The 72089-nt window shown below is 40.0% G+C and overlaps 3 protein-coding genes across 6 annotated transcripts; 2 read left to right on the top strand and 1 right to left on the bottom strand.

Moving 5' to 3' along the window:
- Positions 1–21673: 21673 nt before the first annotated feature.
- Positions 21674–24520, top strand: LOC128193481 (protein Iojap-related, mitochondrial-like). The gene is made up of 4 exons (XM_052866911.1): positions 21674–22017; positions 22145–22232; positions 23573–23670; positions 24264–24520. The coding sequence occupies exons 1-4, from the start codon at positions 21733–21735 to the stop codon at positions 24333–24335; spliced, it is 543 nt and encodes a 180-aa protein (XP_052722871.1). The 5' UTR covers positions 21674–21732; the 3' UTR covers positions 24336–24520.
- Positions 24521–29225: 4705 nt separating this feature from the next.
- On the bottom strand, positions 29226–51481 carry LOC108344439 (phosphatidylinositol-3-phosphatase SAC1). 4 transcript variants are annotated; one of them, XM_052866909.1, is made up of 16 exons: positions 51272–51479; positions 50955–51159; positions 50707–50872; positions 50411–50633; positions 46988–47064; positions 44551–44738; positions 44336–44433; positions 38575–38708; positions 38335–38466; positions 32474–32858; positions 32252–32373; positions 32057–32167; positions 31683–31895; positions 30538–30717; positions 29869–29980; positions 29226–29571 (listed from the first exon to the last, which is right to left on the bottom strand). In XM_052866909.1, exons 1-16 carry the CDS (start codon positions 51389–51391, stop codon positions 29323–29325), a joined length of 2715 nt encoding a protein of 904 aa, XP_052722869.1. In that variant the 5' UTR covers positions 51392–51479; the 3' UTR covers positions 29226–29322. The 4 variants fall into 4 exon arrangements, 2 of the variants coding, with proteins under 2 accessions (XP_052722869.1, XP_052722870.1); XR_008244727.1 differs by lacking the exon at positions 29226–29571 and adding an exon at positions 30232–30370 and having other exon boundaries at positions 29861–29980; positions 51272–51481; XR_008244728.1 differs by lacking the exons at positions 29226–29571; positions 29869–29980; positions 30538–30717 and adding exons at positions 30721–30817; positions 30928–31071 and having other exon boundaries at positions 51272–51481.
- Positions 51482–58235: 6754 nt separating this feature from the next.
- LOC128193480 (pentatricopeptide repeat-containing protein At5g47360-like) lies at positions 58236–60106 on the top strand. Its single transcript, XM_052866908.1, has one exon. It carries the CDS (start codon positions 58440–58442, stop codon positions 59862–59864), a length of 1425 nt encoding a protein of 474 aa, XP_052722868.1. The 5' UTR covers positions 58236–58439; the 3' UTR covers positions 59865–60106.
- Positions 60107–72089: the final 11983 nt, after the last annotated feature.

Below are 72089 nucleotides of genomic sequence, written 5' to 3'. Positions count from 1 at the left end.
GGAAATTCCTCTGTTACCGATCGTCCTCCACTTAACTTATTACTGGACGATCGTTTCCCAGCTCACACCTTCAAACTCTTCATCTGAATGCGTCATTATCAAAAAGCAACTGGCGCCCTCCACAATATCTTCCTTTAGTTGACCGAGCGTCACCGACAACACTTCCTCTTCTTCATCAGGGAAAACCAACTTCTTCTCACCACAATCTATCAGAATGCGATTGGTGGCTAACCAATCCATTCCTAAAATCACCTCTAGCTCTTTTAGAGTTAAACAGATCAAATTGACCTTATATCTACGCCCCTCGACCTCAATAGGACATCTGACGCAGACCGTAGACGTCCTAACCTCTCCAGCCGCTGGGGTTGACACCACCAAGTCGAACTGCATCTCACTCTCAGTTATTCCTAATTTCTCAACACACGCCTTCGAGATGAAGGAGTGGGTCGCCCCCGAATCAAACAATACACAGCAAAATATTCCATATACTAAGCAGGTGCTAGTGATGAGTGTACCCGAGCTTGCTGCTTCTGTGCCTGTTATTGCATACACCCGTCCGACTGCTTGCACTCGACTACCTCTCCCTTGCTGGATCCTTCCAGCGTTCGGTGGTCTCATGACCGCTCGTCCGCCCATATTGCACTCGCTCTCCAGATGGCCGTTTCTTCTACATCGAGTGCAATACTTTCCTCTTACCAACTAAGGGCAGACTGACCTGAAATGGGGTCCTCCACACTGAAAACATTTGATCGCCCCCTGCTGTCCAGACTGTCCAGCAACAACCATCGCCTGAGACCCACTTGACTGCACTGGTCGAGCGTATGGCGTCCTATTCCGATTCAGATTTGTTCTTGATAGAATCGGTCCCCTGGCTGCTTGTTGCTTCTTCTATTGTTCTACTTCAGCCACATTCTTCTCTAACACCTTGGCCCTCTCGACCATTGAAGGGAATGACTTAATGCAGAGGCTGGATATCAGCACTTTTAGATCACTCCTTAATCCATTCTCGAATTTCTGACACTGCCACTCTTCACTGGTGGCCATAGTATTGAACCTCAACAAATGCTTGAACGTGTTGGTATACTCCGACACAGACTTCACTCCTTGTACCAGTTTAAGGAACTCAACTTCCTTGGCGTAACGAACGTTGTCTGGGAAGTATTCTTCATAGAATTTACTCCTGAAAACTGCCCAAGTGATCGGACTGTGAGCGTCCATTAAAATAGCTTTCATGCTCGTCCACCAGTGGCTTGCTTCCCTGGTAAGCAGATACTCCGTGAATTCCAAGCGATTCTCGTCAGGGCACCTCTTGGCATCGTAAATTCTCTCCATGTCTCTCAACCACTGATCAGCTTCGTCCGGTAAACCTTTCCCGTTGAACTTGGTTGGGTGGTGCTGCAGAAAACTCTCCAAGGTCCACTCCGCCTGGTGAGTAGCGTTTGAAGAGGACGCTCCCGGTGTATTCCTAGTGGTCGCTAGGATCTCCATTAACTGTCTTTGGGTTGTTTCAGAGTTTGCGCGAGCCGCTTCCAAACTCTGTAAAGCAATTGAATTTTGCTGCATCAAGGCAGCGTTCTGCTGCTGTAGCCTCTCTATGACTGACTCCAACAACCTAGTGTTGTCAGACGCATCCCGTTCGGTAGGTTGAGGTGGAGGAGGAGGTCTGGGTGCCATTTGTTCTTTGGAGCAACAGAGAAAAACGGTCGTTAGTCATGTTCAAAGAGTTTAAAATAACTCATTAAACACACATTAAGCACACAGCAAAAACACAGTGCACTCATAACCTACAGTGTCCTTAAAAGAACAAAACTGCTCTGATACCACTAATGTAACATCCCAAAAATACAGTAAACACCATATAGTAGAATTAATTACATTTAATGATAAGTCAAATCAGTCTTAAATTAAACAAGAACACAGGTTCTGGCCGAACGACCTTACACTAAGCGAGTTACAAAAATAACAAGAAGTACAATAAGCTAACCTGACCAAACGGTTTACAAAACAACAATACCGAACGGTTAATTCAGGAAAAAGGGAAGGTGGTCGTTCTAAGACAACTCGCTAGAATAACTACTAAACAAGTAACCGAACGGTCTACTGTTCGGTCTTCACTTCTACATCAACGAGATTCTCTTCCTCTAGTATTCCCTCTTCCAGTGTCTCCTCCAGTAACGCATCACCATCTGCTCACATCCACACGGATGATCATTGCAAAGACAAGACAGACGTACAGATACAGGACAACACAAAGAAAAACACAGGGTAAGCTTATTTAATTTAATTCAAGTAATAACATGCATTTCTCAACATCTCAAACATATCAAATATATTCCAATATACAATTCAATCAATTCCTGATACTAGACTGACTGTCCGGACTATATGAATTCTGTGTAGCTACGACGTTCGTGCACCCGGTGATATAGTAACTGGAATTTTCATCAGCTACCACCTGAGGTTAGTCCGTTCCGTCCAAGTTACATTTATGGACTAGGATCTCCTGCCGTTCCCACGCATGACATACTCCCCTCTACTTGAGGACGAGCACTCACGGAACATCAGGATGAACCGCCAGCTCCGCTTTGTCCACATTCATACTTTACAAATCTCAACTTTCATCCAAGAGTCGTTCCTCCCTGGAACACTCATTCAACATCAACAACCGTTTATTCATCTCATAAACTGTTCATTCTTTATATTCTTTCAATTTAATATCGTTTTCATCATCCATTTCAAGTGCATAAAATAATGAGCGTTCAGCCCTCTTCATAATGACGACGAATGTTAGGAACGAGACCGAGAAAATCCCCCGTTCCAAAACAGAATAAAATCGATTACAGTGAACACCGTATATGACGGACGTAATTTACCACTTGAGTCAGTGAATGAACTGACTCTCGGAAGTGCAGATCAATACTCAACGAATAATTTAAGTATAGAGGCTCTAGGCCGGATCCAAATGGAGACAGACCCCTCAAAACGATTAAAGAACTATACTTAGAATGATTCGATTACCGAAAACCGACTGCCAGTCAATGACCGAACACGGTAAAAGGATTTACTGAATTTGGACGAACGCTATTTTCCACAAGTTTAATGATTAAAGACGAATACGAGCGTTCGGTATAAGACCGAGCGCCACTCATGACGAACGCTTTGGGTCGAACCCATCACTGATTTGAACTCGTGCTAAAATATTAATATTTATAAATATAATACGGGATGGTGAAGAGAGGATTGAAGAATAACTAAGTGTCCAGATACATGTTTACAAGTCTCTCAATTCCTCACATAGTACTCAGGCAACCTACGTTTGGCCGAACGCTCAAACGTAGAACTATTATAAAAGGGCGTTCGTTCTCAACTAGAATTCTTTCCAAATGAAAGAGTTCAATCTCACAGAAATTTACTAGTAATCACCGAACGGTCAAGGACCATTCAATGACGAACGTTCATTAGCATAGGGAATTTATTTTCAAAGTTTCATTTACGTTAAACTCATTTCTAAATCATAAAATTTCATATCTTCAAATACTCATATTATAGTACATTTCATAATTCTCATGCATCAGCTCATAATCACAACCATATACTAAAATCAAATATCACAAATTCATGCTTCATAACACTCACAGAACGTACATACAGTACAATACAAACATACAAATTAAATTGAATAAGTTTCCCTTACCTCTTAAAGGGGGTCGAACTTTCTCAGATATGAGTTAGGGTTCTCCTATTGACAGAGGTCTCAACGTTCTACCACGTTTTCTACAAGCTATAACCAACATAGACCAGAAAATTACTCAGGATGATAGATTTAACTCAGGCAACCCAGAATCTGGATTTGCATGTTACGGGAAAAAGGCACGAATGGAGAAAGGATGGACTTACCAGTTCAGAATCTTAAAATGATCGGTTCCAACGATCGTCCTCTACGTCATGAGTGCAGAACTGGTGCCTGAATGATGATCGGAGAAGAAGGAGAGTGAGTTCTGGTAGAGAGAAGGGGAAGTTTCTAGAGAGAAGTAGGAGAAATGGAACGTCAGAGTTTTGGAATGGAGAAGGTGCATGCAGAAGAGTGACACGGATTTCAGAAAGTTCAGTTTTGTTTAAAAACGAACGTCCATTCTCCTACTGACACCTGCATCCCACTAACTGATTTTCGGATCCTCGTTTATTGACACCTGGCGTTTGCTCAGAGGGGTTTCTAAGTGCGCTTTAATGGTTCTGAGAAGGGTTTTGGGTGTAATAAATGAGATTAGACAGGTGAGTTTGGTTGCTTAATTACGAGGTCTGACACCTTCCAAATCCAAAAGCTCTCCACTTCTCCTCTCCCAGATTTGCAGCAACTCTTCCAAATCCAAAAGTCCCCCAATCTGCAAAGTTTGGTTGCTTATAGACCAATACCGATCGGTTGCCTGCAAGTCCGTAGTAACATAAGCCCCCCAAGTCCGAGTTAAGCGTTCGACTTTAGCCAAACGGTTAACTATAGGACTTATGAGTTTCAGGGAGGTTGTTCTCGTTGTACTAAGCAATTTGTTCTCCGTGTGCTTCAAGTCGTTATATCCTTTTTGTGTCGAACAGTTCCATGTATTGAATCTGGCCGCATGCTTGACACAATCCTTGTTATCAGAGCTTCCTGATTGATGAGAGTGAGAACCGTTCGGTTGAGAGAGATTTTCTTCTTGGTCTTTGGCTTCAACTTTGACGAGAGGGTTTTACCTCTTGGCTGAGTGGGATTTACCGCTCGGTCTTTGTTTTCAACTTTGACGAGAGGGATTTACCTCTCGGTTGTGATTTGCAGGATCCTGTTACCTATACTGAAGAAATATAACAACTCGAAATTTGATATGGTGAGAAAGAAAGTAGCCAAACAAAACAATGCATTAATGTCAGAATAGGTTGTTATAAGACCGGTTGGCCAATCAAATAAGATCGTTCGGTCTTCAATCTTTATAGAGGAATTTACCTCTTCGCCGAGTGGGATTTACCGCTCGGTCTTTCAAATTTTTATAGAGGGATTTACCTTTTGGTCTTTAATCTTTATAGAGGGATTTACCTCTTGGACGAGTGGGTTTTACCGCTCGGTCTTCAAATCTTTATAGAGGAATTTACCTCTTCGCCGAGTGGGATTTACCGCTCGATCTTCAAATCTTTATAGAGGAATTTACCTCTTCGCCGAGTGGGATTTACCGCTCGATCTTCAAATATTTATAGAGGGATTTACCTCTTGGTCTTTAATCTTTATAGAGGAATTTACCTCTTCGCCGAGTGGGATTTACCGCTCGGTATTCAAATCTTTATAGAGAGATTTACCTCTTGGTCTTTAATCTTTATAGAGGGATTTACCTCTTGGATGAGTGGGTTTTACCGCTCGATCTTCAATCTTCAACTTTGGCAAGAGGGATTTACCTCTTGGCCGAGCGGAATTTACCACTCGGTCTTAATCTTCTAGCTCTTTAAGAGACTTTTTCGTTGAATATGATTTTGTTTAGCAACTTTGGGAGCGATTGGTTAGGCCTAAATTGGACTTTATTTATTCTATAATAAGAGCGTAAGTTAATAACAAAAGCATGAATCAAATGAAACCGAATTTAAACATGACAATAGTAGAATTCTGGATGCTTCTCTTTGGTTGATAACTCCACGGAGCGATTGTTCATGATGATGACTTGGACTACGGCTATAGCTTTGCCTTTGATGCTTCTCCATGTTTCTCGTGGTCACCATTGGGTTTCTTCAGCTTTCTCTCGGCCCCACGGTGGGCGCCAAAATGTTTCGGTAGGGATTGTGAGACCGAGACACTAACCTTTGACTGGTGCGCTCCGCTTGTCTGCTTCTAGTTTGGACCGATCGGTCACCTTCAATATTGGCCGCTTGGTGAACTTCAGTCTTGACCGCTCAGTCACCCTCTTTGTAAAAAAGGGGAGGTACCTGCAAAAGGAACGCTGACGCTCAAGTTAGGAGCAGTTTTATGAACTGTTTGTTACAGTTAAATATTGAAGTCCTAATAGGACGTAAATAGGGCGTATTGTAGTATGAGTTCAATGTCCTTGTACCTCAAGCCTAAACTCTTATTTATAGAGTTTAAAGGATTCTGACCAATTAATTTACCTTTTAATAGTCATTAATGCAAACCTTAATTGTCTAACGATAGCCGTTACCACATTTATTTGTGCAATAAATCTTCCCAACAGTTGTCGAGACCGAACGACTAAGAGGCTTGCTAAGATCGACCGACTGAGGAGCTTATAGACCAATACCGATCGGTTGCTTGCAAGTCCGTAGTAACAATACTCATCACTCATATTTATTGCATATTCATAAAAATCTTAAACTTTCATATGTTAACGTGAGTGTGTTGGACTATTTTTTACAGGAAAACTTTTCATTTGAACAATAAAAAATTCAATTTCAATCAAGAATGATTTTCAGGCCATCACTAAAATTTTGTTATCTATTAGTAAATTCACACTCAAAATTTCAGTGAGATCCATATATTTTATTCATTTAATTTAGTAAAAAACAAAAAAGAAAAAGAAAAAACAAAAACAATAATTTCCTAATGCACGATTCAATTTTCTGTGTTCTGCTTGTTTTCAGCCTCTCTAAAAATACATTAATAAAATGGGTAAAAACACTTTTGAGATGCAAAACCATGTTTAATATGTAAGAAACATAAAACTAATAGTGAAGAAAACAAAACAAAACATGTTTTTCAACTTTACAATTGTATCGCGGCGATTCCTAGTTGGACTAGTTTAACATTGCTAAACTTTCCAAGTAAAACATGGGAATTGTGGAAAATATTTAGTACAAAAAAGAAAATGATGCCAGAAGAATTTCTATTGAAAAATGGACATCGACGTTGTGTAACATCCCAAAAATACAGTAAAAACCATATAATATAATTAATTACATTTAATGATAAACCAATTCAGTTTTATACTAAACAAGGGCACGGTTTTGGCCAAACGGCCTTACATAGCTTTGCCAAAAGTAAACTGCACAAGATTTAAGGGAAACATGACCGAACGGCTTACAAAAGTCAAATTACCGATCGGTCAAATAACAAAAGGGAAAGGAAGTGACCGAACGGTCACTTCATGCTAAACTACTAACTACAACCGAACGTCCTACTGTTCAGCCTTTACTTCCACTTCAACGAGGTTCGCGTCTTCCAAATATTCTTCTTCCAGCGCCTCTTCAAGTAGCGCGCTTCCATCTGCTCACATCCACACGGATGATCATTGCAAAACAAGACGGACGTACAACAAGACAACACAAGGAAAACGCAGGGTAAGTTTATGTAATTTAATTCAAGAAATAACATATGTTTATCAATTCAAACACATCAAGTACATTTCAACATACTTATACAAACAAGGCCTACTACTAGACTGACCGTCCGGACTGTATGAATTTTGTGTAGCTACGACGTTCGTGCACCCGGGTGATGTAGTAACTGGAATTCTCATCAACTGCCACCCGAGGTTAGTCCGTTCCATCCAAAGTACCCCTAAGGACTAGGACCTCCTGCCGTTTCCACACATGATCTACCCTCCTCTACTTGAGGACGAGTACTCACGGAACATCAGGATGAACTGCCAGCTAAGCATTTCCACATTCATACTTTACAAATCTCAAATTCTCAAACCTGAGTCGTTCCTTCCTGGAACGCTCGTACAAATCCACAACATTCCATTCATCTCATATTTTCTTCATCAATCATTATCAATCATCTCAAGTTTGTCTTTCATTACCAATCATTTCAATTTCCTCTTTGTTCAAAGATTATTAAGGACATCAGGTACCGAACGTTAATTCCTCCCTCAAAAGGAGGACGAACACTTGGAACGAGACAAAGAGGTCTTCAGTTCCAGAATAGAATAAGACCAAGAGAGTTTCTTTTAGATTTGAGGATAATCCGGGGAAAATATATATATAATATATATATGCGGACGTTATTTACAATCGTGAATCAGTTAAATGAACTGACTCCCGTGAGTTCAAACCCATACTCCAATAGCAATTCAGGTACAGAGGATATAAGCCGGGTCAGCTAAATGTAGAGACATCATAGCATTAAATAACCATGGTTTAAGATCAATCATATACAGAAACCGAATGTCAGTTAATGACCGGACGCGGTAAAGAAAATACTATTGAACTTGGACGAGCATTATTTCATCAAGACTGATTATACGGGGAACGAGTACGAGCGCTTGGTGTGAGACCGAGCACTACTCAGTACGAGCGCTAGGTGTAAGACCGAGCACTACTTGTACGAGCGCTAGGTGTAAGACCGAGCACTACTTATACGAGCACTAGGTGTAAGACTGAGCACTACTAAACTTATAATAAAAGGCTTGATAAATATAATAAGATACTATCTAGGTATCGTTTATGAACAACGGAATTATACCATCATTACAAGACAACCAGATACACTGTGCTTGGCCGAACGCTCCAGCATAGTATTACCACCCGAGGACGCTCGTCCTACACTAGGATTCTCTCCAAATGAAAGAATCCCGTTTCAACTAGATTTACCAGAAAAAAACCGAACGGTCAATGACTGTTCAGTAACAAACGTACTTTATCATAATGATTGTCATATCCGAATTCATTTACATTCAAACTTATTTCTCATTACAAAATTTCATAACTTTATAAAATTCTAATCATAATCAATTTGATTACTTCATACAATCCATATCATACCAAGAAATCATATTCCACATCAACCACCATATTAGTATTCATACTTAATACATATATTCAACCATTCATCAACAAGCATACATTATCAACGAATGTACAACAACATACAATCAAATTAGATAAGCTTCCCTTACCTCTAGTGTGAACGTACGTCCTTCAGACTAAAACTTAGTTTGCAGAAATAAAATTTCTTCTACCCACAACGCTCAACCAAACTCTTCAAACTAAACAAATTACCGAAAACAAGGATTGGTTCAGATAAGGTGACTGCGTGCAACCAAAGCTTGGCTTGCATGCTCATATGAACGAACAGCTAGAGACGAGAAACTTACTAGTTTCAGAATCCAGAATTATTCGGTTTAAATAGAAGCTTGGGACGCCGGAAATGCTCCTACGGTGCCTGAATGATGATCGGAGAAGAAGAAGGGTGAGTTTTCTTAGAGAGAAGGTAGGGTTTCTAGTGAGAAGGGGGAGAAAATGAAAGTTCAAAGTTTGGGAAGGAGGGTGAATGCAGAGGAGAGTGGGACGAAAGTTTCAGAAACAATCATTTTCTTCCCACGTCCAAACGAGCGTCCGCTCTCCTGCCGACACCTGCCTTCCACTATCTGATTTCAGAAGTTTCGGTGATTGACACCTGGCGTCTGCAAAAAGGATTTGGGTGCGTTTTTAATGAGTCTGAGCAGGGGTTTTTGGGTGGAATTTACGAGGTCTGACACGTTGACATAAGATAAAGCTCTTTTGCTTATGCACGAATGCAAATAAATGTAAATTTGACCTTTGTCGCATGGTTGCATCATTGATCTTCCAAAAGAAATATCTTTTTCAATTTGTCATCATTCCCTTCTTATACGTTTATATGTATGTGCTTCTTATAAGGACCGCACGTTAGGTAAGTGGAGGGGGGGGGGGGGGCAGCACTCATCATGTTTGGAAGCATCAGCCGCCCCAATATCAAAAGTGGGTTTTTCTTTATTGCAAATGGAGAGCAGCACTCAGAGGGCCCTTTTCCTTCAATCTGCACCGTCTAGAGAGCACAGCAAGGGAAGCAATATTGGCTTTAAAATACTGAGAGGAGAAATTGGGTTCGGCATTTGTGGGAGTAAGAAGCTTTGTTGCAAAAATCTGGGAGAGGTGAAGCGGAGAGCGTCTGGAGTTGCAGCTGCAAATCTTGAGGAAGATTGATTCAAGATTCACAAAGGAAGTCTTTAAGAGGTAAGGGGAGCTAGATCCATTTCTTTCATTGTTAAATTATATTGTATTTGATCCAAATCTGGGAATATGGGGATGAAAAATGGGGTTTCTGGGTTTTCTGGAATCTGGTGCGATTTTGCAGAATTCTGCAGAACGCACGTTCGTCCGCACAGTGCTCGACCAATTAGTGGTCGGCCAAAATATCCTAAACGTTCGGTCAATCTCGAATGTTCGGTCCTAAAAATTGGTAGTTTCAATTGAACGTTCGGTTTTGTGTTCGAAGAGCGTAAGCGTTCGTCATTCATTGTGAGTGTAGCGTTCGGTCGTTAGTTACCGTTTGGTTAAGCCTTGATTTTAGTACCGTTCGGTTAGGTGTTGATTTTACCGTTCGTTAGGGTTTAATTAATACCGTTCGGTCGAGACTCTGATTTAATAGTGTCCAGTTAAGTATTGATCTGTTATAGTTCGGTCTTGAATGTTTAGTATCGTTCGGTTACAATTGGATTTAGTACCGTTCGGTCAGACTTTGATTTAATACTGTTCGTTTTAATGGTGTTTGATCTTGAGTGTTCGGTCTTAAATTGATACTTAGGTTTCATTCTTGAGCGTTCGGTCTTGGTGAAATAGTAATCTTAAGCGTTCAATCTTAAACTGGTATTCTCAGAAAGTCATATTTAGCGTTCGGTTTAGATGAGGTATTCTCGGCTTGTGAGCGTTCGTTCTTAAGTTGGTATTCTTTGGTAGCAATCCAGAACGTTCGGTATTAATTTAATGGTTTGAAGTTTGAATCTTGAGCGTTCGGTATTATTATTTGATTAGTGATTTATAGTGTTCGACCTGGATTAGGTATCTGAGGTTTAGATTGTAAGCTTTCGACCTTGGGGTATCAGGGATTGTTAGCGTTCGATCTTGATGGGATTTGATCTGGTAGTGTTCGTTGTCTTAGCGTTAAGTCTAAGTGCTTGATCTTGGCGTTCGTTCTTTTGGTTTTCGACCTAGTGGTATCTAGTCAAATAGCGTTTGGTGTTTACTGTCGAGCCTAAGTGATCAATCTTAAAGTTCGGCTAAATAGTATTCGGTATAATATGGAGGTGGGTGTTTTAGTGTTCGGCACAATGGCGGTTAATCTCATAGTGTGCGGCCAAATAGTGTTGAATCCAATATGATGTTCGGTTTTGGCGTTCGGCCGAATGGTGTTCAAGGTGCTCGGTTATAGCGTTCGGCCGAATAGTGTTTAATCAGATATTCGGTTTTATTGTTCGGCCGAATGGTCTTCAAGGTGCTCGGTTATAGCGTTCGGCCGAATAGTGTTTAATCAAGTGAGATGTTCGGTTTTAGCGTTCGACCGAATGGTGTTCAATCTAATATGGTGCTCGGTTTTAGCGTTCGGTCTGACTATGTTGAATCTCATTAGCGTCCGTCCAATTAGCATAGTGGCGTTCGGCATATAGCGTTTGGTGAATAGTGTTCATCCAAATAGTGGTCTGCAAATAGTGATGGGTTCTAAGTTCACTTTACTCTTGTTCTGGGTTGAATTGAGTGTGTACAATGTTTGGAATATATATACTGTGATGTGATTTATGTGAAAAGTATGTGAATGTATGAGATATGTTGGATTTACTGCGATAATATGGTGGTATCTGGTTATTCATGACTTGGGTAAAGTTTCAAAGTAAAAGTATGATTCATGGACGTAATTCCATGATCCTCATGGAGAGGATACATGGTGGTGATTTGGGAGTGTATAGAGTGATTGCATGGTAGCTCAGTCTTGGTGGTTTTCCTGACGCTCCAATGGTCTTTCATTCTCAAGTAGAGAGGATTGATCCATGTGAGGTTGTATAACATGCTTTTTATATCTAGCTCACCCTTGCTTGTTTGTATTGCTTGTGTATGTTTCTTTGGTGATGATCATCCATTTGGATAGGAGCAGATGGCGGGGAGGATACTTTGGGAACAGCTCTTGATGGAGACGGCAGTACTGCAGCTTAGATTTGCTCGCTCTTATTCCATGAATTCATATTATTTGGAAGAACTTTTGTGTATTTAAAGTTTTAAATTCTCCGTAAATTTCCAGGGAGAAATTCTAATACTCTAGTTGGCAATTTCGTATTATTCTAAGGATGACTGTAATCCTTAATTACTCTTGACTGCTTCCTATATTATGCATGATGACGTCTTTATTATATATGTATGACGTATATAATTGGGATGTCACATGTAACATCCCGATTATATAATAACCATTATTATATAATATAGATGTCAACATCCAAATAAAGAGAACAGTCGGAGTATGACGTGTAATTAAATGTGAAATTACAGTCATCCAGAAATAAAATAAACGAGAATTTAAACTTAAACAATTTAAAGGGTTGAACACTACAAGTGTTTAAATGGAAAAATTCCTAAGAAGACTGCACCACAACCTCAGAATCTTCCAGCTCTTGCTCCAAAGGAATTTCCTCGACAACATCTGCTCCCATCCAAGTGGATGATTATCGCCAAAGAAATATACCCAAACAGTACACAACACAAACAATGCAAGGGTGAGCTAGATATAAAAAGCATGTTATACACATAGCGCAGTTAATTCATGTTATCATACATAGATTCATATAAAGGTTTAATACCTATTTTGGTCCCACTTTTCGTAGGGTCTGTTCAAAGTGGTCCTCCTTTTTTTCAAAAGTTCACTAACATCCTACTTTTCGCAAAAACGATGCACGTTAGTCCTTTTTGGCTACTGCGTTAAAAAGACTAACAGCACAGCTGCCCAGCTGGCACAAAACTGATGAGTTGTACAGTTTTGGTTGACTTGTTAAATTGAATTGCTTATTCATCTTGAAAGCCAAAGGATTCATTGCTTATTCAGCTCATCTCCATTTATGGTCCAATCAAGTTTTCCATCAGGTGAGCCCCAGTTACTGAAAGTAGAGACCTTTAGAGAAGGAACCTCAGAATGATGGTCCACCATGCTTCGCTCGATAAAGCTATGGCTACGCTTAGCAAAAGCACCAGCTCTTGGATTCAAAGCCACCGAGGCTCCTTCAACAGATGGATCAACCCTGAAAGATCTTGATCCAACCATGTTTGAGGTGGAAAGGCCCGAGGAATAGCCCCCGAGCTGCTGGTTCATATTTGAACGCATTTGGATTCCAATTGGAGATTGTAACTGAGGTCCTGCAACATCAAGTGAGATTCCATGGAATTTAGACAAAATTGATTGTTCAAGAGATCCAAAGCTATCATCAAGGTCCTGCTTCACCCCAATGTGATCACTCAAAATCCAAATCAATGTCTCTTGTAGTTGAAGTAGTCTTCAATCTGCTTTTGGGCAGCAGCAGGGTGGGGAGCCGCAAGAGGGATTTGTCGCCCCTCCCTGCACTGTATTTCTAAACTATTTGTTTGTTGAGTGCGGAAGGGCGGGGAGATAGGGCGCGGCGTAGTAGCGCAGAGGGGAAAAGGGAATTAGGGTTTGAGTGGAAAGGGGACTGCCACGTGGCAGTCTCTTATTAGCTAAACTTGTCAACTAATTGGACATGTCATTTAATTTTGCCCAGCAGAGCAACTTTGCCGTTAGTTTTTTAACGCCGTAAGCAAAAAGGATCCACTTAAACTGTTTTTGCGAAAAGTAGGATGTTAGTGAACTTTTGAAAAAAAGGAGGACCACTTTGAACAGACCCTACGAAAAGAGGAACCAAAATAGGTATTAAACCTTCATATAAAAGAACAATTAAGGCATACTCATTAAACCACAACTCACACACTCACACGACTCATCTTTACACTTGCATAGTTCAGCTGGCACTCCCCAACACTAGCAAGGTAAATCCCCAACACACGACTCATCTTTACACTTGCATAGTCCAGCTGGCACTCCCTAACAATAGCAAGGTAAATCCCCAACACACGACTCATCCGGATTTGTATAACTGTCGAACTATCAGTCGTCTTTGCACTTGCATAGTTCAGCTGACACTACCCAACACTAGCAAGGTAAATCCCCAACCTGCCTCTCTCTGCCATTACAGGCTATAGACGAGGACCTCCCTCTACTCTCACCACTGACACTGTTCTTCTCTATGTGAGTGTAACATCCCAAAAATATAGAAATAAACTATATATTAGAATAATCACATTAATAACAATCCAGATCAGTCTTACACTGGAGTCGAGCGTACGCTCATGGCCGAACGGCCTTACAAACGTGAGTTACAAAATTTGAGATGTACAAGATAAACAAACCTGACCGAACGGTTTACAAAACAGAAATACCGAACGGTCATACCTAACAAAAGGGAAGGTGATCGAACGACCACCTTACTATAACTAGACTATTGACCGAACGTCCTACGGTTCGGTCTTTACATCAATTTCTTCCAAATTTTCTTCTTCTAGCGCCTCTTCCAACCGCTCGCCTTCTTCTACTCACATCCACCCGGATGATCATTTCAATGACAAGGACGGACGTACAAAACCAGACAACACAAGGAATACACAGGGTAAGCTTATGTAATTTAATTCAGAAATAACATACGTCTATCAAATTCAAACACATCAAATACATTTCAACATACTTATACAAACAAGGCCTATTACTAGACTGACCATCCGTACTGTATGAATTTTGTGTAGCTACGACGTTCGTGCACCCGGGTGATATAGTAACTGGAATTCTCATCAACTGCCACCCGAGGTTAGTCCTATCTGTCCAAAGCACCCCTAAGGACTAGGACCTCCTACCGTTCCCACACATGACATACCCCCTCTATGTGAGGACGAGTACTCACGGAACATCAGGATGAATCGACAGCTTAGCATTGCCACAGTCATACTTTAATGATATCAATATTCATCCAAGAGTCGTTCCTCCCTGGAACGCTCGTTCAACTTCACATCATTTCATTCATATCACATTCTCTTTTTATTTCATACATAATCATTCTCAATTCCATCTTTCATTATCACTTTTCTCAAATTCATCTTTTATAATCTTTCACTTTAATATCATTTCCATCATTCATTCCAAGGACATAAAATACCGAACATTCAGCCCTCTTCATAATGAGAACGAACGTAGGAACGAGACCGATAAATCTCCCGTTCCAGAATAGAATAAGACCGATTACAATAATATACCCTATATGACGAACGTTATTTACCACGTGAATTAGTTGAATGAACTGACTCTCGTGAGTTCAGACCCACACTCAAAGAATAGAGTAAGTACGTAGGCTCTAGGCCAGATCCAAATGAATGTAGACACATCAAGACGTTAAAGAATCATATTTAGAATAATTCAATTACAGAAACCTAATGCCCGTCAATGACCGAACACAGTAAAAGGATTTACTGAATTTGGACGAACGTTATTTTTCATCAATATAGATTATATAAGAAACGAATACGAGCGCTTGGTGTAAGCCCGAGCACTACTCAGTACGAGTGCTAGGACTAAGACCGAGCACTACTTAGTACGAGCGCTTGGTATGAGACAGAGCACTATTCAATACGAGCGCTTGGTATAAGACCGAGCACTTACGAACGACAAAATTATACCATTATATATATATATATATATATATTACTTTATCAAGGGATATTCGGATATAACTATGCTTGGCCGAACGCTCAAACATAGTATTACCACACGAGGACGCTCGTCCTCAACTAGGGTTCTCTCCAAATGAAAGAATCCCATTTTTACTATGTTTACCAGGAAAACCGAACGGTCAATGACCGTTCAGTGACGAACGTACTTTTTCATATGAGACTTTCATACCAGAATTATTTCTTTCCAACAATCATTTCTTAATATATATACTTTCATAACTTTATACATTCCTATCAGATTCAACTTTCATACTTCATACAATTCATATCACATAAATCTCATATAACTCATACATCATACGTAACTCAACCATCATGTCAGTATTCATACTTGATACATACATTCACTCATTCAACAACATGCATTCATTTTCAACAAGCGTACAACAACATACAATTAAATTAGATAAGCTTCCCTTACCTCTTAAAGGTGGTCGAACGTTCTCAGATATGTGTTAGGGTTCTCCTTCTAATAGAGGTCTCAACGTTCTACAACACTTTCTACAAACTATAACCAACATAGACCAGACAATTACTCAGAATGATAGATTCAACTCATGCAACCAAGAATCTGGGTTTGCATGTTACGGAAAAAGGCACGAATGGAGAAAGGATGAACTTAACATTTCAGAATCTTAAACTGATCGATTCAAACGATCGTCCTCTACGCCGGGAGTGTAGAACTGGTGTCTGAATGATGATTGGAGAAGAAGAAGGGTGAGTTTTCTTAGAGAAAAGGTAGGGTTTCTAGAGAGAAGGAGGAGAGAAAGGGATTCTTCAGAAATCTGGAAAGGGGTGCATGCAGAAATTGGGGTAGATTTTTCTGAAAATTCAAGTTTTGCTCCGCGCGTCAGAACGAACGTCCCCTCTTCAGTCGACACCTGTTTTCCACTAACTGACTTTCTGATCCTCTTCGCTTGACACCTGGTGTTCGTCATCTGAGTGTCGCGCCTCCCTCTTGACACGTGAATTCCACTAAGCGGGACGTGCTTGGATTTTACTGGTTCTGACAATGAGCATGAACAATGCTTTGAGTGTAGGGATAGACAGACCAAAATACAAAGTTTACTACAGCTATACAGAACAACAACAACACCCCACATATCACTTTCATCCATCTCTCCCCGAGATGTCCAAATCATACTCAAATTCATCATTTACATTCACCATCATACTATCCCAGTAATTTATCATATCTCATGCATTCACATGTTTTTCACATAAATCACATCAGAGTATATATTCCAACCACATTGCACACTTAAAACAAGAGCAAATAACCTTGGAACCGAACACTATTTACCGAGCACTATTTACTGAACGCTTATAATCACTATTACACCAAAACCGAACGCTCGAGATTCACACCTAAGAATCCAATTTAAGACCGAACGCTCATAATCACTATTTCACCATGACCGAACGATTAAGATTCAAACCTAAGAATCCGAAATTAAGACCGAACGCTACAAGTTAAACCTGAGAATACCTCATCAAAACCGAACGCTTACAATTACTAATACAGAACCAAGACTGAACGCTAAAGATCACTCTCTGAGAATACCAATTTAAGGGCGAACACCTACGATCACTATTTCACCAAAACGAACGCTCAAGATCACTTTCTTGGAATACCAATTTAGGACGAACGCTTATAATCACTATTATACCAAACCGAACGCTCGAGATTCACACCTAAGAATCCAATTTAAGACCGAACGCTCAAAATCAACAATTCACCAAAACCGAACGTTCAATATTTAATCCTAAGAATTTAAATTATGACCGAACGCTAAAATCCACAATTCACCAAAATCGAACGTTCATGAGATAAACAAGAACATCAGATTTAAGGCCGAACGCTACGATCAATAATCCACCAAAACGAACGTTCAAGATGTTAAACCTAAGAATATCAGATTAATATCGAACGCTCATGATTGAAACCTAAGAATAGCACATGAAGACCGAACGCTTGGGATTGAAAATACCAATTTAAGACCGAACACTCAAGATTGAAACCTAAAATACCAAATTGAGAACGAACGCTCACAATCATAAATCTACCAAGACCGAACGCTCGAGATTGATTCATGAGAATACTAAATTAAGGACGAAGACCTAAAATTACGAATACCCACAATGACCGAACGCTCACAAGTGAAACCTCAGGATACGAACTTAATTCCGAACGCTAACATATCACTAACATGCCTTAGAACGAACGCTAAAGTTCGTTACCCGAGAATTGCAAGACCGAACGTTCAAAGTATTTTGGCCGACCACTAATTGGTCGAGCCATTTGGACGAATGCACGTTCTGCAGAATTCTGCAGAATCCCACCAGATTTTCCAGAAACCCCAATTTCATCCCCTTCTTCCCAGATTTGCATCAAATACAGATTATTTCAACAATCAAAGAAATAAATCTAGCTCCCCTTACCTCTTGAAGACTTCCTTAGTGAATCTTGAATCTAGAAATGCAGTGTCTGGATCTCCTTCCAACTCCAAAAGCTCTCAACTTCTCCTCTCCCAGATTTTGCAGCAACTCTTCCAATCTGCAGAACCCCCCAAAAATCTCTTTGAATCCACGAACCCTTCCTTTTAAGAAGAAGAAAACTGTGCACTCCTCAGCTTCTCCCTTCCCCTCTTAGTGTTGTGCCCACTTTGAAGAGCTGATGATGAAGATTCCTGGTGGCTGGAGCACTTCCAGGTGGAGAGACCCACCACTCACAGCTGCTGCCCACTTGAAGCCTCTCCCCCACCATTTCAACCGAACGTGCAGCCGCCCACGTGAAGCTCTTCCCCACCACATCAATTAACAAAGGACGCTCGGTCCTTACATCACACTTCTCATAAAATAAGTATGGACAATAGTTAAAGTTCATTTAAAAAAGATGTTTAAAGAGAAAATTAGAAAAAATATATAAAAAAATGGAAAATTCAATTTATATAATAATATAAAGATACTTATTTTAGTTTTCTTTTATTACTGCAATCCACTACATCAAGGACCAAGTATGGGCAATGTTGAAAACTGAGTTCTTAGAATCCCATCTATGAAACTATATACACACAGTAGACAAATAGAAAAAAAAATTAACATTTTAGTGAATTTAAATAGGTTTAATATTATTTTGACCTCAATATTTATTGAAATTATTCAATAAAATATTTTAATTTATTTTGATGAATGTAATGCTTATATTTATTAGAAAGAATCTATATTTATTATATGTTAAATTGAAGTTGTGAGGCCTTGGAAAATTAAATCCGTAAGCCATCTGTCTAATCCAATTAATGCACTGTTGCGTCACCTGTCAGCTCTCATTAATGCACCGCGCCACACACTCATCTCATTAAAACTCACTCACACACTCTGACGCACGCCTGCCAAGTGTCGCTTTGGAACCTTCTGAATATGTAGTGGAAAACAGGTGTCCGCATGAGAGTGCACGTCCGTTTGACCTTGGGAAGAAAACTAATTTTCTGAAAACATTTCTTCCACTCTCTGCATGCACCTTCTTCTCCACCAAGACTCTGACCTTTCTTCTTCTCCAACTTCTCTCTAGAATCCTTCAACTTCTCTCTACTGTTACTCACCCATCTCTTCTCCGTTCAACATTTAGAACCGTAGGAACGTTCCCTGCACCGTGAGCTTCAATCCGAACCGAACAGATCCAAGTTCTGTAACCGGTAAGTCGCTCGACTCTGGACGCTAATTTCTGGGTTACATGCAAACTAAGATTCAGTTGCATGCAAGGGTATAAACTGAGTTTTTTGAGTTTCCGTTGGTTAGACTTAGTTGAAGAGCGTAAGAAAGATCGTGGAGGGTAGAAATCCATAGCTGGGCAAAGTCAAAGTCATACTCTTAGGACGTACACTACTATCCAGGTAAGGGAAGCTTAGTAATTTAATTAATACTTGGATGTTGTATGCAAGCATGATATGAACTGAATGTATGAGATGTATGCTGATTGAGTATGTCTGAACGATCGCTGTTATGCATGAATGAATATGGTATGTGTTGGTTGATACGTATGAATTGGAAAATGGATGATTATTGTATAGTATGAGTTGTTAATATGAATTCTATAAAGTACGTGAATTAATGATGAATATGAAATTATAAGATTATGAATCGTATGAGAAATGTTGAGTTAGAATAGATGAAAAATCTTAAATATGAATTTCTTACTATGATAAAAGACGTTCGACATCGTACGGTTTCTAATCAATTGCTTAAAAAGGAATCCTTTCATTTGGAAAGAGTTCCGATCGAGAACGAGCGTCCCGTGAAATACTATGTTGAGCGTTCGGCTCAGCCTAGTGGTAATCTTGTAATTTAAATTAAGTTATAATGTATTATCCCTTATACTTACAAATTGGTAGTGCTCGGTCTTACACTGAGCGTTCGTCCTAATTAGCACTCGGTCTTATACCAAACGTTCACTCTAATTAATTATTGGTCTTATATCTAGCGTTCGTCCTAAGAAGTGTTCGGTCTTATACCGAACGCTCGTCCGTACCTTTGATTTCGGAACAGACGTAAATAGCGTTCGTCCAAATTATTAGTAAATGTATATTATCGCGTTCGGTCATTGACTGGCAGTCGATCCCTTTAAAAAAATTGTTCTCAGTATAATTAAATAATTGTCTTGTTGTATCTTTATCCATTTGGATTCGGTCTAGAGTCTTTGTACCTAAATTATTCTGAACATTGATTTTATATCTCTAAGAGTCGGTTCATTCAACTGATTCGAGTAGCAGTCACGTTCTTCATATAAGTATGTGTGGTCTTATTCTGTTTGACAACGAGTCTTCTAAATCTATTCTTTAGCGTTCGTCTTCGTTCTTCAGAAGTATGAACGTTCGTTATTTTATGTTTTTAAAACTGAAGCTAAAGATGATGATAATTTATAAGATGTTGAAGTGTGAACACTATGTTGAATGATTATACGATTATGGAATTTGAACAAGCGTTCCAAGGAGGAACAACTCTTGCTTATATTGAATATTAAATTTGGTAAAGTATGACTGTGGATAAGTTAAGACTTGTTGTCCATCCTGATGTTCTGTGAGTACTCATCCTCATGTACAGGGAGTATGTCATGTGTGGGAACGGCAGGAGGTCCTTAGTCCATAAGTTAACATGGGCGACGTAAGAACGGACTAACCTCGAGTGGCAGCTGTTTGGTGTATCCCAGTTACTACATCACTCGGGTGCAAGGACGCTTGTAACTACACAGATTCATACAGTCCGGACGATCGGTCTAGAATATATATATATATATATATATATATATATATATATATATATATATATATATATATATATATATATATATGTCGGATGATGTTAAATGTTGAATTATGTGTTTGTGTGAATTGAAATGTTTATTGTATGTGTTGATGTATAAATTAAATTACATAAGCTTACCCTTTCGTTTTCCTTGTGTTGTTTGTTGTCTATGTATGTTCGTCCTGTCATTGCAATGATCATCCGTGTGGATGTGAGCAGATGAAGGTGCGTCTCTTGAAGAAATGCTAGAAGAAGAAAATTTGGAAGACGCTAATCTGGTTGAAGTAGAAGTTAAAGCCGAGCCTTAGAGCGCTCGCTAGGTGTTATTTATTAGTCGTTCAGTTCTATTTTGAACGTTCGGTTAAGTTTTGTAAAACCGTTCGTCTCTGAAATTCTGTTAATGCTGTATTTGTATAATTGTTGTACGTTAAGCCGTTCGGCTTTTTGAACCTCGAATCTTAGTGTAAAGACTGCACTGTTTTACTGATTAAATGTAATTCATTCTGATTATGGTAATTACTGTATTTTGGGATGTTACAGAAGTTGGTACTATTTAAATGATATAAGAATGCTAAAATATATATGTCAGATTGAATAATTGAATCACATTATTATCCACTAAACAAATTACTACCGATTTAATTAAAAGAATCATAAAAAAAATTAGAAGATTACAATACACAATTTGATAATATGAACAAAACGGTATTAACGATTTAATTAATGCTTTTAATCAAATTCAACCCAAAATACAATAAAGAAAAATTGGAAATGCGGATAGATTAACGGCAGCGAAAAAAAAAAACTAGAAATGAAAACGGCGTCGTCGTGTTACCAAGGGTTATTCACAAACTCACTCGTAGTGCTCTAGTTTGATTTGAGCGTGGAACTGGAATGTGGGGGCTTCTTCGAACTAGAACGTGTTTGCGATATTCAGAGGCCCTTCTTCTTCATCAACCATGGAAGAAGAAGGTAGGGTTCTATTCTTTGTCCGCCGTTGACGGCCGTAATTGCCTTCTGGATCTGCCGGAGATCGAGAAGGTTCTGATGGATATCAAAGCTGACGACGTTAAGGTGATACCGGTTCCCAAGCACTGCGATTGGGCCGATTTCATGGTTCTCGCCACTGGCAGGTCCACCTGGCACGTCAAGAACATAGCCCAAGCCCTAATTTACAAGGCACCACACCCTCCTTCCTTCGTCCTTTTTATCGCTATATTTGCATTATTGATTTTTGATTGAAACTCAAAAGTGGTTTTCATTTTTGTTTTTCTTCCGACTTATGTGTATTTGTGTAATTAACCAGGCCAAACAGAAACAGAGAGGAGCTGAACGAATGATGCTATCGAGTGTAGAAGGGGAAGAGGGAGGAAAGTGGATAATCATTGACTCTGGTATCTCGTGCTTTTGTAATCATTTTTGTGTTCATTTTGTTGAGTTTAGAAAATCCATTAGGGGTCGTTTGGACAATCTTCTTCAATAGATAGTTTTTTTCGGTTAAAATTAATTTATACATACCCAAATTTGTAGAATTGTTCTTATATAACTTTTTGTTTTTGTTTTTTTTTTATCTTTTACTTTGTGCAATGAGCTAATTTAACTTACCTTCTCTTTTTTAATTTTTCTCACCTAAAGTCATTTTGAAGAAATTTGTCCAAACAGAACTCCAAGTAAAGAAAATTGCAGTAGCGATAATGGCTGATAACATATACAATGTCATGAATTAGCATCTTGACTGCATTTGCTAAATGTTCTGTTCTTTTAGGAATGTTAGGTATTCACAGGCCTTTCCAATAATTAATATTTACGAAGAACTAGTTTACTATCTTTAATGTGGTCTTCTTTTTCAGAGAGGTCTATTCCATCCACACGATAGATGTTGTGTGATGTTATAAATTAGTAAACCAATATGCAGATACTGGTTGAAACTCACATCAGAGAGCTACTGATGCAGTTTAAGTGGAGACTTATACTCTATCCTAGCTAATTGATCTACCTGACAAATTACTAGTTCGTTAGTACTAGAAAGTTGTTAAATTAACTTGTTGGTTCCACAACATTATTGTCTTAGCGTATGTTGCTCTGCGTGATATTCATTAAATCAAACAAGATAATGAGTTTAGTCTCAGCATGGTATCAGTTTCTACACTCTACAACCTCTGATTTTCTTTCTTGCACTTATTCCAGTTTCTTCACTGGTGAATGGAGCCAGCGAATTACCATTCTTGGGTGATTAGGGATGACAAGGTAAGACTGGTGTTGTAAAAAGGTGTGGGTAGGCTGGACATTTAAGTCCGTCAATCTGCATGGGGCAGTATAACCTGTAGCCCATTGGCCAAAGTGTGGGTGAGCCTGCCCCTCAACATGCATGACTCTTCTATTGAAGAATTAACTGAATTTTGTCTGTTACAACTAATCTAACATTGTGGTTTAATTCTTTTTATCTATTTCGGGAGGTGTTGCAATTTAGTGATTCTTTCATGTTAACTTTTCATTGCTCAGCGCATGCGGTGGCTTGACAAGGCTTCGGGGAAAAAATTACTTTGTTAGTCTTTAGGGTTTAATAGGTCCTTTCTATGTCACTTTCCTTCTATCAGTCTATTATTTTTGGTGATGTAGGATTTGCTAGATCGGTGAACATTGCTTTTTATGTTATGAAAACTTTCAATTATTGGATTTATAGTTCTAACATGCCTTGCTTTCCCTTTTTGGTTCATTTTTTTTTTATGTTTAGGTAAAGTGATAGTTCATGCACTTGATGAAAAGGCCAGAGCTTACTACAATTTGGAGGGTCTTTGGACCCGAGGGACAATTCAAAATGAACCTGATGGGGTAAGTACGAGGCTAGCTTATATTCGTTTTAAGTTGTAAGATAGTTAGATATAGTTTGGGTTTGTTACAAGTTTACTATTTAATCATTTTTTGATTTATAGCTTATATTTACACTGTCATACCTACCAAATTTTTTATTGGTTAATAGTGTAGATAACAGCGCACCAAATAAAACTCAATTTGAAAACCATTAAGTGGAATTCACCATTTCTTACTTCTGTGCCTGCCACCTTAACATTCATTCACTACTTGGATTTATATTATGATGGTATTGCCACACCAAATCTTCCTATGGATTAGGCGTTGTGATTGAGGCTAATTCCTGTACCAGTTTGTGTCAAGAGTAGTTCAAAATGGTACTTTAAGTTATTCTTGGTAGAGGTCTTAGAGCAGGCATTCGATGGGTTTTGGGGGCTCGCGCGAGTTATCTGATTAGGCTTATGTTAGTGTATATGGCTTGGTTCAACTGCGCTTGAGCAATTACATAGACATATGTCTTTATTATTTTTATTATGATGATGAATATGTATTCTTGAGATAAATACTGTAGGATGAATTATTCGAATGATCATTTTTCTTTTTACTGATTGTAGGATTTACAAAAAGCTTTGGTGAAGGTTCGTCGAAAAAACAATTCGAAGAAACCTGCACAAAAGAATGCTTAATTAGTGTCTCAATGTAAACAACCTTTTAAAACTGTAGCTTCTGACTGCATCTGATCTAGACAATTTAGAAGTTTGTATACATATCACGGTTTCTGATCTGTTATTTTAGTTGTTTTGAATACAAATTTTGCTAGGGTTGTCTAGCTGCAATGGTAAAGATAGAAAAGAGGTAACATTGAAGTTGTCCATCATCATGCACTCCACTTTTATTTTTGGTGAGTCATGAATCGTTACCGGAGCCTGGACTTTTACATCACCTACATAAATATCTGAATTAAAAAACCTGTTTACAAACAGAAAATATATATATTAAACATACATCTCATTCTCCTAGGTGACAAAAATTACTTGAGTTGGAAAATGGCTAAAAGAATGAAATATTTTCAACTTAGAGTGATGAAAACGGAGGAAAGTATATTTTTCAATATAAAAATCAACTTTAACTTTTTTTAACAGTCAGATAATTCTCTTTAGAAATGGTTCTAACTTCTGAATTCTTTTTCTGACGAAGTAAATTATTTTGAAAAAATTTCAGCTAATAATTAGAAGTTAATTTTAAATAAAAATTTCAAGAAATTCTATTTCTTAAATACTCTTTTTAATGTATATTAACAACTTTGATGTCGCAAAATTTGGCAATATTTTCTAAATTCATTTAGAATTTTTAAATTTTTACATTTTAAAATTAGAATTTACAGTTGTAAGTTTAACTGTACTTGCATTTGTAATAAATTTAAAATAATAATATATATATTTTTTACTTATTGTATTTGCATGACTATTTTTAACAATACATAATAAATTAATCAATGAAATAATGTATTATTTCAAGTCTTATGAGATAGCATGATTGTCAGACCCTGGAAAATAACGTACAAGTACGCGTGGCAGCCGGAGAGCGAAACACCTCAACAACGCATGTGGTGACTGTAGAGCGAGACACTTCACCAACGGACGTCAGGTGTCACGCTGCATGGAGTCTGGAATCGGTAGTGGAAAGCACGTGTCCACCGAAGAGAGGACGTTCGTTCGGCGCTGGAAGCAAAACTGAAATTTCTCAGAAAAACACTCCACTCTCCTCTGCATGCACTCTCTTTCCGAAATCTGATCTTCCATCTTCCTCCTTCTTCTCTCTAGAAAACTCTCCCTTCTCTCTACTGTATCTCATCCTTCTCTTCTCCGATCATTATTTCAGAAATCGTAGAAGTGTTCCCAGCGTCATAAACTTTATTTTGAACCGATCATTTCCTAGTTCTGAAATCGGTAAGCTTTCTCCTCCTTAACCTGTCGTTCTTGTCAACATGCAAATCAAATTCTGGTTTCATGAATCCTTAGTTGTAGTTCTGAATCATTGTTGGTTCGTTATTTGATTTTGGTTCATAGAGCAGTTGAGCGTTAAGGGTAAAAAGGGATCTTAGTTCTTTTGCAAACCAAGTTGCAGACTGTAGGACGTCCGTTCACACTAGAGGTAAGTGAAGCTTATCTAATTTAATTGTATGTTGTTGTACACTTGTTGAAAATGAATGCATATTGCTGAATGGGTGAATGTATATATATATCAAGTATGAATACTGATATGATGGTTGATATGAATGGATTTCATGAACGTTCGTTTATTTAATGAGTAGAAATGAAATATGGTTGAGTTATTGTATGATGTATGAGTTATATGAGATTTATGTGATATGAATTGTGTGAAGTATGAAAGTTAAATCTGATAGGAATGTATAAAGTTATGAAAGTATATATATTAAGAAATGATTGTTGGAAAGAAATAATTCTGATATGAAAGTCTCATATGAAAAAGTACGTTCGTCACTGAACGGTCATTGACCGTTCGGTTTTCCTGGTGAACATAGTAAAAATGGGATTCTTTCATTTGGATAGAACCCTAGTTGAGGACGAGCGTTCTCGTGTTATAATACTATGCTTGAGCGTTCGACCAAGCACTATTGTATCTGGTATTCTTTGATAAACTCCATTCTTTTATATATATATATATATATATATATATATATATATATATATATATATATATATATATATATATATATATATATATATATATATATATATATATATATATATATATATATATATATATATATATATATATATATGTAATAGTATATTCTTTCGTTCGTAAACACTACTTCGAAAGTCCCTTAGTATAATTATCAAGTCTACTGTTATAAATGGTGCTCGGTCTTATACCAAGCGCTCGTACTGAGAAGTGCTCGGTCTTACACCTAGCGCTCGCTCTAAGTGGTGCTCGGTCTTATACTGAGCGCTCGTATTCATTCTTGTAAAATTAGTCTAAATGAAATAGCGTACGTCCAATTTCAGAAGGACTTTCCTTTACCAAGTTCGGTCATTGACTGGCAGTGGATTTCAGTATGAGAACTATCCTAAATATGGTTCGTTAACGTCTTGATGCGTCTACCCTTGAAGTATTTGGCCCAGAGCCTCCACACTCGGTTTATTTCTTGAAGTATTGGTTTGAACTCACAAGAGTCAGTTCATTCAACTGATTCACATGATAAATAACGTTCGTCACTTGGAACCTGATATTACTCAAATCCGATCGTAACTCTGTCGTTCGTACTCTGATCTAGAACGGGCGTCTTTCTGGTCCCGTCCATAGTGTTCGTCCTCGTTCTTATTGAGGACAGAACGTTCGGTATTTGATGGTTTTCCTATGGATGATAAAACTGAATATGGAATGATGGATAATAAATGATGAAGAGTATATGAGATGATTAAACGATTGTGGATTTTGAGCGAGCGTTTCGGGGAGGAACGACTCATGTATTAAATATTGGAATTGGTAAAGTATGATTGGGGTTATGCTACTGATGGCAGTTTATCCTGATGTTCCGTGAGTACTCGTCCTCACGTAGAGGAGGGTAGGTCATGTGTGGGAACGGCAGGAGGTCCTAGTCCTTAGGGGTACTTTGGACTGATAGGGCTAACCTCGGGTGGCAGCTGTTGAGGGTATCCCAGTTACTACATCACCCGGGTGCGCGAACGCCTGTAGTTACACAGATTCATACAGTCCGGACGGTCCGTCTAGTGATAGTTTTCGTATAGTTATATGTGTTGAACTAATCTTGTGTTGTTGAAATGTTTAATTTTTATGTTGATATATGAATTAAATTATTTAAGCTTACCCTGTGTATTTCCTTGTGTTGTCTCGTCTTTGTACGTCCGTCCTTGTCTTTGCAATGATCATCCGTGTGGATGTGAGCAGATGGAAGTGCGCTACTTGAAGAGGCGCTGGAAGAAGAAAATTTGGAAGATGCGAACCTCGTAGATGTGGAAGTGAAGGCCGAACGGTAGAACGTTCGGCTAGTAGTATTAGGTGTTTGATAGAGGGGTCGTTCGACCACCTTATCCATTTCTTTTGTTATATTCGACCGTTCGGTATTTTTGTTTCCTGTAAACCGTTCGGTCAGATACTATTTATGTTCGGCCTTAATTTTGCAACTCGTTTGTATGAACGTTCGTCCTTGTGCGTTTGTTCATTAGTAAAAAAACTATACTGAATTATTATTAATGAGATTATTCTAATATATAGTTTATTGTTGTATATTTGGAATGTTACATGTAGCCTCTCCCTCTCACCACACCTCTCACTGTAACACTCACGCGCATCAATCAATTTGATTTGATTCCCTTTTCTCCCCCTTCCAACTATCCGCACATTCTTTCTCTTTTGTTCTTTTGTTAGAAGTAAAATCCAATTTGTGTATGGAACCTTCTACTCACGTTTTTAATTAAGGCCAAATGACAGACGACATTTCATCCTTCCCTATGAAGCTCCGAGACGGCTGGGAGGCCGCGCTTCCCCGCTTTCGACACTTTGCTGACGCGGACACGTTTCGGGGACGTGCACGACATGGTGTCGGACACCGTTTTTAGGGCTAGACACGGCCCTGACGCGGCGAAGAAGATACGTCTTGGTTGTTGCAACCGGAAATCGAAAAAAGCGGAGTTGCATAGGAAAACTCTCTTTTTATGGAAACATTTTTCGGAAGCTTTTGATAGGGTGTAGGAAGCTTTAACCATTTTATTGTCTTATGTCCTTGCATTCCACCCTTTGTGAGCTACAATAATTCAGTCTCTTTTACATGATTTGCATAACAAGGACTCTCGTCTTTCGGTCACATATTATAATAGTTAGAATGCAACTCATGTTACTGTTATTCCGATGGTTTACCAGAGGACCAAACATTTAGAGATATTTTCTCTCGGTCCAAGAGGAACTTCAACAAAGTCATATAAAATTGTTACGCTTTTCTACAAAAGTGTCTCTCCAAACCTCTCTGGAATCAATATTCTCGCCTCCGATTTATGTGGGATATCAAAATACCATTAGTTGTCCCACTTCAGGTAGAAGAAGCACAGCAAGTTTGTCATACTAATTTTGCCAATTCTGGATGGTTCAAGAACTATTTGTCATGCTTCCTATTTATTTTGTTTTTTCCTTTCTGTTCTGCTGTTTTGTCCTATTTAGTTAGATTATTTCCTATCTATCCAGTTACAAGAAAAATTCAGTCTATGCATGCATCATTGTATCCCACTTTAAAATAAGGGAAAACAACATAGAACATTTCATCCTTACTAGTTTCATTCATCCCTAAATATCCAAAATGTCTGAAAAAGCAAAACAATAGCACTTCAAAGCAAATTCATTAGAACCCATCTCTATATATTATAAGGATTAAAACAATTAGAATAAAATTATAAGAACTAAAACCTAAGTATAGTAAAAGTACCGGAACTAAACTTCAGTTTGAGTATGGAATAACCAAGGCAATCCTATGGAGAAAAAATGTGCTCAAATTTAAAAAAGAAAAATTAATTATATATATATAAGGCCTGACCAAATGATAAGAAAACTGACAACGTCTTTTGTATAAGGAACTACGAGTTAAAATAGTACAGAAACAAATGTTCAAATTATACATGTCAAAATAATAACCCATCATATCCTTTGTAGTTTTTCTTCCCCAGTTAACCATCTTGTAAGCCAACTCGGATCATCGGCAAAGAATTTACAAGATCTGGGAATGATCCCAAGGTCCGCACCAACTTGGTCATACTCCTTTAGAGCTGCTTCCATTTCTGTCGCAACGCTAGTATCATTAACAATTTCATATGAACTCGTGCTTAAAGCATCTGCGTAGTGTTGCTCCCTCTCAGAGTCATTTTGGAAAAGTTCCAAGGCAGGTCCCTGCATGCATGCCAAGGATAAAGGCAGTAAAAACTACATTTTGGCAGCAAACATGCATATCACATCCTAATAAAGATGCTATTTTATCTGCTTCATTTCATATTTATTTCTTTGTCATTTCTTATTAAAAATATAACATGCCAATCAACCCAGCATGTACTTAAACTAAAGGAGAGATTTGTACCTCTGACAGCGCTTTCTTTGAAGCAAGCAATGGTAAGTGTTTCATACATAAGTCCAGATACAAAGTACTAGTTATGTGGGCATGTTTATATTTCTCACGGTTAAAGCACATACCTGACATAGCTCGGCATAATGTTTATATATCTCACTGCTTTCATCTTGATCGCCGAGGAGACTACCTCCATACCACCCATTCGCCTCATTTGCTGAGGTCATTGCAAGGTACCTACCAGATTAAAAAGTATAAAAAGAGCATCATCTGTAAACTGAACAAGCTAAAGGCATCAAGTGAGAACAAAGAATGTGGGACTGTCTACAGTGTTAATATGCCGGAAGAGACAACACTGGATTCCCAACCAATGAAGAATGGGATTTCAGGTAGTTATAAATACAGTAAATCCTAGACAAGCACTTCATAAATTTTTAAAAGAAATCCTTCATTCATTATAATTTAAACCAACTGTAGCATGAACTTACTTCTTAATTGTAGAAAATAAACAAGTTTAGAATTATTCGTGGTCACTTAAAATATTAAGAGCACCAGCTCAACTTAACGGATCAAATTCAAATGCACCAAGCCTGTTCCCCATTATCAGCATGGCAGCTCTGTCTAGAGCTAAAAAAATCACAACGCACAATGTAAACATACAAATGAGTTTTATAGCGACCTACAGTGTAAACGTTAGCCAACAGAAAAATAATCAAATGGGATACTGATCATGAAAGGAAAAATGGAAGGTGCAATGAAGTCACACAAGGATAATGAACTTTTAAGATACATACCTTTGGAAAACATCCTCTTCATTCATATCACTGCCAGAAGAAAGCCAATTCAAGTCACAAAATCCATTAGCATGAGATCCTTCAACGTCAGTTTCATGAGAAGCTACTTTTGCAGCAGAGGAACCCTCTTCGTACTTTCTCTGGCCAAAAAGCCAATTCGGGCTTTTTAGCTGTATCTCACTGGGGATTAACAAACAATCATTGTCTCGACAAAATTACCTCAAGTTACTTAGATCACTGAATAGCTTTTGCATCTCACACTAGTCAGAAATTCTACCCACTATTTCCATACAAAATGATGTACATGGTTAGGGTGGAAGGAATGGCTTAAATGGCAACTAAGTTTAAACAGAAATTACATTCATCTAGAAATGGTGATTCTAATCTTACTTTCAAGAGAGATTGTCTTCTAAATAATCTACCAAAATTATCAAGCGGATTAATGGATTGCTTCTATTTGATGTTGTTTGACATCAGAGGGAGTTGATTGAAAGGAATCCAACTTTTTGCTGCTTGTGTTAGTTAGAATCTGAACTGAACATGCGGTGAATTATTCATTCATAATCACAAAATTTAATAGGCATTCATAAACCAATCAAACAAAACTATCTCAATTAGATTCCTGAGCATTGATAGAAAATTAGTTGAAGGGACAGAAGCTAAAAAGCACAGGACAATATGGCATGCGGACCAATTATGTCAGAGACCCAAAAAGTAGAAGAAGAAACAGGGTCATTCTCCTCCCATTTATATTCCCACTACTTCTCACACCTTAACTAATTTTGTTACACCCTTTGCCACATCAGCATTTTTATTCACACCCTTGTTTCTCCTCTCCTGCACTCTCCAAATCCCGGGCCTAGTTTCAAAATGTAAGCCCACATTTCCAGTCCTAACAAATTATTTTTGAAATGATAAAACCGGTCAAGTAAGTACTAAGAAGCAGGGAGAGACAAAATCAGCTACTTTTGTCTTATAATAAGAACCAAAGCTACAGGAACTGGTCTTTAAGTGGAATGGCAAGAAAATTTCTAATATTTACATATGCATGTCAGAAAATCACGAGAAAAGGGAAGCAGTCTATAAAAAGTACAATAAACGAGAAATAAAATCATTAAACAGCAACTCAGAATAAGAGAAATTACGCTGCATCAGGTGCCACTCCACTGTTTCCAGAACTCCCACCTGGTCTTTGATCAGGTTCAGAGCATAGTCTTACATTTTTAATTGTACTACAGGTCTTCTCAATTAACTTGTCAAACGATGTCAACTTTATCCGTAAAAAGTCTTCTCTGCAAGCGGGTATTGGGGTGAATACTATTCCACCACTTTCAGAAGGCTTAGGATTCGGTTCAGAACTGAAAAATTCAGGAAGAAAATATGAACTGATAGGGAAAATAAACAATAGAAACTGTATTTACATACAAAAGAAATGAGAAAATCAATTCTAAATATCATAGAAGCATGTGCATGTCACTAATAGATTTTAATATCAGCCAATTTAACTAGGATGACTCACCACTTCTCAGGAATTAGATCATCCCCAACCCCAGATACATGGAGATAATAATCTGAATCCAGCTCCCACAGAGCAGGTTTCCCTTCATGTGGTTGGAAGTAACCTAAAAATCTGGAAAAAGAACAATATATTAAATATTTAAAATATTAATTATTTATTCAACACTAGATTAACCAAGGGACAGAGGAATAATACAAGTTTATTGCATCTTGCTTTTCACCATCTGTGTAAGCATTGCTATAATATCGTTTTATGGACTTCAAAAACTCTCTTGATTGTGTTGTTGCTTTCCACTTTCCCTGCCTCTCCGGAAACACCTGTCATTCACCAAAATATACACACATGTATTATAGCAAACAGCAGAAGAAGACGGAGACTAGATATTTGTGAAGGAGAATCTCATAAAATATGTCATACAGTATTGTGAGCTGCTGAACCACCATACTGCTGAGCAAGAGCATCCCCCATGCTTTGATACATATCCATTAGAGCTGCAGCGATACTACTATCAGGATCCACTTTGGGCACATCACTCAAACCCATTGCATGGAGCTGGCGTCCTAAAGCTTGAAGACCATATGCATACTGGGCAACATTTGTACGGTCCAAGCAGTCAATGCAGTTGGTACGAAGAACTCCACTCTGAAAATGTGGTGCATCACTACTAAAATTATCTTTTTTATTCTGATGGTTAGTGTCAGTCTCTTTGTCTCGGTTAACCACAGAGTTTATCATTTCATTACTGTTCCCAATCCTCACAATATCACCAGAACTAGCTCTCAGATCTCTCAGTGAAGCATCCCTAACAAAATAAAGAATTAGTTGAAAACATAAATAGAACTTCCATTCTCTAAAGCAACATGTTGCACTTTTACAATTATGATAAAATAAAACTGCAGTAGCATTCTGTTGGGCTGTCAGCCCAGTACACAGACAAACCCAGCCAAAGATTGATATTCTTAGTAATAGGTTTGAGCTGTTAGTTTACGGTTCCGTTTGTTGTTTGGTCCTAGGCCACACTTCACGTGATAAGGAATCTTCAAGTAGTACAAATTTGAGAATAAATTCTCTTCAAGAAAGAGGGTATGATAAAGTATTATCTCCTAAACATATATGAGAAGAACTTGAGGAAGAACATTTGTCATTCAAAGGATCTATGACAAGGTCAAAGATAACACGTCTCCATGAAACTTATAATATTCCATGAAGGAGGAAAATAAAGAACATGAAGATCATGAACACAATTATAGAATAATTTAAGAAATTAAATAAATTTTAATTTTATTTTAATTTTACAAAATGTTAAATTTGTTGGGCGACCCAATCAGTGTTTGCTAGGCGAGTGGACCTCAATAAGTGAAAGTGAAAGTTTGCGTCTGTAATTTTCATTTTCTGTTAGTTTTGTGTTGTGGGCTTATTTTAGGATTCCGAGGTAATAGAAATACTAAAAGTTGATGTAAACACTTGAGTCATATTATATGCATTTGTATTTTTTGAGAGAAGTTTATGTTTGTTCTTGTATTAGAACTTTAATTCTTATCAAAGACTAAGATTTCTGTGGCGAATCTTCACTTAACTTATCAATCTGTTAGACTGTGGCATCTCCATTTCTCTCTTGTTCCACATTCTTTATTCCCCATACTTTTTCCTAAACAAGATCGTATCATTGGGTATTAGAGCAAGGTTCTGGTTTGAATTTTTTTCTTAGTTATTATTGTAATTAGAGAAGACATCTTTAGAATCTTCCTAATTAGGGAAAATAGATGTATAATCTTCTATTTTATTTTGTTTCCTTAGTTTTCCTATTTCTCTTTTTAGGAGAATTAGATTGTCATAAATAGAGAATATGAAAATGTATTTTTCATGATTCAGAATAATAAAATCAGTCCTATTTTCTACTTGGTGTCAGAGCTCTGATCTTGGAGCTCCATCCCGTTGCACAAGTCGCGCCGCTGCCGCTGTCCGACTACCGCTGTTGCCGCTGTCCGACTACCGTCGTCGCCGGTTGGGGTCGTTGATAGGGCAGAAAGATGCGCCCAACACCGACGACCACAACGTCGGACGTTGCTCCAGGAGAGAAGCCGCCACTCGCCGCCACCGTCGTCGGCGCGTATAGCCCACACACCCACCTCCGGTGAAACTCACTTTCCGCCACCGCCACAGACAGAGTCGTCAAAGCCTCCTGAGTCTGTTCCTAGGGTCGGTGACGACCCGTTTGGCCTATATTTGAGTAGATCTGAGTTTTAAGTTCTGCTCCTTTTTTTTTTCTGTGTGACCCACACGCTGTCGTTGTCTCAGAAAAGGTCACTGGAGCCTCCTGGGCTTTGAAGTAAAAAATGAAAGAAGCAAGGTATGTGTTAGGGAACTAATTGTATATAGTAGAAGGAGAAACGTTACCCAGCCTAACTGCCAAGGCAGTTAGGAAAGTCAGTATAAAAGGGGTGGCTTGGTTGGTGAGAGGACAGGGAGTATTATTGTTTTGCGAGAACTCTTGCAGTTCTTTGGAGAGAGGTTAAGCTCTCGGGTTACGTTGTAACACCATTCTTGTTGATTCTTTTCAATAAAAGGAGGCTGTATAATTCTGAGTACCTGTTTTGTGTTGTGTTTCTAGTGCTATTCATAGGTTCTTGATTAAAAGAACCTATCATTTGGTCTGACCTGCCGGATCGGAGTGGGGGTGAAGGATCAAGAAGTAATCGAGAAACTGCCGGATTGAGACGCCACCGGAATCGTGTGCGGGTGAAGGAAATTGCGGTTGATAGAATGAAGGCACAGATAGGGGAGCTACGACCAGATTATGCAGCAATACGCCAAAATTATGCTGCAATACGCCAAAATTATGCTGCAATACGCCAAGATTTGCAAGAAATAATGAGGATGATGGGGGCGTGGGCTCACAACAACGACGAACAATCAGGTGGAAGTCAGGCTTACGTCAAAGGGAACCAGCGACGGTGCAAGGAGGATATTGGAGGGAGAGTGGGTGGCGATTACGGTGGGACCCAAACCCACAATCACTGTGGCGATCACCAGGAGGTGCAAAATCAATGGCGGAAAAGGGGTGAATTAACCGCTTTCGAAGGGTTGGACCCGTTAAACTGGATCAATAGGGCGGAGAGGGTTTTCGAGCTTCAAGGAGTAGCGGAGGAGGAGAAAGTGCAGTTCGCGGACTTAAGCATGAAGGGCAGCACGGGCTACTGGTTCAGAGCCTGGAAGGAGAAAGCCAAGAACCGTTCCTGGGATGGCTTGAAGGAGGCCCTGGTGATAAGGTTTGGAACCATTGTTGAGCGTTTGGCGGCATCGAAACAGGTAGCGACAGGGGAAGAGTATGTGCAGGGAGGCGAAAAGGTAAGAAAAGGGAGCGGAATAGAAGACGAGTCATCTGGGGGACGAACGCGAGAAGCGGTTACTGAGCGGTACGAGGCCAAGTACTGTAGACCAGACCGAGCGGGATTAGCCGAACAGTCCGAGGCCGATCGCTATAACTCAAGCCGATCGAGATTTGCCAAGCGGTCCAAGGACATAGAAGACCAGTCGTCTTGGAGACGAACGAGCGGTCAGTGGACACAGTACGAGGCCGATCGCTATAACACAGGCCAATCGAGGGTTGTCGAGTGGTCTGAGGTCAAGCGCAATATCCCAGGTGAGGTTGCCGAGCGGTCCGAGATAGAATTAGACCTGAAGCAGACGGAGTTGTCCACTCTCTCGGCTGGTGGCCCTATTCAGCCAAAAGCGATGGAGCTGCATGGTTCGATAGATAAAGAGCCGAACGGTATAAATATAGTGGGAAGAGAGCCGAACGGTATAAAGATAGTGGGAATTGAGCCGAACGGTAGAAGAGGACTGTTGGATCCGAACGTGAGAAGACCGGAATCGAACGTGAGGGGACTAACAGAACCGAACGGGAGAGGACGTCGGGAAGCCAACGGGAGAGGATTGCCGGATCCGCACGGGAGAGGACTGACGAACCAGAATGGAAGAGGACGGGAGGAACTGAACGGTCTTATAGCTACAGTAAAATGCCGAACGGTTTTACACTCAAAACGGTCTCCTAGTCATTGGCCGAACGGTCTTACAATTAGATTCAAAGGCCGAACGGTCTTACAGTCCAAACAACCTCTCAGTACTTGGTCGAATGGCCTTACCATTAGAATGAAGGATGAGGAGGGAAAGATGGATGTTACCACATCGGGAGGCGATAACAGGGGAAGAATGGTCAGAAACTTACCTTATCCAGAGTTTCTGAAGAGGCGGGAAGAAGGAAGGTGTTTCCGATGCGGTGGACCATTCGCTCCGGGTCATCGATGTGGGGAGAAGAGCTTAAGGGTCCTGTTACTAGCGGAAGACGAGGAGGAGGAATGGGAGGAAAACTTTAACCTGGAAGCAAAAACCCTGGAGCTGTCGGCATGTTCGGCGGAGGGGCTGACGCCTTCCAAGACCCTGAAGTTGACCGGGTTGATATGGGAGAGAAGAGTGGTAGTCCTGATCGATAGTGGGGCCAGCCACAATTTCATTAGCCAGAAGGTGGTGGAGGAACTAAGGCTTCCGGTAACAGAAACGGCCACATACGCGGTGAGTTTGGGTGACGGGTGTAAGAAGTGGACTCGGGGGCAATGTGAAAAGGTGGGATTGAAGCTGGGTAATGTGAAGGTAGAGGAGGACATGCATGTGTTTGATCTCGGTGGAGTGGATTTAATATTGGGTATTGCATGGTTGGCAAAACTGGGTGAGGTGGTTATTAACTGGAAAGAAATGTCTATGCTGTATGTGGTGGATGGAGAGAAGAAGAAAATCTGCAGTGACCCAGCCTTGGCAGGACAGCTGGGTGACACAGACGTATTTACAAAAATAATGGACGCTAAGTCATGGTTTCAGTTTTGGGAAATGTGCGTAGTGGAGCAGGGGACAGGCGATGATGTGTTGGGCCAATTGACTGAAGCTCCCTGCACGGGTACAGCAGATGAGGAAAGTAGCTTTTCGTTTACAATTACCCGAGGCAGCAAGAATACACCCAATATTTCACGTTCCCCAACTAAAGAAGGCTGTGGGTGAGAAGAGGGTTGAGAGGAACTTCCAGCTGAATTACAAGCCTACCGACCCATGTTTTGGCTGGTAAGGATTTTTGACAGAAGGACAAGGCAGCTGGAGTAAGAAGAAATACCTCAGGTGTTGTTAGATTGGCAAGAAGGGGACAAGAGGGCGGCAACCGTGGGAAGACGAGGCGACTAAAAAAGAGCAGTTTCCGGTATTCAACCTTGGGGACAAGGTTGTTGGGGGAAGGGGAGTAATGTTAGGGAACTAATTGTATATAGTAGAAGGAGAAACGTTACCCAGCCTAACTGCCAAGGCAGTTAGGAAAGTCAGTATAAAAGGGGTGGCTTGGTTGGTGAGAGGACAGTTTTGGAGTATTATTGTTTTGCGAGAACTCTTGTAGTTCTTTGGAGAGAGGTTAAGCTCTCGGGTTACGTTGTAACACCATTCTTGTTGATTCTTTTCAATAAAAGGAGGCTGTATAATTCCGAGTACCTGTTCTGTGTTGTGTTTCTAGTGCTATTCATAGGTTCTTGATTAAAAGAACCTATCAGTATGCCTCCTGAAGAAAGCATTGTATGGGCTTAAGCAATCCACTAGAGCATGGTTTGGAAGATTTACAAAAGCAATGGTTTCCTTGGGATACTAAGAAAGCCAAGGAGATCACACTCTATTCATAAAGCACTCTTCTACAAGTAAACTCACTCTATTGTTTGTCTATGTAAATGATATGATTATTGTAGGAGATGATGAAATAGAAAAATTGGCACTAAAAGATAAATTGGCAGCTCAATTTGAAATGAAAGACTTAGGAAAACTCAAATATTTTCTTGGAATAGAGATTGCCTACTCCCAGAACGGATATGAATTTATTCAAAACAAGAAAGGATATGAATTTATTCAAAACAAGAAAGGATATGAATTTATTCAAAAAGTTCATGATTTTCATGGAGACTTCTAGTTCTATGTTTCTTAATTCTGGAAAGAGCATATATTAACAGTGAAGGCTATAGAGCAGCAGGTGGTCAAACCTCAAAGCAGAAGTATGAGGTGGAAAAGGTAACAGGACCCTGCATTTTTTTCCTATCTTTGCTATTTTATGGAAAACAAGAGGGCTTGGTTAGATAATACTGGATAGTAAAAAATGTAATTCCATGTTAAGAGTTACAATTCGAAAAAAAATATGTAAAAAAACAAGAAAAACACTGTATTGAATGTCAAGTAACAATTTCAATGATAGATTATACCTTCCTGTGCTAGTTCGATTACTCTTGTTGGCCCTCTTTATTATACTGGGTTTACCACTGTAGTAAAAACCAGTTAAATCAAGCGCTTCACTTGCTACAGCTCCTAAAACTGCTAAAACATTGGCCGACTTGCTTTGAAAAGGCACAAAAGAATATAGAATAGTCACATATATGTTTGAAATGCAGGAAAAGTAAAAGACCACCACTGTGAGACTAAGAGATAAAGCACAGTAGGCTTACCTTTTTGCAAATTTGTGAAAGTCCCAGTGAATAAATCTAAGATGGTTCTCTACTGGTAGAATTTGGTTAAGATAACCAACAGCACTTGCAAATTCACGTCTCAGCATCATTTCTCGAGGCCTTTTCTCAACTGTCTGCATTTCATCTTTTAAATGAGCTACAAGAAACTATAAAATATTTTCTATTTTACAAAAGACGCAATTCATTAATGCAAACACATGTAACAAAGAACCATATTCGGTAGAGGATTCAGAGCTAAAGTGATAGGTCCTTACAATCAAGAACCTATAGAAACCCAGTATCACCCACGTCAAACACCCACTCAACACTGAATAACCTCCTTGTATTACCAAAGAATCAAGAGTACAAGATACACTGTGTGACCGAGAGCTTAACCTCCCTCCAAAGAACTACAAGAGTTCTCGCTAACAATAATACTCCAAAAACTCCCTCTAAACAACTCCTAACCTCCCTATATACAATCTACTAACAGACTAACAGAAACCCAACACCCTCCTTCCTAACTGCCTTGGCAGTTAGGCTATGTGACTTTTCTCTTCCTCTTATATACAATTAGTTCCCTAACATTACTCCCCTCCCCTCCAACAACCTTGACCCCAAGGTTGAATTCAGGATACTGCTCCTGTATGGTTGCCACGTCTTCCCAGGTGGCGCCCTCCTGGCCCCCTTCTTGCCACTCTACCAACACCTGTGGTATTTCCTCTGATGCCAGCTGCCTTGTTCTTCTGTCTAAAATCCTCACCGGCCAAAACATGGGTCCATCTGCTTGTAACTCAGCCGGCAGTGCCTTCTCCACCCTCTTCTCACCCACAGCTTTCTTTAGTTGGGACACGTGAAATATAGGATGTATTCTTGCTGCCTCGGGTAATTGTAAACGAAAGGCTACTTTCCCCACCTGTTGTAACACCTCAAAAGGTCCATAATACCTGGCAGATAGCTTCGGGTGCAACCTAAGACGCATGGACGACTGTCTATGGGGTCTAATCTTTAAATATACCCAATCCCCCACCTGAATATCTGCTTCTCTCCTTCTTCTATTAGCTTGAGTGACCATTGCCTCCTGAGCTTGTCGTAAATGAACCTTCAATTGTTTTAAAGCCTCATCCCTTGATAACAAATCTTGTGCCACTGACTCCACCGATGTCTCACCGGGAATAAAACGACTCAACGTTGGTGGAGTGCGTCCATATACTATTTCAAAAGGTGAGCACTTTGCTGCACTTTGATAACTGGTGTTATACCAGTATTCAGCCCATGCAAGCATCGTCTTCCAACTCTTCGGCTGTTCTGAGCAAAAACACCTCAAATACCCCTCCAAAATTCTGTTCACCACCTCAGTTTGGCCATCCGTTTCCGGATGGTATGTCGTGCTCATGTTGAGCTGGGTACCCTGCATCTTGAAAAGCTCTTTCCAGAAAACACTCAAAAAGAGAGGGTCTCTATCACTGACTATTGACGTAGGGATCCCATGCAGCTTAACTATGTCTTGTATGAAAACCTCTGCCACCGTGCGTGCGGAATAAGGATGCTTCAGCGCTATGAAATGACCGTATTTACTTAACCGGTCAACTACCACCAATATTGCATCAAACCCATGGGATTTGGGTAGCTTCACGATAAAATCAAGACTTATCTCTTCCCAAATGGCCTGTGGAATCGGCAGTGGTTGCAAAAGACCCTGGGGAGAAGCAGCTAATATTTATGCTGCTGACAAATTACACAGGCAGCCACAAACTCTGTTATTGTTTTCTTCATGCCTGGCCAATATAGTGATTGGGCTATCTTTCGGTAAGTACGAAACACTCCCGAATGACCGCCAGTGCTTGTCATGTGAAACTCTGCTAAGAGTTTGGGAATCCAACTCGACTTAGCTGATAAAACCAGCCTTCCTTTGTAGTGTAGGCGGTCATTCTCCAAGGTATAGGCTTCATGGCTATTTGGGTCCCCTCTGACATCCTCTATTATTTTTCGAAGCATGTCATCCTCCTCCACTTCTTTCAAAACCTCCTGAAAATTGTGCCAGTAGGGCCTGGAAATAGCTTGCAGTTCAACCTCCTCAGTACCACCTTCCTCTTTTCGCGATAATGCGTCTGCGACCTTGTTCGAACTGCCTAACTTATAAACAATTTCGAAATCGTAACCCATCAATTTTGCTATCCAGTTCTGCTGGTTATGCGTCGTTATCCGCTGCTCCAGCAAGTATTTGAGGCTGCGCTGGTCGGTGTGAACTACGAACCTCCTTCCTAATAGATAGGGTCGCCAATGCTGGATGGCCAACACCACCGCCATCAACTCTTTCTCGTATATAGACTTACTTCGAGATCCCTCCGACAGCGCCTTGCTAAAGAAAGCAATGGGCTTCTTATTTTGCATCAACACAGCCCCCACTCCATACCCCGAAGCATCACACTCCACGTGAAATTCTTGCGTGAAATCGGGCAACGCCAGGACCGGTGCAGATGTCATCACCGCCTTCAGAGTATCCATGGCTGTCTTGGCTCGCTCTGACCATTCAAACTTTTCCTTTTTTAACAACTCCGTGAGGGGTTTGGCTAATTCCCCATATCTCTGCACGAATCTCCTATAATACCCCGTTAAACCCAAAAATCCCCTCAATGCTTTCAAATTTCTGGGTTCTTCCCATTCCAACACGGCCTTAATTTTTTCCTGGTCCATCTCCACTCCTTTCTCCGATATCTGGTGTCCCAAATATTGAATTTTCCTTTTCCCAAACTCGCATTTTTTCCTATTGGCCACCCAGCCGTTCTGTTCCAGCAGCTGCAACACCATCTTTAAATGCTGAAGATGCTCTTCCCATGAAGGGCTGTACACCAATATGTCGTCAAAGAAAACAAGCACCCATTTCCTCAAGTAAGGTGCCATTAATCTGTTCATGGCACTCTGGAATGTTGCAGGTGCATTCATTAATCCGAATGGCATCACCAAAAATTCGAACAAGCCCTGATGCGTTCTGAAAGCAGTCTTGTGGACATCTTGCTCCCCCATGCGTATCTGATGGTATCCCGCTTTCAAATCCAGCTTAGAGAAGAACCTTGCACCCCTGAGCTCATCCAAAAGTTCCTCAATAACCGGGATTGGAAATTTATCTGGGACTGTAGCCTTATTCAAGGCCCTGTAATCCATGCAGAATCTCCAGCTTTCGTCCTTCTTCTTTACCAAAATCACGGGGCTGGAGAAAGGACTTTGGCTTGGCCGTATGATTCCCGCACGTAGCATATCCGAGACTTGTTTCTCAATTTCCTCTTTCATGAGGTAAGGATACCTATAGGGTCGAACATTTATAGGATTTATTCCCTCTTGGAGCACTATGCGGTGTTGGGCATCACGTGAAGGGGGTAACCTTCTCTTTCCTGAAACACCCGGAAGTGGGCCTGCAGTACTGCTCTGATCTCCACCTGTTGTTTGTCGGTCAATTCGCCCCACACGTCCCCGCCTGTCCCCTGCTCCACTATGCACAATTCCCAAACCAGAAACCATGACTCAGCATCCATTATCTTGAAAAGTGCATCTGGGTCTACCAGCTGTCTTGACAGCGCTGGATCTCCTTTGATCATCCTCTACTCACCTGCCACGTTGTACTGCATGGACATATCTTTCCAATTAATAACCACTTCCCCCAATTTTGCCAACCAAGCAATGCCCAATATCAGATCTACTCCCCCCAGTTCAAACACATACATGTCTTCCTCGACCTCGACGTCTCCCATCTTCAAACCCACCTTCTCGCAACGCCCACTTGTTCATTTCTTACGACCGTCCCCCAAGCTCACGGCGTAGGTGGGTGTTGCATCCACCGGTAAACCCAGTTCCTCCACCACGCTCCGGCCAATGAAATTGTGGCTAGCCCCACTGTCGATCAGGACGACCACTCTTTTCTCCCCTATCACTCCGATCAACTTCATGGTCTTGGGAGGCGTCAGCCCCTCCGCCGAACAGGCCGACAGCTCCAGGGCATTCGCTTCCGTTTTAGAATTTTCCTCCCATTCCTCCTCCTCGTCCTCCGCAAGTAACAAGACCCTTAAACTCCTCTCCGCACATCGATGACCCGGAGTGAATGGTCCACCGCACCGGAAACACCTTCCTTCTTCCCGCCTCTTCAGAAACTTTGGATAAGGTAAGTTTCTGACCATTCTTCCCCTGTGGTCGCCTCCCGATGGGTTATTACCTTTCGCCTGGGCGTTACTCACCGTTGATGATCCCTCCCTTCGGGTCGTACCCACTCCTTCTGTCCCACCTGTCCGCGTCGTGAAATTACGATCACTGTCGCTTCTAACGATCGTCGACGCGGCTCGTGTGCTCGTGGAACTCACTTTCACCCCGTTCCAGACTCCACCTCGCGCTCGATTCTGGGCGTCTTCAACATCCCTCGCTACCCTTATCGCAATCATCAAATCTGGAGGATCTTGGATTCGTACTTGGCCTTTGATCTCTTCTCGTAAGCCCGCTAGGAAGAATCCCAATATCAGCTCCTCCGATAGCCCTTGGGTCTGACCCAACAGCGTCTCAAAACTCCTTACGTAATCCTCCACCGTACCATCTTGCCTCAGCGTTGCCATCTGTTCGTAAACGGTGCCCCGGAACCCCCCTCCGAAGCGATTAATCAACCCCGCTTTCAATCCCAACCACGAACGATTCTTAGTTTTTTCCCTCCAATATTTGAACCAGTAACTCGCGCTCCCTTCCATGCTAATGTAGGCTAGTTCAACCTTATCCTCCTCAGCCACCCTCTGGATGTCAAAGAACCTTTCCGCTCTGTTAATCCAACTATGTGGCTCTACCCCTTCAAACGATGGCAACTCCACCCTTTTCCGCCAGTTCTGCGGTATTCCTCCATAGTCGCGTCTTTCGGGGTTATCATTCACCGAGTTGCTACTCCCTTCCGTGCCACCCCCTTGATTATTCTGACCTCCCCCCATCAACCTCATCATTTGTTGTAAGTCACGCCTGATCGCAGCCGTCTCATCCTTAATTCCTTCCACCGTAATCTCAAGATTATCCAATCTTCCCTCCGTTTGGTTGTTCATCGTTGATCTTGCCGCCTTCTTGATCCGGCAGGTCGGACCAAATGATAGGTCCTTACAATCAAGAACCTATAGAAACCCAGTATCACCCACGTCAAACACCCACTCAACACTGAATAACCTCCTTGTATTACCAAAGAATCAAGAGTACAAGATACACTGTGTGACTGAGAGCTTAACCTCCCTCCAAAGAACTACAAGAGTTCTCGCTAACAATAATACTCCAAAAACTCCCTCTAAACAACTCCTAACCTCCCTATATACAATCTACTAACAGACTAACAGAAACCCAACACCCTCCTTCCTAACTGCCTTGGCAGTTAGGCTATGTGACTTTTCTCTTCCTCTTATATACAATTAGTTCCCTAACATAAAGACAGTAGGGAAAAAAATTCTAGCATGCTTGGCACTGTTAGCAGTGTGTTAGGCGTTTCTTTTACATCTTTATTCATTTGCAATTTGCACTTATGATTTGATATGATGAATGAAAAGAACTTGATAGATTGAAATTCAAATTTCAAATGGGAAGTCATTTGGTAGAAGCACGAAACATGGACAGAAATCAATTTTCACTACAAGAATCACGATGCAAATAGATGTAGGTCCCTTGCTAAAAGAAAAAAAGAATCAATTAACAAGTACATAGATATTTACTAACTTTTTCCGCACTAACTAACTATTTTTATTTGACGAATTACCTTAATCAGATTCAGAACAATAATTGGATTGCCATATCTCTTAGCAAGGTCTTCAAAATGCAATTTAGTTGCTTCGTATGTCGGATCATACCTCTGCACTGGAAGTCAAAAAGGAAAAAAAGAACAAAAAAACAGAGAATTTCCTGCGTTATAGTTTATAACAGCATGAAATTGAACAATGAACAAGATAAATATTAATCTCAACTATTTCATACAAATTATGTCAGGCTTAGGGCTAAATCTTGATGCTTCTTGTGACCAAAAAAGTGGTATTGATCCACGCATTTGCACAACTGAACTCATTTTCCCCTTGCAAGAGCCAGCTTCTTCATCAAGGACAATCTGCTCTGTCTCAACATCATTAGCAACCCTCCCCCGATCATTAACACCCCTTTTCAAGTAACTGCAGAAAATTTTCATTACAGAGAAAATTAGTTTAACCATTACTGTTATAGCCAGATAGACACAATGTAAAACCAAACATCAGCTCAAAATACATATAACTCATGATATCAAAGAATATTTCCATGTTTAATTCATATATATTCCAATCAAACCAACACAAAGTCGTAAAATTGTAGAGAACAAGCATCAGCAAATGTTTAACCAATTGTGTACTATGAACTCTGCTCTAACTATAATAACCACAAAATCAAAACTTTGGCTCAGGAACCACTGTAAAATCTAATATAAACAATCCTATGTAATAAAACAATTGCAAGAAATGAAAATAGGATAAAAAATCATAGTTCTAGGGAAAATTATTTAGAAGAGTAGAAGTTTCCCTTGCAAAAAAATAATGATAGATAAGTCTAGGAAAAACAATCCAGGGCAACAAAACTCATTACATAAGAGAAATATGGTACTAATCATTCCATCAAATTGCACCAAACGATGCAAAGCCTATAATTAGTCAAATATACAACATACATACGACTATCATCACAGCTTAAACAATTGAAAAACCATATTTCACCAAGCTCAAAAAAAGAGAACTTGAAAAATAGAGGAATGATAACCTGAATTAGGCAAGAATCACAATAAAATGCTCCCAAATCTACCTAACTAATTTAAGACTGAATGCATAAGGACAGATCATGAAGTTAAATTCTTTACTTAGAATGTGTAAAGCTAGACCTCTTTTGCAAATGCAGACCACTGAGAAGTTAGGTGAACAAGTTGAAAACAACAGGCTACCAAAAAAACAAATTCAAAACTAAGAATGAAACCTAGGTGTACAAAAAGGAGAATAAGGAACACAATAATAATAGTTCCCTAATCATTTTCGAATCACATTTACCCCACATGGAAGATGTTGAGATCATTTTTTAGAGAAATGAATTCATTTCATTTATATACCTAATCAGCATAAACACGGGACAAATAAAGACGTAAAAAATGTTCCCTTAAAGCAGAGTTATGATCATCAGATCTAGGTAATGGAAAGGACATGAGAAAAGAAAACAATTGGATAATGTGTATCATCAATGTGGAATGAGAAGAAAAATAAAGCATGCATGAATTCAAACATCGGAGACATGACTGAGTTGGCATAGTCAAACACGGATATCTCAGAATAAACTAAAAGTGCAGAACAGTTAAATGGGAGAGGGACACACATGGTCAGAAACTAGAGCAAAGAATCATAACCAGCTTTTACTCTACCACATTTCACTTAGTGATAATTCACACGACTCTCCATTGTTAGAACCCTTAACCAGTCAAAACCCTCCACAGATAGCCCTTTCAAATACATTGACAACCAACTTTGATACCAATTTATACATCCAAGCACTTGGTAAATCCACCCTCAAAAGCTAGCTATTAAGGAAACGAACGGAGTATCTCATATTGCTTAATGTAGGACTTAGGCGCCCCATAAAAAATTATAGTTCAAATGTAGGATAAAAATAAGACTTGTAAGGATAGTCACTTCCGTACATCTTGAAACAATAGAAATTTAGAATATTCTTCCTCGTTTAAAATTATACCAAAAAAGCAATTTATAGAATGGTCTAGCATGGTCTCTAATGAGTATTTTCTCATTGTGGAAGGAACTGCAACCATCATCCATCCAATCAACCACTGTTGCTTTGCAGTTGACTAGTCATTCAAACTGTTAAACTATAGGAAAGAGAGAGACATTTAGTTGAAACGTGTTTATGAGACAACACAAGTGTTTTATTTGTATTAAGAAAACGAAAACAGGACAATAAATAAATAGAAGAGCTTTGACATCCTCTAATAACAAAGATATGAAATTGGAATAAAAATGTCCCTAATAATACATATATAATCCAATTTTTCCTTATTATAAAGGATTTGTACTTTATTTCTATAATTATAAAATAATCCTTACAGAAAATTGCTTTAGAAAAAAGTTGACTAGTTGGGAAATTTTACAATGTACTAGATAGTTCTACCATTAATCATCACAGAGAAAGAGAAGAAGAATATTATATTAATATATAATTTGAAAAAAAATCATATATAGCTAGAAATTTAACAAAACACTTCTAAGGATGAAATTAAAATATAATCACAAAAACACAGAGAACACTTATCTAATTTAAATTATCATAGTGATTCATGACATTTGAATCAACTGTGAAATAAGAAAAACATGAATAAAATATAAAAATAAGAGCTTACCGTGTCCCTGCAAAATGTCTAGATCGTCTAGAAATCAGGGAAACACTGAAGTCTCTTCCAAAAATTGATAGACGACTCTGCAATTTTTTAGAACCACAATTCAAATTATACAATAACAATTGTTGTGAATAGTTAAACTAATTGACAAAACAACAAAATAACGTAATAAAAGTGGGTAAAGGCGATGGAGGATAAATAAGGATCGCAAATAAACCACACCCATAGATATTGTTCAAATCTATCCAATTTTGACAGGGAATCCTCGTATTGAACCTGACGGTATGTGCATATTTGTCTTGTCCCAATCTCCATACCCATTTTATATTACTAAACCACACTTCGTTATTAGGTAACCTAAAAATCTTATTTTCATTGTTCTCTTTGATCCTTTGTTTTGTTTCATTTGAAGAACTCTTCTTTCGCTACACAATCTTTCATTTTCTCTCTCAATTGTTCAACTCGTTCAATGTCCACTAAGTTCACTAGATTCAAAAGGTATTTTCCCTCTATCACAACCTCAAGTAACAATTGTTTTCCTTTGTGTGGTTTTGATCAAACGATGTATTACATTTTAGGAAATGTAAACCTCAATTTCATCAAATTAAATCATTTCTAGGGCACACATTTGATAGTTTTTTACTTGTTTTTTAATTATGAAGTGAAAATGTTCAAGTCTCAATTTCAATGGTGTAAACTCTTAGTTTATTAGGCAACTTCAAACACTTATATCTTTTCTCTTTAGTTCTTAGTTTTGTTTCATTTTAAGAACCCTTATTTTGCTTCACAATTTTTCATTCTCTTTCTCAATGGTTCACTTAACATTTGCAAAAGAAATAGATGTTGTAATTTCCCTTAAATTTCAGTTATGTGTTTTTTTTTACTCTTTTCTACAATTACTTCACATTTATGCAATTGTTATTTGGTAATCTATTTTAAGATTTATGCAATTATCATTTCTTCCTTGACATTGGACATTGAAGAAAATAAAATGTGTCCCCCTAACATTAAATCCTTGACAATATCATGGCCCCCTTGATGTGACTTCTTTTTTGTAAAAATTGTTTTTAGTAAATATTTGAGATACTACAAGAGTCGATATGAACGTGGATATGAGTATACCCGTTCCTCAACAAGGACAGAGATGAGACACAAGATTCTTACATGACAAGAATGAGTACATTCAAACCCGATCCTTAAGCACAATTGTAAGTATTAAGTCCAGATCTGAATAACTGATTATATTTCCAACACGCAACAAATTATTGAAATGAAACACTCAAATAGCTCTTATAAGCCATAGAAGATCATTTCAATCAAAAGTCGTGATTGAATGAAGTCTGAACAAAATTTCCGAACAGTTGCTGCATTATTGATGATTTCCGTTTCCTTTTTTATTTGCTCTTCTTGAAACATATATTATAATATTAGTACTTTATTTTATCTTTAATGGAATTCATATTTGAGTCTAAAATTAAAATCACTCTTATATTTGTATGAAAGTGGATACGAAATGGATTTACTAGACAACACCATAATGAATCTAAAGATAGAATCATGTTATGAATTGAATGACAAACATAGTCTCGAAAGTCAAGGGCCTCTTCGTTACTTTCTATGCATTTTACTCATTGAAAACTACTCATAAGAAATTACTTCAAAATGATTTTGAAAACCATTATTACTTAAAAATATATTACAGTGGATTAGTTTAAAAGTTTTAAAGCAACAAAACATCTTTGGATAACAAGTTTTATGACAATTCTCATTTCTTCCCATTACCACCAACCAGATGCCTGTCTCATCAATCAATAAAATATACTGTTTTCGGCCCTCACTGTTATCCAGTACTTGGCAATCATTATTGCATTAAGTTAAAAAAAATACAGGATCCAGAAATACAGTACTAATGTTTTACTTTGCATGGTCAATTGGATTTGAGGACCAATTAGCAACTGGCTAGAGAGGTAATGGAGTTGCACAGGTTCGTAATCTTTTTCTAAATTATAAAAAGTTGCATGTTATATGAGCATGAGAAATTTTAGAATTGTGGATACATTTACTCAAAGCTAATATGAGACATAACTTTCATTGTGATTAATGGATGTGACTTGATATTTCATAAATTTAGCACTTACAGTCTAACCAAGTGAGATAGTAGATAGTGATTTGAAATTCAAAATTATCAGTTTTTTTGCATTGTTTTTCATACAATTATTTTGCTTCAATCTCTTTAATTTCATGATCACATATTTTGTGCGAGGAAAGAATCAAGACATTGATTTTTTGAATTATAATCACTTAGCTAAAATGGCCAACCTAACATGTATCTTTATCCTTTGTTACCCAATTGAACCAAACAGAAAGATTTTGTTTTGGAACCTTTGAGCCTAATGAAAAACAAATGCTTTCCACACCTTAGAGTGTTTATCACACCCACCAAAAAGAGGAAAATATTGGGTATCTAAAGCAATAACCTGCCTAGTTCATATATATATATATATATATATATATATATATAATTATTATTGTTCAAAATAATTTCAAAGAAAATAAAAGCTAGTTAGGAGTTTGAAATATATGTGTGTGTGTGCTTGTGCATCTATGTGTGTTTATGAAGTAAGAACACAAATGCTCTCTTGTTTCCCCAAGTCGTGTAAAACCATGTTATTTGTTAGTAAGGCCTTATTACAAGTCAAGAAAGACCTTAGTGATCCTTCCACACATTTTTTATTATGTTTTCATGACAGATGAAGAGCATGCATGTAGAATAATCCGTGCAAAAAGACCCTTTGCATAAGGCCTCCAGTTATTGAGGGCCTCTAGATTTTAGAAACCCACAAATTTGTGCTAGCCTGTTATTTCTTTTGCCTTCTAGATACAAAGGGGTTCAGCTTTCATGCCTCCAAAACCTTTATGACAACCTCTATAAAGGGCAAATTTGTTTTGTGCATTTTTAATGCTGACTTGAGGGGAACACTCACCTGATGCATTTCAATTGAGGAAAACAAATTATAAAAGGTGTTTATTTCTACGAGTAATTAGCCATAATTATTAATTTCTATAGAAGAAATTTGGGGCCAATACTTCTAAAAAATTATCTTTTATATTTCTAAAATCATAAATGTATTTATTTTCTTTTTCTTTTTTCTTGTTTGAGGAGACAACCAAAGTTCTAAGTTTGGGGTGTTTCTATATATTTTTGTGAGTATTGAAGCTAACCACTTGTTATTCTATCCCGAGTTCCAGTAATAGTGAAGTTAAGACATTTTTCATCTTGCTCTACCAGCAGGTATACTATAAATAATTGTAAATTTACCATGGATCTTTAATGAAAATGCATGCTTCAAAGAAGAGCAAGTAGGCTTTCATTTAACAAGAAACGAACTATAATGAATGACGGACGGCAGAAAGGAAGTAACGTACCTGCCTAAAATGACCATGAACTAAAGCTATGGTCCAAATAGTGTTATTGCATCTTGACCTGATTGCTTGTGTCAAATATGCATTCCAAACAAATATATTATCATACGACATCCCTCCGTCTTCGCTAGGAGAAACGTTCTTTTGCAAACTTTGCATTATAGGGTAAGTGTAACTATAGAAAAAATCCTTGGTCAAATCGACACTAGACAAAAGCTTTTTGTACCTGCAGTGAGACGTGGTGATGGTAAGAAACTGATGTTGTTAGATGTAGTAAACGTTTTGGAAGGGTTATCTACCTGAGCTCAGTCTTAGAGTGAGCTAAATCAGATTGGATTGAAACATGTGGAATGGTTATCAATTGGCTCTCCTTGATGCTATAGATTGCATGGCCACATATAGCACCAATCTGTCTACGTTTAGTAACGAGAATCAAGTAGTAAGACTCGAGAAACTTGATGCAGCCTTGAAATGATAGAGAAATTGGTTGAGATATATATAGTACACATGTATATACACATGATGAGAGAGAAAGAGAGGTACTAACCAGCAATTCCGAAAACCTTAGCGACGAAAGTGAGGCCGCCAGTGGCTCTGTTACCCTCAGCAATCCGCTGAAGCAAGCTCTTGATCTCCTGGGGTGAATACAGGACGGGGTCTTGGCTGATATTCAGATCCGACGGCTCTGATCGATCGATTTTCAACACTCGGAAGAACCTCTTGCTCCGATCACTTCCGATCAGGTAGAACCTCTGCGATTGCGATTGCAATTTCGTGTAAAAGGGTGTAAGAGATAATTACCGCTCTGGTTAATTTAATCGGTTGTGTAAAAGATTATTGCGTGACGAATGAATGGATAATTACCGCTCTGGTTTCGTAGAGTCTGAACTTCTCGAGGGCGTAAGAGTCCGGGTCCAGTTCGGGATCGTTGGAAGGGTGAACCTTTGCAGAGGCAGTGACAGGGGTTGATCCCGATTTCCCCATCTAGTCTCTTCTATTGTCTTCTATTCTCTATCTATTTCACTCCCAATTTTCATTGTCGCACTCGTTCCCTATCCCATTTCATCTTTCTCCTTTCAACTTTAAATACCCTTCTGCTACCATTCCTGCGGATTATCCCAAATAATCTTAAATCATTACAATAATAATAAATAATACAAATTGTATAGTATAAAATATTAACCGAGTGGTTACAAACAAACAACCGGATATTCAGGTAATCTGTTTATATCTTATTCTGTTTATATTTTATTGGGCTTATATCAGCTTAGGATCCATGAGGTAAATTATAAATACAAAGCCAGGGCCGAAAGCCAGGTAGGTTCCACTTACGCATTATTCACTCTACGCTACTCTAAAATACTCAGTAGTGAAAATCATTCACTAAACATTCAACTAAGAGCCGAGGCTCCTCAAAATCACACGCCTAACTTGAGCGTCGGAGTACCTTTTGCAGGTACATCCACCCCCGTCCAAAAGGAGACCGATCGGCTTGCGCCAACACCGATCGACCAACAGCTAGAGTTTGAAGGCGAGCGAGCGGCCCAGACGCGTCAGCAGGTTAGTCTCTCGGTCCCAAAACTTTCCACCGAAACATTTTGGCGCCCACCGTGGGGCCGAGCGTCAAACCCAATGATGACCACGAGGAGCATGGAGAAACAACAGAGCACCAGAGAGATGATTAGAAACCACAAGAAACCAAGACGAGCGTTCGGTCTCGACATCACTATTTCAGATCAACACCAGAAACTTTCGACAATGTAAAAACTACAGTAGATGAATCATCATCTCTACGTGAGACGTCGTCAACAAGATAAGTATTTTTTGAAATATGAATATTTCATAAAATATCTAATTGATAATAGATATTATAACAACTATTTTTATGTTAAATATATATAGTATAATCCATAATATATTATATGATATATGATATATAATATAGTATATAACTATAAATATAGTTATTTAATTATTATAACCGAAACATTTTCTGGCATGATTAAAATAGTCAAAGAAATTGTTGTGTTAGATATAACTATCAACAACAATATTATAAAATCTCAAGACGGTTTTGATACCTTGTTTATTATCTGTATTATTTATTCGGTGCAATTCATAATATCTGGTAACCGAATCATTTATTATACGGTTATATACCATAATATATATCATCATGAGAATTTCAGCAATGAACATCTTGAAGAAATATATATCAAAATCCACGCCATCAACTATGCAAGTGCATACTAAGATCTAGTCATAAACGGACTTCATGGAATTCAATTAACGAAGGGGAAGTCTCCTATTACAAACACTAATTGCCAATTTCGTCAGCAAAGTTCATAATTAACGATCAAGTCCAAGACCGAGTGGTAAATCCCTCTCGGGAGAGAGGTAAAGCCCTCTCAAAGCCGAACGGTAAAGCCCGTTCCCTAGGAAGCACTCCTAGGTCGAAGACCGAGCGGTAAATCCCCCTCGGAAGAGAGGTAAAGCCCTCTCAAAGACGAACGGTAAATCCCGTTCACTAGGAAACACTCCTAGCTCAAAGCAGAGGTAAAACCCTCTCAAAGCCGAACGGTAAAGCCCGTTCCCTAGGAAGCACTCTTAGGTCGAAGACCGAGCGGTAAATCCCCCTCGGAAGAGAGGTAAAGCCCTCTCAAAGACGAACGGTAAATCCCATTCACTAGGAAACACTCCTAGTTCAAAGCAGAGGTAAAACCCTCTCAAAGCCGAACGGTAAAGCCCGTTCCCTAGGAAACACTCCTAGGTCGAAGACCGAGCGGTAAATCCCTCTCGGGAGAGAGGTAAAGCCCTCTCAAAGCCGAACGGTAAAGCCCGTTCCCTAGGAAGCACTCCTAGGTCGAAGACCGAGCGGTAAATCCCCCTCGGAAGAGAGGTAAAGCCCTCTCAAAGACGAACGGTAAATCCCGTTCACTAGGAAACACTCCTAGCTCAAGGCAGAGGTAAAACCCTCTCAAAGCCGAACGGTAAAGCCCGTTCCCTAGGAAACACTCCTAGGTCGAAGACCGAGCGGTAAATCCCCCTCGGGAGAGAGGTAAAGCCCTCTCAACGACGAACGGTAAATCCCGTTCACTAGGAAACACTCCTAGCTCAAAGCAGAGGTAAAACCCTCTCAAAGCCGAACGGTAAAGCCCGTTCCCTAGGAAACACCCCTAGGTCGAAGACCGAGCGGTAAATCCCCCTCGAGAGAGAAGTAAAGCCATCTCAAAGATGACCGGTAAGTCCTAGGTTAAAGTTGAAGACCGAGAGGTAAATCCCTCTCGGTTCCTGTTGAAGGACGAGCGGTAAATCCCGCTCGGTTTATGTCGAAGGTCGAGAGGTAAAACCCTCTCGATAAATGTCGAAGACCGAGAGGTAAATCCCTCTCGGTTCCTGTTGAAGAACGAGCGGTAAATCCCGCTCGGTTTATGTCGAAGGTCGAGAGGTAAAACCCTCTCGATAAATGTCGAAGACCGAGAGGTAAATTCCTCTCGGTTCCTGTAGAAGGACGAGCGGTAAATCCCGCTCGGTTTATGTCGAAGGTCGAGAGGTAAAACCCTCTCGATAAGTGTCGAAGACCGAGAGGTAAATTCCTCTCGGTTCCTGTTGAAGGACGAGCGGTAAATCCCGCTCGGTTTATGTCGAAGGACGAAAGGTAAAACCCTCTTGATAAATGTCGAAGACCGAGAGGTAAATTCCTCTCGGTTCCTGTAGAAGGACGAGCGGTAAATCCCGCTCGGTTTATGTCGAAGGACGAAAGGTAAAACCCTCTCGATAAGTGTCGAAGACCGAGAGGTAAATTCCTCTCGGTTCCTGTTGAAGGACGAGCGGTAAATCCCGCTCGGTTTATGTCGAAGGTCGAGCGGTAAAACCCTCTCGATAAGTGTCTAAAACCGAGAGGTAAATTCCTCTCGGTTCCTGTTGAAGAACGAGCGGTAAATCCCGCTCGAGGTTAATGTAGAAGACCGAGAAGTATATTCCTCTCGGTTCCTGTTGAAGGACGAGCGGTAAATCCCGCTCGGTTACTATTGAAGGTCGAGCGGTAAAACGCTTTCAGTTCCGCCAACGCAGCCTCCCTCAAACTCATCAGTCCTATAGTTAACCACGGCTAAAGCCAACCGCTTAACTCGGACTTGGAGGGCATAATGTATAGTATAAAATATTAACCGAGTGGTTACAAACAAACAACCGGATATTCAGGTAATCTGTTTATATCTTATTCTGTTTATATTTTATTGGGCTTATATCAGCTTAGGATCCATGAGGTAAATTATAAATACAAAGCCAGGGCCGAAAGCCAGGTAGGTTCCACTTACGCATTATTCACTCTACGCTACTCTAAAATACTCAGTAGTGAAAATCATTCACTAAACATTCAACTAAGAGCCGAGGCTCCTCAAAATCACACGCCTAACTTGAGCGTCGGAGTACCTTTTGCAGGTACATCCACCCCCGTCCAAAAGGAGACCGATCGGCTTGCGCCAACACCGATCGACCAACAGCTAGAGTTTGAAGGCGAGCGAGCGGCCCAGACGCGTCAGCAGGTTAGTCTCTCGGTCCCAAAACTTTCCACCGAAACACAAATAAATTGTATATATTTATAAGTGTCAACTATAATTGTTTATTGTTTCGACCGGATCCGGAGGTGTAAGACCCGTATTTTTTGGACATGGTGGGGACATGGTGGTCACCCACCTCTTTGACTATCAAGATGCAATTATTGGGGGTGCATTTTACGGGAAGCTTTGCAAGGTGTGGGATTCATTTTTTGGCAGGAGAGGGAGAGAGAGAGGGAGAGCAACCAAAGGGAGGGAACCCTTTCTCCCATTTTCACCCGTCCAAAGAGCACCCATGGGAAGCTGTTCCAACCTTGGAAGGGGCTTAGAGGAGGACCTGAGTTGGGCATCTGGTGATGATGGCGTTCTTGCATCAAGAGCTGGAAAAGGAAGTGAAGAGCTGCTGAAGTTCCTGGAAGATCTTGATCTGCACGTCTGGGAGGAGATTGATCCCAAAACTTACATGGAAGTCTTCAAGAGGTAAGGGGAGCTTGAATTATTTCCTTGATTTTTGAGTTATTAGTGTTTGATGAAAAACTGGGTAAAATCTGGGAAGAAGAAATGAAAATGGAGGTTTTCTGGGCTTTCTGGACTCTGGTGCGATTCTGCAGAATTTCTGCAGAATGCGCGTTCGTCCAATTTTGGGAAGTCAAAATTGGACGTTCGTCCTAACAGTGCTCGACCAAATAGTGGTCGGTCAACTTCTGAACGTTCGTCCAATTCTGGTGAAATTGGACGTTCGTCCAAATTGTTGAGCGTTCAATTCTGAACGAACGTCCGCGTTCGTTCGTCATAATATATGGGACGCTCGTCCAAGTTGTATTTAAACAGTGAATTATGAGCGTTCGTCCGTAACTTAGTATCTTCGTGGAGTAATCTTGAACGTTCGGCCTTGGTCTCAAGACGAACGTCCGTAGGTTATGTAGAGCGTTCGGTCTTTGAGGATGTTTGATCTTATGCGCTCGTCCAAAGCGTCCAATGATTTAGCGTTCGGCCTAAATGATGGATCCTAGCGTTCGGCTCAGTAATTGAGCGTTCGGCCTTGTGATAATTATGAGCGTTCGGCTTTTGGTGTATAACGAGCGTTCGGTTTTTGAGTATGAGTGAACGTTCGGTTTTTGGATATAAGGGAACGTTCGGTTTTAAGTGTTCGGTGTGGATCTTGGACGTTCGTCCTTGGTTTCAGTGAGCGTTCGTCCTTGTTTTCTGGGAGCGTTCGTCCTTGGTTTCAGTGAGCGTTCGTCCTTGTTTTCTGGGAGCGTTCGTCCTTGATTTCAGTGTGCGTTCGTCCTTGTTTTCTGGGAGCGTTCGTCCTTGTTTTCTGGGAGCGTTCGTCCTTGGTTTCAGTGAGCGTTCGTCCTTGTTTTCTGGGAGCGTTCGTCCTTGTTTTCTGGGAGCGTTCGTCCTTGATTTTGAGAGCGTTCGTCCTTGGTTTTATGAGCGTTCGTCCTTGGAGCTCGGCAGCGTTCGGTTTTGATGAGGATTGATTTCAGGACGTTCGTTCAGACAGCATCAGAGTTGGAAATAGCGTTCGGTAATAATGCATGAATCCGTGGGAGTATTTTGAAGCAATTATTGAGAATTGTTGGTTATTTTCCTTGATCCAATATTGGTTTAGTTATACATATTATTGAGAATATGTATGACTTCGTGATTGAGCACGTATATTCTAGTTATACATATTATTGAGAATATGTATGACTTCGTGATTGAGCACGTTTATTCTAGTTATACATATTATTGAGAATATGTATGACTTCGTGATTGAGCACGTTTATTCGGTTGGAGGTGGTACATACACTATGTTATTTACTTGTAACTTCGTCGGTCTTTTTAGCATTTTTGCTAGTCTCATGCGTGAGACGGAGATTCGAGTGTCACCTTCTTCTGCACGAGGAGGTGAATGTCTCGCCCACTGACTTCGGCTCGTGTTGAGTATAGTGCATCGTTACGCGTAGTATCGATGTTTTTACTCGTTAGTCCTTGAGGAGTCGGGGAGATAGGTCTGAAGTCGCGATGGATGACGGCTCGGGTCGCCTGTTATTGAGAGCAGGTTATGACGACGAATTACAAGTAAACGACATCAGTTTATGAAAGACTAGTATGCAGTGTCATGTGAGTCGATTTATCATGGGAATTATTATAGTATATGTAGTGGGTTTATAATGTGATAATTCTGGTTATTCATTCTTGCATGTGGTGGCTGTGGTTTCTAACCGTGATGGTCGTACGGATACAGGAGAGATGGTATCAGAGCCTAGCCTCTCCCAGTACGGTGTGGTTCGAGGACGAACCAGACGGAAGCTGGTGGGCATGTGACACCCGGGCACGGAGACGAGGGCGGGGAGTGACGCCGGTGCAAGAAGCATGGTGCAGGGGCACAGACAAGGAGCGGCTCCTGGCAGCTTCGGGTGGAAGGGGTACATGGACGAATCGAACATACACCGGAATGAGAGGGATCTGGAGACTGTGTAGGTATGGGACTATACAGTTGAAGGATAGCTTAAAGGAATTGATTTGACTACTCATATCACCAAAATGCATTTCCTTTTCGGTAGCCTGACTCATAAGAACTCCATAGTTAAGCGTGCTTAGCTTGGAGTAATTCTGGGATGGGTGACCTTCTGGGAAGTTTTCCCGGAAAGTGTGCGAGTGAGGACAAAGCACACTGGAAAGCCTGGTGGTGATCTGTGGGGGCAGTCGATGGTCCCTGTGAGTTGCCGGGGCGTTACAGGAGGGATCCTGTTAAAACACATAAGTTTGTCGAAGACCGGGCGGACGATCACGAACGGTAAAGACGGGCGGACGGACACTGCTGAATCCCACGAACTGAAGAAGACCGGGCCAAGACCGGACGGACGGTTACCTCTTGGCCGAGGGTTGGACGCACTGGGAAGGGTTTCTCCCTATGCACTCCAGGTGGTCGTCCTCCTACTCCAAGCCGGGCGGTCGGTACCTACCAAAGGCACTCGACGCTCAGTAATATGACAGCGGTCTGTGATGCATGAATATATTGCATAGTAAGGAATCTGTCCAGAAATCATACCTTGACGCTCGGTCTCGGTGCTCAACCTGGGTGGACGTTCGGTCTATGTATCGGGAGGACCGGTCGGTAACATTTATAAATCCTGGTCCACTAAAATCTAATTATATTTTTTAAATTAAAGTTTCTAAAAACTATCTAAATAATATATACTTTATCAAACTTTAAATTGTTTACATAAATAAAAAATTATAGATTTTTGTCAAACTAAACAATAAATATTTAGTATCTTTTGATCCAGAGGATGTTTGAAAAAACCATTGGATTTGGAAGCGGTGTGAGAAGGAGGAAGGAACCAACTCAACTCATTTCTTGGCTGATGGAGTCTCGTCCTCACATACACAGGCACTGGTAATCAAATCAATTAGACCCTTTTCTGTTTCACGCAACCTTCGTCGTTCTTCCTTTTTCTTTCTCGTCCACTAACCCTATGCCCCAATTTGTAAAGTTTCGGCTTTTCTCGCGTTGCGACGCACTCAAAACTCTTCCTTTCTCCACCCACCGAATGGGCATGGTCGATACCCTCTGTACCCATCTCCACCAAAACAATGGCAGTGTTGAGAACTCATTGTCCAAGGTTAAGCCTAAACTCGATTCTCAATGTGTCATTGAAGTCCTCAATTCCTGTCATCCCAAGCAACCTCTATTGGGCGTCAGATTTTTCGTTTGGGCTGGATTTCAATCTGGCTACAGGCACAGTGCTTACACGTACAGCAAAGCTTGCAAGTTGTTTGGGATTCAGCAAAATGCCCAAATTATTCGTGATCTCGTTCTGTCTTATGAGGCCGAAGGGTGTTTAGTCAATGTCAACATGTTCAGGGAGGTTCTGAAACTGTGCAAAGAAGCCCAACTAGCTGACGTGGCATTGTGGGTGTTGAGGAAGATGGAGCAGAGTTTCAACATCGGTGCTGACACTGTGATGTATAATGTGGTTATTAGGCTATGTTGCAAGAATGGCGACATTGAAACGGCTGAGAAGTTGATCGGGGAGATGAGTTTGAACGATCTTTACCCTGATCTTATTACGTACATGGCAATAGTGGAGGGATTATGTGATGTGGGTCGCCCAGAGCATGCTTATTCTTTGCTTAAGGTTATGAGAGTACATAGATGTTCAACCAATTTGGTCCTTTTATCAGTCATTTTAAATGGCTTGTGTAGGTCTGGATCTATGGAAATGGCATTGGAGTTGTTGGATGAAATGGAGAAAGGTGGGGATTGCCGTCCAAATGTTGTTAGTTATACATCTGTGATTCAAAGTTTCTGTAAGAGAGGTCAGTGGACGAAAGCATTGGATATTCTGGATAGAATGAAAGCTTCGGGGTGCCATGCAAATCATGTTACTGTTTTTACTTTGGTTGATAGCCTTTGTGTTGAGGGTCGTGTAGGAGAAGCTTACAAGTTGATTGATAAGTTTGTGGTGGAACATGGTGTTTCTTATGGTGATTGTTGCAGTTCACTTGTGATTTCATTGATAAGGATTAAAAAGCTGGACGAAGCAATGAAGCTCTTCATGGAAATGCTTTCTGGTGATGCCAGACCTGATACTTTGGCATCTAGCCTTGTGCTAAAGGAGCTCTGTATGAAGGACCGGGTATTGGATGGATTCTACTTGCTTGAAGCAATTGAGAACAAGGGATGTTTGTCTGCCATTGACTCTGATATTTATTCTATTCTTTTATTTGGCCTTTGTCAAAGAAGCCACCTGACCAAGGCCACAAAGCTGGCCAAGATAATGCTTAAAAAATCAGTTCCGCTGCAATCTCCATACAAAGAGGGTGCAATCGATGTCCTAATAGAATCTGGAGAAAAAGATCTTGTGAATCATTTGACTGGCATTCGTAAGGGACTTTGATGATAAAAGGTCGTATGAAGGAGGTCACGTCCATTGTTCTCTGCTGCCTCTGGTCATATCATAAGTTTGCATTGTATAACAGCAACAGTAAGAATTGGTTTCTGTGATGTAGTCTGCTGGTACTTTGTTCATTTCTTCCCCTTATAGGAGACAGTGTATTCTTGAGAAACAATATGCTTATCTTTATCTGTGAATGCTATACCCATTCTCCTGTAGATTCCTTTTAATATCGATAAGTTGGCAAGCCCATTTTCCTCATACAAAATGCTTTTTTAATCCAATTCGCATCACACACCGCACCATAGTCACTGAATTCGTTCATCCATCCATCCTTATTTTCGTTGCATTCGTCTCTCTGTTTGATTAGTCCAACACTTGTTCTCTGCATGGAAGGCTTGGCCTCTCATCTTACACAAAGAGGGAGTCATCAGTAATTGAGTTTAAGGGGTTTTGCAAGCAAACTAAATGAACTTAATAATTGAATTGCAAATTTTAACTGGTGATCATAGATTTAACTGATTTAAAATAAAGTAATTACTAAGATTCGGTAACAATAAGATAGTGGGAAAAGTGAGAAGTGAACTATTGGAATAATAAAATTGAGATAAGCTGGCTAATTAGACTAGAACCGCTGACCCCATTAGCATTCTAAGTCAACACAAAGACAAGACAATTAACTTGTAATTCAAATTTAAAGATGATGAATATAGCCAGCGAAACATTTTGTTGAAGTGAAGGCCATCATAAAATTTCTGGTTTATATTTTGCAAACTCAGTTATGAATTCTAATTATTTATTGCACATCCTTTGCATTTTCAGTTAATCATAACATGGCTCGCCTGAACACCATTCAAATTTGATACTTGTTCTATATGGCTTATAATGCTGCTGCCTACTGATCACTATACAGCAAACTCATTAATATAGAGGAAGTGTAAGACCTTGGAAAATGAACACCATTAATCACCTGTCACATCCCCTTTAATTACTCACAAAACCCCTCTGCAGTGCATTAAAAACGCACTTCCATAACTCTGTAACTCACGCCAAGTGTCACCAGGAAAGAATGGAAGTCAGTAATGGGGGTGCAGGTGTCGACAGGAGAGACGCACGTTCGTGTGGATGTGGGGAGAACAAAATGGATTTTCGAAAAACTCTTCCACTTTCCTGCACGCATCTTCTTCTCCCCAAGCTCAGAGCTTCCATTTCTCCTCCTTCTCTCTAGAAACCTCTTCCTTCTCTTTACTGTAACTCATTTTCCTCTACTCTAATCACGTTTCAGAAACCATAGAAGTACTCCCGACGCTGTAAGCTTCAATTTGAACCGAACAGATCCAGAATCTGAAACTGATAAGTTCTCGACCCTGTACGTTCGTTTCTGGGTTGCATGCAAAACCAAGTTTTGACTGCATGCAAGGGTGTAGTTTAAGTATTTCGTTTTTTTGTGGTTAGATTTGATTGGAAGAGTTAAGTGGTCGTTGAGGGTAGAAAACGATAGCTGGGGTGAGCTGCAAATCTGTGTTTAGGACAAATTGTTCACGAATCCAGGTAAGGGAAGCTTATTTGATTTATTTCATATTTTGTGTTTGTATGAACGATCGCTGTTTGATTTAACGAATATGGTGTATGTTGGTTGATCTGTATGATAAATGTTTGATATTTATGAATGTGAGTATGAAGCATCACTTTGAAGTATGAATGAATAATGTGAATTATGAAGTATGTAAATTGATATTTTGATATGAAGTTATAAAGTATGAGCTGATATGTTAAATCTGGAATTTTGATAATATGGACCATTATAAGAAATACCCTTATGATTATGTACGTACGTTACTGGACGGTCTTTGACCGTTCGATATTCCAGTGAAAATGATTTGGTAAGGGATTCTTTCATTCGGAAAGAATCTAGTTGAGGACGAACGCCCTCTTGTAATAGTACTACGTTTGAGCGTTCGGCCGAACGTAGACAACCGAGTGTTATGTAAGGAGTTGAGAAGCTTATAATTATAACTTTGGACACTTAGTCATTTCTAAATTCTATCTTCACCATCTCGTATTACCTTGAATTCTATTTCTATTATGAGTACAAGTCTGCGATGGGTCTCGACCCAAAGCGTTCGTTATGAGTGGCGTTCGGTCTTATACCGAAACGCTCGTCCTAGTATTAAATTACCAAACTGGTGGAAATAGCGTTCGTCCAAATTTCTGTAAATCAGTATACCGCGTTCGGTCATTGACTGGCAGTCGGCTTCGATAATTAAATTGTTCTCGGTATGGTCTTCTACTCGTCTTGAGATGTCTTCATCTATTTGGATTCGGCCTAGAGCCTTCCTACTTAAATTATTCTTTGAGTAATGATTTGATTTTCCTAGAGTCAGTTCATTCAACTGATTCAAATAGAAAATGACGTTCGGTAAATCTGAAGTGTCAGTTTTATTCGGTTCGGAAACGAGAATCTCTCGGTCTAGTCTTTCACGTTCGTCCTCGTTATGAAGAGGGCTGAACGCTCGTTATTTTATGAAATTGTAATGAAAGACGAAAATGAAGTTAAAGTGAAGAATGGTAATGAACGAATAATATATGAGATGAAATAATGATTATGGATTTTGAACGAGCGTTCCAGGGAGGAATGACTCTTGTATGGATGAATATGAATATGGAATTTTGTAAAGTATGACTGTGGGCATGCTAATGCTGGTTGTCCATCCTGATGTTCCGTGAGTACTCATCCTCACTTAGAGGATGGTAGGTGATGACCCAAAACTTGTTAGCCGTTGCTAGGACTCGGGTTCAATCCCCAAATCCCCGGCAACGGCGCCAAAAACTTGTTAATGCCAAAAACTTGTTGGGCTCGATTTCGGCAAGCGTACCGAATCGTTCAAGTAATAAACCGGTAAGACCGGGTATCGTTTTCCCAAGAGACTCGTAATACTAGAGAATTGTGAGATTAACAACTCATATAGACTCAATAACATAACATCAATTTACAAACAAGTGCAGAAAGATAAATTCATACATAATTACAAGGTTGGACTTTGGTATTGAAGGCACTTGGAAATGGAAAAGACTAGAAATGGTATGAAAAGACATTGCTAAGGTTAGTTTTCACCAATGCACTCTTGTGTGTGACCAATTTCGTCTCCTCTCTATCAATTTACTAAAGTCAATCCACTAAAACACTCTAGCCCTAATTCCTTAGGTGAAAGAGCCTAGGTTTTCCTTATCAAACCCCAATTCCTTGGCAATCTAACAAGCAAAACCCGCATTAAAGAGCTGGGATCTAAGACAACATGTGAATCATCTTCCATTCCTAGAATCAATGACCCACAAGGACTCTTATTTCAGTTCAAGATTTCATCTTACGTTCCCATAATCCATAAAACCCCAAAATCAAGTCATGAACGTTCCCATTACATGCAAGCTTTAAGATTGGAAACAAGAATACTAGCAATTGATAGAAAAGGCATATATATAATCAAATCATTCAACAATTACACAAGAATTCAAAGGCTACAACTAATTCCAACAAGATGGGTTTGGTTCTCCATTTCCATGGAGAACCCTAAAGCTTACAAAATGGCCATGGAAGAAGATGAAGAACCTAAGAGGAAGAAGGGAGTGTTCCCACGAACCCTAACAGCCCTCCAAGCTCTCCTCTGAGTGAAATCGCGCCTCCAAATAACCAAAGACCCAAACCCCTTCGCGTTTCTAGGTTAAATAAGCTGGATCTGGCGAAAAGTCGCGCCCGGCGCGCTCTCTGTTTCGCGCCCAGGCGCAAGCCTCTCGCAAAAAGCCTCGCTCGGCGCACCGTCGCGCCCGGCGCGGACCATCTGGATATTGAAATTGGACGAGCGTCCTAAATGTTGGACGAGCGTCATCTTATCCCTCTGGACGAGCGTTCTGGACGAGCGTCCTCTCTGCTACTTGGACGAGCGTCCTCTCTGCTAGCTGGACAAGCGTCCTGCTCTGCCTGGCCTGGACGAGCGTCCTCTGCCTGTCTGGCCGAACGAGCGTCCTCTGCCTGGACAAGCGTCCACTTCTGCCTGGGACGAGCGTCCTCTTCTGGACGAACGTCCTCTTTCCTGGACGAGCGTCCTCTTTCCTGGACGAGCGTCCTCTCGTTCATTCACACTCGACGAACGTCCACTTCTCTCTTCTGGACGAGCGTCCGCTTGTGCTTCCGTTTTGGACGAGCGTCCTCTTAACTCTCTGGACGAACGTCCTCTTGCATGTTGACGAGCGTCCACTTCTCTTGCAGGACGAACGTCCTCTTCTGCTCCAGGACGAGCGTTCACTTGGCGTCACTGGCGCCGAGCGTTTCTGCATGCCTTGTGGTTGGTTCATCTATACACTGTTGGAGACTCTTCCAAGCTCATTTTTAGCTACAAAATAAGGGATTATTGATGAAAGTACATTAAAGTAGCCAAAAACACAATTATTTAGAAAACAAGACAAAACAAGAGGATTAAGCAAGTTATAAGTTAGAAAGGAGTTGATTTTGCTACTAAAATGATGCTTAAAATATGGTAAAATTTAGCATTATCAAATACCCCAAACTTACAACTTTGTTTGTCCTCAAGCAAAAGTACTTCTAGCAAATAATTCAATCACAATGGTCTAGTATCTTTAAGCACGCTTTCAATCAAATAAACAAAATCAATCATGCTTGCTCATCTTAGAAATTACATTCAAGAGAGAATATGGCCTTAGCAAGCTAAACTTCAATCATGGTGCTCACAAATTAAAAGTTACAAGATAGATGCAAATGATAGATCAACAAAAATGGCAAGTTGTTTTCAATGAGTGCATGGAACCAATCCTCACCAAGGAAAGTGTTTCACTCAAGCACAATGGTGTATAAGGATGTGTGTCTAACTCTCAACTATCACAATGTTACACAAATCAACTTTGCCTTTCGTTTCAACAATATCAAACACATTAACAAACAAGTTACATCACAAGGACTTTTTGAAGCTTCTATTGTGGCTAGGCTAAGAAGAAAAATTGGTTTTTCTGGACAACAAAGCACCTTGAGATAAGGGACCAAACAATTTAATTCATGATATAGCAACATATCTCTTTTTCTCTAAAATTGAATAAACCACTCTCAACTTATTTCCCAACTCTTTTTCATTGAATTCATGTTTTCGTCTTTCTTCTTCTTTCTTCTTTTTCTTTCTTTTTTTTACTCAACTTATTGTTTTTCTCAATGCTCCCCTTTTGACAAGAACTCCCCCAAACTTAAACCATTCTCCTCATCCTAACATATATGTTCATCTCAACTCAAGGTAAGGAGGTTAATGATTTTTCAATAGGCTTAAGGTTTCGGGAATGAGAAAGTTTTCTTTTTAAGGTTCAAAGGTTATACATTGGCTTTTAGGTTCAAAATGTAGAAGAGGTGGAAGAACAAGATGGCCTTGATCATTTGTAACATGCAAGTAACTAGTTCAAATAGAGAAACTTAGGCAAAATCAACTGTGATTCCAAAGTAATAACATTCATCAATAAACTCTGAGGCACAATGTCAGGCCTCAGAAAATAACGTGCGTAGTGGAGTCCACGTGGCAGCAGGAGGACGCGCCACACCAGCAGGGCACATGGGCGACAGCAGCGCCTGACAGCCACTAACGGACGCCAGGTGCCGCACGTGAAGGTGAGTCAGGAACGTTGGTGGAAAGCTGACTGGCATGGGGGGAACGTGCGCTGCAGAAGGGGCGTCCGGCATGGGCAGTCAGGAAGAACGTGCGTCGACGGTAGTGGAAGACGCGTGGCAACTGTAGAGTGGTCGACCGTCCGGTATGGGCTGGCAGAGGCGTGGTGGAGTGCGCTGGCGAGTGCGGACGTGCGCTGGCGGAGGAGAAAGCAAATCTGAGATTTTTGAACTTATTCTCCACTCCTCCCTTCACGCATCTCTTTGCTTCATTTCTGAGAATTCCTTCTCTTCCCTTGCTCTCTGCATTCTCTCCTCCTTCTCTCTTCATTCTCTGCACTCTCTCTCTAAGAAACTACTGTTTCATCTCCTCCAATTCTGGGATCCGGCAGCGTGGAAGGACGCACGACATCCAGGCCTTCCCGAGAGAGAGCGTTCGGCTAGTGAGGCTGGTAAGTCCTTCCCTTCGTCTCTGACGTTCGTTCTTCGTGCATGCAAACTCAATTCTGAGTTGTGCGTTCGTTATTTTCTTTGAGTAGAGAAGTTCTGAGTTTGGCCTTGGGGTTCGTCTGAATAGTGGATTAACGAGCGTTGGCGATAAGGATTTGAGTGGAGAGCATCTGTGTGCGTCTGTGAACGTTCGTTCATTTCCGGGTAAGGGAAGCTTATTGATTTAGTTCATGTTGTGTGCTTCGTTTGAACGTTCGTTAATTACCGTATGAATATAATGCATGATGTTGCTGTGATTTGAGTTGCATGAACGTTCGTTATTTACTGAGTGAAAATGATATATGACTAAGTTTACGTATGTTGTATGAAATACATGAGATTTGGATGATATGAATTATATGAAGATTGTAAATTGTACCATGACATGAACGAATGGAATTTATGAAACTGTATGATGAGAAATGAACTGGAATATGAATGAATATTGAATAAGAACCCTCCATATGATCATGTGCGTTCGTTGCTGAACGGTCCTTGACCGTTCGGTTTTCCTGATAAATTAGCAGAATGGGATTCATTCATTTGGAATGATCCCTGGTCGAGGACGAGCGTCCTCATATTCCACTGCCTTGTTGAGCGTTCGTCCTAATAGTGCTCGGTTTTGAAATGAGCGTTCGTCCTAATAGTGCTCGGTTTTGAATTGAGCGTTCGTCCTAATAGTGCTCGGTTTTGAAATGGGCGTTCGTCCTAATAGTGCTCGGTTTTGAGCTGAGCGTTCGTCCTAATAGTGCTAGGTTTTGAGCTGAACGTTCGTCCTAATAGTGCTCGGTTTTGAAATGAGCGTTAGTCCTAATAGTGCTCGGTTTTGAAATGAGCGTTCGTCCTAATAGTGCTCGGTTTAGAGCTGAGCGTTCGTCCTAATAGTGCTCGGTTTTGAGCTGAGCGTTCGTCCTAATAGTGCTCGGTTTTGAAATGAGCGTTCGTCCTAATAGTACTCGGTTTTGAAATGAGCGTTCGTTCTCAACGGTGTTCGGTATTATACTGAGCGTTCGCTCAAAATGAGGCTCGACCTTATGCTGAGCGTTCGTCCTAAATGACGCTCGGTATTGTTTTGAGCGCTCGTTCTCTTTTCCCACTAAATAGCGTTCGTCCAATGAACAGTATTAGACTTGGATATTTCTGAACTTAAACCGTTCGTTCTTTGATTCGAACGAGCGTCCTTTTGGTCTCACTTACAGCGTTCGTCCTCGGTCTTTGGGGACAGAACGTTCGGCTTTTGGTGATTTTCTTATGAATGATGAAAATGATTATGGAATGATGAATAGTGAATGATGAACAGTAAATGAGAGGAAATGAAAGTATGAATGTTTGATGAATAGTGAATGATGAACAGTATATGAGATGAAATGAAAGTATGAATGTTGAATGAGAGTTCCGGGGATGATTATGAGAATTTGTAAAGTGTGACCGTGGCCAGACTTAGCAGGCGATTCGATCCTGATATTCCGTGACTACTCGTCTTCACATAGAGGGGGTATGTCATGCGTGGGAATGGCAGGAGGTCCCCGTCACATAACTGTAATTTGGACGGAACCGTCACATAACTATAATTTGGACGGAATGGACTAACCTCGGGTGGCAGCTGATGAGAATGCCAGTTACCACACCACCCGGGTGCGCGATCGTCGTAGCTACACGGGGAAATCTTACAGTCCGGACAGTTGTGTTGAGTTTTATTTTGGACGTGCGTTAAAATATATTGATATGTGATGAATGCGTACGTTGATATGTATGTGTGAAATGAACTGTTTGCTGGAATTTATATGTTGATGCATGAGTTAAATTACATAAGCTTACCCTTTCGTTTTCCTTGTGTTGTCCTTTGTTCTTGTACGTCCGTCTTGTCATCGCAATGATCATCCGTGTGGATGTGAGCAGAGGAAGACGAGCGTTTAGAAGAGTTGCTGGAAGAGGAGAATCTTGTGGAAGTGGAAGTGAAGACCGAATAGTGAGACCGTTCGGCCAGTTGTGTATTTTGTTGAACTGAGTGGTCGTTCGACCACCTCTTGTTTTCGTTTAAGTTTTATTCGACCGTTCGGTAATTATTTCTGTAAACCGTTCGGTCAGCTTTCTTGTACGTTCGGTTTATTCACTTGTAACTCTTGTGTGGACGTGCGGTTTTAAGCGCTCGTCATTAATTGTTGAAGTTGTACTCAAGGACGTTCGTCCTTGAGCGTTCGTTTGTTTCAAAATTTTAAACTTTTAGTGGTAAAACTGTTTGAGATTATTATTAAATGTGATTTTCTAAATTTATAGTTATGACTGTATTTTTGGGATGTCACATTAGTGGTATCAGAGTAGTTTTGTCCTCTTAAGGACACTGTAGGTTATGAGTACACTGGGTTTTTGCTGTGTGCTTAAATTGCGTTTAATGAGTTATTTTCAACTCTTTGAACAGGATTAACGTTCGTTTCTTTTCTCTGTTTCTCAGAGAACCAATGGCACCTAGACTTCCTCCTCCTCCACCACAGACCAATGAACATGATGTGCCCAACAACACCAGGCTGTTGGAATCAGTGATCGAAAAGCTACAAGAGCAGAATGCTGTTCTGATGCAACAGAACGCAACTAATTCACAAAATCTCGAAGCTGCTCGCGCCAATTCTGAAATGACTCAGAGACAGCTGATGGAGATTCTTGCAGCTACTAGGGGTACGCCGGGAGCATCTACTTCAAATGCTACTCATCAGGCTGAGTGGACTTTGGAGGGCTTTTTGCAGCATCGCTGATGGACAATTTTATGAGCACCAAAATATGATGTCACAAACTTGTTTTTCAATCGGCAAGTATGACCGAATCGTTCAAGTAATAAACTTGGTAAGACCAAGTATCGTTCTTCCCAAAGGACTCACGGCCTAGTTTAGTTATGTGATTTCTTGATTAGCTAAGACTTAAAGACGAAATATTTGGAGTTTAATATGCAAGACAGAAAATAAACATGTATGCATGAAGTTTTGATCAATGGCAAAAATCAAAAGATAAACACTTTCAATGGAATATATGAATGAATATGTTGTTGGGGGTCAATTTCATCTTATCCACTCTCATATATTTTAGGAATTCAACATTCAAATCATCATTGTTAATGCCACTCTCTAAAGTACCTTTCTAGAAGGCTTCTCCCTAATCACGAGTTCATACAATTCCTAGCATTCCTAATGATCAGTTCATAAGTGCAGGAGCTTAACGACAACCAACAAATTATTGGGAGAAATTCCCCGGATCTAGACTTCCCCGTACGTTCCCGTATCGACAAAACCAATAATCATGCATCGAATGAGTTAAACAATGCAAGCATTAAGCAAAGAGGAAAAACCCTAACTAATGATGAAAGAAAGCATAAATCTTAGATTAAGATGCAAGCATAAATTCCATATATGAGAGCTTCAAGAGATTACATTGATTCCCCAACAAACATACAAGGTTTAGTTCACCATATTCATGGTGAACCTAGATGAATTACAATGAAAGTATGAAAGAATAAACCCAATAAAGGTGAAGAGGTAGCCTGAGCATCCAAGATCCTCCTTCAAAGGGGTGGAAGAGAAAGTGTTTGCCTCCGTTCTGCCAAAGATCCCTAACCCTAGGAAACCCTAAAGCTTAAAGACCATTCGTAAATTACAAAATATTAGGTCCAAGCCCATTAAAGTGCCGCTCAGTGGTAAAGTACCGCTCAGCGGTGAGTGCGCCAGCTCGGTTCTTCCCCTCAGCGGCCATTTTACCCCTCAGCGGTCCTCCCGTGAGCTTCTGAGTGCCGCTCAGCGGTAAACTGCCGCTGAGCGGCAGTTGCGGCTTCTCTTTTTGCACTCTTTGATTCCTTTTCTGATTCCATCTCTCTCCTTCTTCACTTCTTTCACCAAATTCACCTTAAAACCTGCACAAAAACACTGAAATCAAGCATAAACCTGTCCAACTCTCTTATTTATGAAAATATGGATAAAAGTATGATTTCAAGCTAGTTTCTAAGTCTAAAGGTTGCTTTTAGTATCAATTTTAAGCATGAAAATAACAGTTTTTCAACTGTTATCACAACCCCAAACTTAGAACTTTGCTTGTCCTCAAGCAAACAAAATGTAACTCAATCTCCAACCAATTCATATGATGGTTCACTCATTCAAAAATCCTCTTTTTCAAGATAAATAACAACTTCACTCAAACTTATGACCAAGAGTTCATTCAAGATGTGCACATGCTTTAGTGTTCACAAAGTCATTTAAATTCCACAAATGCTATTTTTCATGAATGATCAATCAATTAAGCATGGATGTTCATGTGCTTATGGAATATTTCCTCACTAGGTAAAGTGTTTCACTCAACACACAAGTGTATAAGAGGTAATCACTCATTCACTCTACTATCACAATGTCACATGAATCAACTTTGCCTTTCATTTTACCACAATCAAAAACATTCACAAGCATGCATCATCACAAGGACTTTTCAATGGCTTGTAATGTGGCTGGGCTAACAAGAAAATTGGTTTTTCTGGATCACAAAATCCTTGAGTTAAGAGAATCATAACAACACAATCATCTTATTCATTCCCAACTTTCTTTTACCTTTGCATTTGCATTGAGCTTTACTTCTTTTTCTTTTCTTTTCTTTTTCTTTTACTTTGCATATTCTTACTTTTTAGCTCTTAGCTCAATGCTTTTCTTTTCATGTTTTCCCAACAACCCCAAACTTGAACATTTAACAATACCATACAAGATCTTCTACTTAACTCAAGGTAAAGATTTTCAATCAAAGGTTTTCAGTGTATGTTCAAGGCTAAAGGTTCAAAGGATAGAACACAACGTGTTCTCTTTTAGTAGGCTAAGTTTATGAATTTGGCCAATAAAAAGGGTTCCAACAAATGGCCTTGATCACATGATGCAAAACAAGCAATTGATTCAATTATAGAAAACCTGGGCAAAATCATTCATTCTTTCAAAGTAATAGCATTCAATCATACCAAAAACTCTGGAGCTCAAAACCTCACATATAAGCTCATTCACATTTGACATACACATCCTGCTTAATCTCACAATCACAATCATAATATCATGCATTTGTTCACAAAGCTTGTGAATCACCTGTGTAAGCATTTTATTGTGCACATCTATCTCAACATCAATCAATCAATAAGCATCATCAAGCAGTACTTATCACACAATCACAGTTAATAGCAAACCATCATAACAAACCAGGTGTTCAATAGAGTACATCAAACCTAATCTAAAAACAAAAATAAATAAGTTCAGAAAACTTAAACCACAAAAGCATAATCATATGATAGCATTCATTAGTAAATGCTATCTCAGCTCCTCATCAGTCTGAGCTGTCCTCTGTATCTTCCTCTTCCTCCTCATCTTCATCATCATCAAATGCATCCTCCTCCTCAACTTCATCTTCTTCCATATCTCTAGCTGAAGCTTCAGCTGCTCCAGCTCCTCCTCCATGTACTGGTTCTTCTGGCCAAGCCACTACATTGTGGAATTCATCCATAGTCCACCTGTGGGTTGGAGGTGTATCATACATCCCCACTATCATCTCAGCAGTGGCCACCTGCCCTCTGTGAATGGACTGCAACTGAGCACCTATAAGAGACATATACATGTCCCTCATTTGGAATGGTTCTGCTTCATGTGTATCAGCAGATGTCTGGCTCTGTGCTGGCCCTCTCTCTCTACGAGCCCGGCGTGGTGGAACTGGCTGAGCTACATCCTCACCTCCACAATACTGTCTATAATAAGCCTCATCAATAGCTTTTCTTGGCCTCTCAAATGGTGGAACAGAAGTGTCCACCCCAGCTAGCTTGCAAAGGTGAGTGATCAAAGAAGGATGTCCTAGTGGTGCTTTGTTGTTTGAGGTGTTAACACATACATTAATTTCATCAGCTATCACCTGCCCAATATTAACATTCAAATTTCTGATAGCACAGTAGATGAATAGTGCCCTGCTGAGAGTAATATCTGACACATGTGAACATGGCTGAATGTTGGCATGAGAAAATGCCATCCAATATTTTGCAAGAGGATTCAAATCTATCCTCCTAATGTTAACCACTGAGCCAGATCTAT

Source organism: Vigna angularis, chromosome 8, assembly GCF_016808095.1.
Source record: "Vigna angularis cultivar LongXiaoDou No.4 chromosome 8, ASM1680809v1, whole genome shotgun sequence".
Classification (NCBI taxonomy): Eukaryota; Viridiplantae; Streptophyta; class Magnoliopsida; order Fabales; family Fabaceae; genus Vigna; species Vigna angularis.
This window is presented reverse-complemented; position numbering and strand designations above follow the sequence as displayed.

What these genes read in the sequence shown, in the direction of transcription:
- LOC108344439 (XM_052866909.1), bottom strand. Translation starts at nt 51,391, where the DNA reads ATGGGGAAATCGGGATCAACCCCTGTCACTGCCTCTGCAAAGGTTCAC. An exon ending in TTTCACAAATTTGCAAAAAG is followed by an intron (nt 38,467 to 38,574) that starts GTAAGCCTACTG and finishes GCCTTTTCAAAG; the next exon opens with CAAGTCGGCCAATGTTTTAG. An exon ending in GTTCAGCAGCTCACAATACT is followed by an intron (nt 32,374 to 32,473) that starts GTATGACATATT and finishes GGTGAATGACAG; the next exon opens with GTGTTTCCGGAGAGGCAGGG.
- LOC128193480 (XM_052866908.1), top strand. Translation starts at nt 58,440, where the DNA reads ATGCCCCAATTTGTAAAGTTTCGGCTTTTCTCGCGTTGCGACGCACTC.
- LOC128193481 (XM_052866911.1), top strand. Translation starts at nt 21,733, where the DNA reads ATGTGGGGGCTTCTTCGAACTAGAACGTGTTTGCGATATTCAGAGGCC. An exon ending in CCCAAGCCCTAATTTACAAG is followed by an intron (nt 22,018 to 22,144) that starts GCACCACACCCT and finishes GTAATTAACCAG; the next exon opens with GCCAAACAGAAACAGAGAGG. An exon ending in TTCAAAATGAACCTGATGGG is followed by an intron (nt 23,671 to 24,263) that starts GTAAGTACGAGG and finishes TACTGATTGTAG; the next exon opens with GATTTACAAAAAGCTTTGGT.